Genomic DNA, 72,089 nt, shown 5'->3' with positions numbered 1-72,089 from the left:
AATAGTATAATACATTGCTGTTTCTTTTTCTAATCTGAGCTCCAAGATGGTAGTGTGCTTAATGGGTACTTGAGCTTAATAGGTACGTTTACCCTATGCGCTGCTCTCAGGGCAGGAGTACTCAATAGATTCAAATTGCTGTTATTTTAGTGTATTACGCGCTGCTCTCAGGGCAGGATGACTCAATAGATTCAAATCACTGTTATTTTTAGTGTATTATGCGCTGCTCTCAGGGCAGGAGTACTCAATAGATTCAAATCGCTGTTATTTTAGTGTATTATGCGCTGCTCTCAGGGCAGGAGTACTCAATAGATTCAATTCACTGTTATTTTAGTGTATTACGCGCTGCTCTCAGGGCAGGATGACTCAATAGATTCAAATCACTGTTATTTTTAGTGTATTATGCGCTGCTCTCAGGGCAGGAGCACTCAATTAATTCAAATTGCTGTTATTTTAGTGTATTACACGCTGCTTTCAGAGCAGGAGTACTCACTCAATAGATTCAAATCGGTGTTATTTTTAGTGTATTACGCGCTGCTCTCAGGGCAGGAGTACTCAATAGATTCAAATCGCTGTTATTTTAGTGTATTACGCGCTGCTCTCAGAGCAGGAGTACTCAATAGATTCAAATCGCTGTTATTTTTTGTGTATGATGCGCTGCTCTCAGGGCAGGAGTACTCAATAGATTCAAATTGCTGTTATTTTAGTGTATTACGCGCTGCTCTCAGGGCAGGATGACTCAATAGATTCAAATCACTGTTATTTTTAGTGTATTATGCGCTGCTCTCAGGGCAGGAGTACTCAATAGATTCAAATCGCTGTTATTTTAGTGTATTATGCGCTGCTCTCAGGGCAGGAGTACTCAATAGATTCAATTCACTGTTATTTTAGTGTATTACGCGCTGCTCTCAGGGCAGGATGACTCAATAGATTCAAATCACTGTTATTTTTAGTGTATTATGCGCTGCTCTCAGGGCAGGAGCACTCAATTAATTCAAATTGCTGTTATTTTAGTGTATTACACGCTGCTTTCAGAGCGGGAGTACTCACTCAATAGATTCAAATCGGTGTTATTTTTAGTGTATGATGCGCTGCTCTCAGGGCAGGAGTACTCAATAGATTCAAATTGCTGTTATTTTAGTGTATGATGCGCTGCTCTCAGGGCAGGAGTACTCAATAGATTCAAATCGCTCTTATTTTTGTGTACTCAATAGATTCAAATCGCTGTTATTTTTAGTGTATTATGCGCTGCTCTCAGGGCAGGAGTACTCAATAGATTCAAATCGCTGTTATTTTAGCGTATTACGCGCTGCTCTCAGGGCAGGAGTACTCAATAAATTCAAATTGCTGTTATTTTAGTGTATGATGCGCTGCTCTCAGGGCAGGAGTACTCAATAGATTCAAATCGCTCTTATTTTTGTGTACTCAATAGATTCAAATCGCTGTTATTTTTAGTGTATTATGCGCTGCTCTCAGGGTAGGAGTACTCAATAAATTCAAATTGCTGTTATTTTAGTGTATGATGCGCTGCTCTCAGGGCAGGAGTACTCAATAGATTCAAATCGCTCTTATTTTTGTGTACTCAATAGATTCAAATCGCTGTTATTTTTAGTGTATTATGCGCTGCTCTCAGGGCAGGAGTACTCAATAGATTTAAATCGCTATTATTTTTACGCGCTGCTCTCAGGGCAGGAGTACTCAATAGATTCAAATCGCTGTTATTTTTAGTGTATTACGCGCTGCTCTCAGGGTAGGAGTACTCAATAGATTCAAATCGCTGTTATTTTTAGTGTATTACGTGCTGCTCTCAGGGCAGGAGTACTCAATAGATTGAAATCGCTGTTTTTTTAGTGTATTATGCGCTGCTCTCAGGGCAGGAGTACTCAATAGATTCAAATCGCTGTTATTTTTAGTGTATTATGCGCTCAGGGCAGGAGTACTCAATAGATTCAAATCGCTGTTATTTTTAGTGTATTACACGCTGCTCTCAGGGCAGGAGTACTCAATAGATTCAAATCGCTGTTATTTTAGTGTATTTCGCGCTGCTCTCAGGGCAGGAGTACTCAATAGATTCAAATCACTGTTATTTGTAGTGTATTACGCGCTGCTCTCAGGGCAGGAGTACTCAATAGATTCAAATCGCTGTTATTTTAGTGTATTATGCGCTGCTCTCAGGGCAGGAGTACTCAATAGATTCAAATTGCTGTTATTTTAGTGTATTACGCGCTGCTCTCAGGGCAGGATGACTCAATAGATTCAAATCACTGTTATTTTTAGTGTATTATGCGCTGCTCTCAGGGCAGGAGTACTCAATAGATTCAAATCGCTGTTATTTTAGTGTATTATGCGCTGCTCTCAGGGCAGGAGTACTCAATAGATTCAATTCACTGTTATTTTAGTGTATTACGCGCTGCTCTCAGGGCAGGATGACTCAATAGATTCAAATCACTGTTATTTTTAGTGTATTATGCGCTGCTCTCAGGGCAGGAGCACTCAATTAATTCAAATTGCTGTTATTTTAGTGTATTACACGCTGCTTTCAGAGCAGGAGTACTCACTCAATAGATTCAAATCGGTGTTATTTTTAGTGTATGATGCGCTGCTCTCAGGGCAGGAGTACTCAATAGATTCAAATCGCTGTTATTTTTGTGTACTCAATAGATTCAAATCGCTGTTATTTTAGTGTATTACGCGCTGCTCTCAGGGCAGGAGTACTCAATAGATTCAAATCGCTGTTATTTTAGTGTATTACGCGCTGCTCTCAGAGCAGGAGTACTCAATAGATTCAAATCGCTGTTATTTTTAGTGTATGATGCGCTGCTCTCAGGGCAGGAGTACTCAATAGATTCAAATCGCTGTTATTTTTAGTGTATTACGCGCTGCTCTCAGAGCAGGAGTACTCAATAGATTCAAATCGCTGTTATTTTTAGTGTATTATGCGCTGCTCTCAGGGTAGGAGTACTCAATAAATTCAAATTGCTGTTATTTTAGTGTATTATGCGCTGCTCTCAGGGCAGGAGTACTCAATAGATTCAAATCGCTGTTATTTTAGTGTATTACGCGCTGCTCTCAGAGCAGGAGTACTCAATAGATTCAAATCGCTGTTATTTTAGTGTATGATGCGCTGCTCTCAGGGCAGGAGTACTCAATAGATTCAAATCGCTGTTATTTTTGTGTATTTCGCGCTGCTCTCAGGGCAGGAGTACTCAATAGATTTAAATCGCTGTTATTTTTAGTGTATTATGCGCTGCTCTCAGGGCAGGAGTACTCAATTAATTCAAATTGCTGTTATTTTAGTGTATTACACGCTGCTTTCAGAGCAGGAGTACTCAATAGATTCAAATCACTTTTATTTTAGTGTATTACGCGCTGCTCTCAGGGCAGGAGTACTCAATAGATTCAAATCGCTGTTATTTTAGTGTATTACGCGCTGCTCTCAGGGCAGGAGTACTCAATAGATTCAAATCACTGTTATTTTAGTGTATTACGCGCTGCTCTCAGGGCAGGAGTACTCAATAGATTCAAATCACTGTTATTTTAGTGTATTATGCGCTGCTCTCAGGGCAGGAGTACTCAATAGATTCAAATCACTGTTATTTTTAGTGTATTACGCGCTGCTCTCAGGGCAGGAGTACTCAATAGATTCAAATCGCTGTTATTTTTAGTGTATGATGCGCTGCTCTCAGGGCAGGAGTACTCAATAGATTCAAATCGTTGTTTTTTTTGTGTACTCAATAGATTCAAATCGCTGTTATTTTTAGTGTATTATGCGCTGCTCTCAGGGCAGGAGTACTCAATAGATTCAAATCGCTGTTATTTTAGCGTATTACGCGCTGCTCTCAGGGCAGGAGTACTCAATAGATTCAAATCGCTGTTATTTTAGTGTATTATGCGCTGCTCTCAGGGCAGGAGTACTCAATAGATTTAAATCGCTATTATTTTTACGCGCTGCTCTCAGGGCAGGAGTACTCAATAGATTCAAATCGCTGTTATTTTTAGTGTATTACGCGCTGCTCTCAGGGTAGGAGTACTCAATAGATTCAAATCGCTGTTATTTTTAGTGTATTACGTGCTGCTCTCAGGGCAGGAGTACTCAATAGATTCAAATCGCTGTTTTTTTAGTGTATTATGCGCTGCTCTCAGGGCAGGAGTACTCAATAGATTCAAATCGCTGTTATTTTTAGTGTATTATGCGCTCAGGGCAGGAGTACTCAATAGATTCAAATCGCTGTTATTTTTAGTGTATTACACGCTGCTCTCAGGGCAGGAGTACTCAATAGATTCAAATCGCTGTTATTTTAGTGTATTTCGCGCTGCTCTCAGGGCAGGAGTACTCAATAGATTCAAATCACTGTTATTTGTAGTGTATTACGCGCTGCTCTCAGGGCAGGAGTACTCAATAGATTCAAATCGCTGTTATTTTAGTGTATTATGCGCTGCTCTCAGGGCAGGAGTACTCAATAGATTCAAATTGCTGTTATTTTAGTGTATTACGCGCTGCTCTCAGGGCAGGATGACTCAATAGATTCAAATCACTGTTATTTTTAGTGTATTATGCGCTGCTCTCAGGGCAGGAGTACTCAATAGATTCAAATCGCTGTTATTTTAGTGTATTATGCGCTGCTCTCAGGGCAGGAGTACTCAATAGATTCAATTCACTGTTATTTTAGTGTATTACGCGCTGCTCTCAGGGCAGGATGACTCAATAGATTCAAATCACTGTTATTTTTAGTGTATTATGCGCTGCTCTCAGGGCAGGAGCACTCAATTAATTCAAATTGCTGTTATTTTAGTGTATTACACGCTGCTTTCAGAGCAGGAGTACTCACTCAATAGATTCAAATCGGTGTTATTTTTAGTGTATTACGCGCTGCTCTCAGGGCAGGAGTACTCAATAGATTCAAATCGCTGTTATTTTAGTGTATTACGCGCTGCTCTCAGAGCAGGAGTACTCAATAGATTCAAATCGCTGTTATTTTTAGTGTATGATGCGCTGCTCTCAGGGCAGGAGTACTCAATAGATTCAAATCGCTGTTATTTTTAGTGTATTACGCGCTGCTCTCAGAGCAGGAGTACTCAATAGATTCAAATCGCTGTTATTTTTAGTGTATTATGCGCTGCTCTCAGGGTAGGAGTACTCAATAAATTCAAATTGCTGTTATTTTAGTGTATTATGCGCTGCTCTCAGGGCAGGAGTACTCAATAGATTCAAATCGCTGTTATTTTTGTGTATTTCGCGCTGCTCTCAGGGCAGGAGTACTCAATAGATTTAAATCGCTGTTATTTTTAGTGTATTATGCGCTGCTCTCAGGGCAGGAGTACTCAATTAATTCAAATTGCTGTTATTTTAGTGTATTACACGCTGCTTTCAGAGCAGGAGTACTCAATAGATTCAAATCGCTGTTATTTTAGTGTATGATGCGCTGCTCTCAGGGCAGGAGTACTCAATAGATTCAAATCGCTGTTATTTTTGTGTATTTCGCGCTGCTCTCAGGGCAGGAGTACTCAATAGATTTAAATCGCTGTTATTTTTAGTGTATTATGCGCTGCTCTCAGGGCAGGAGTACTCAATTAATTCAAATTGCTGTTATTTTAGTGTATTACACGCTGCTTTCAGAGCAGGAGTACTCAATAGATTCAAATCACTTTTATTTTAGTGTATTACGCGCTGCTCTCAGGGCAGGAGTACTCAATAGATTCAAATCGCTGTTATTTTAGTGTATTACGCGCTGCTCTCAGGGCAGGAGTACTCAATAGATTCAAATCACTGTTATTTTAGTGTATTACGCGCTGCTCTCAGGGCAGGAGTACTCAATAGATTCAAATCACTGTTATTTTAGTGTATTATGCGCTGCTCTCAGGGCAGGAGTACTCAATAGATTCAAATCACTGTTATTTTTAGTGTATTACGCGCTGCTCTCAGGGCAGGAGTACTCAATAGATTCAAATCGCTGTTATTTTTAGTGTATGATGCGCTGCTCTCAGGGCAGGAGTACTCAATAGATTCAAATCGCTGTTATTTTTGTGTACTCAATAGATTCAAATCGCTGTTATTTTTAGTGTATTATGCGCTGCTCTCAGGGCAGGAGTACTCAATAGATTCAAATCGCTGTTATTTTAGCGTATTACGCGCTGCTCTCAGGGCAGGAGTACTCAATAGATTCAAATCGCTGTTATTTTAGTGTATTATGCGCTGCTCTCAGGGCAGGAGTACTCAATAGATTTAAATCGCTATTATTTTTACGCGCTGCTCTCAGGGCAGGAGTACTCAATAGATTCAAATCGCTGTTATTTTTAGTGTATTACGCGCTGCTCTCAGGGTAGGAGTACTCAATAGATTCAAATCGCTGTTATATTTAGTGTATTACGTGCTGCTCTCAGGGCAGGAGTACTCAATAGATTCAAATCGCTGTTTTTTTAGTGTATTATGCGCTGCTCTCAGGGCAGGAGTACTCAATAGATTCAAATCGCTGTTATTTTTAGTGTATTATGCGCTCAGGGCAGGAGTACTCAATAGATTCAAATCGCTGTTATTTTTAGTGTATTACACGCTGCTCTCAGGGCAGGAGTACTCAATAGATTCAAATCGCTGTTATTTTAGTGTATTTCGCGCTGCTCTCAGGGCAGGAGTACTCAATAGATTCAAATCACTGTTATTTGTAGTGTATTACGCGCTGCTCTCAGGGCAGGAGTACTCAATAGATTCAAATCGCTGTTATTTTAGTGTATTATGCGCTGCTCTCAGGGCAGGAGTACTCAATAGATTCAAATTGCTGTTATTTTAGTGTATTACGCGCTGCTCTCAGGGCAGGATGACTCAATAGATTCAAATCACTGTTATTTTTAGTGTATTATGCGCTGCTCTCAGGGCAGGAGTACTCAATAGATTCAAATCGCTGTTATTTTAGTGTATTATGCGCTGCTCTCAGGGCAGGAGTACTCAATAGATTCAATTCACTGTTATTTTAGTGTATTACGCGCTGCTCTCAGGGCAGGATGACTCAATAGATTCAAATCACTGTTATTTTTAGTGTATTATGCGCTGCTCTCAGGGCAGGAGCACTCAATTAATTCAAATTGCTGTTATTTTAGTGTATTACACGCTGCTTTCAGAGCAGGAGTACTCACTCAATAGATTCAAATCGGTGTTATTTTTAGTGTATTACGCGCTGCTCTCAGGGCAGGAGTACTCAATAGATTCAAATCGCTGTTATTTTAGTGTATTACGCGCTGCTCTCAGAGCAGGAGTACTCAATAGATTCAAATCGCTGTTATTTTTTGTGTATGATGCGCTGCTCTCAGGGCAGGAGTACTCAATAGATTCAAATCGCTGTTATTTTAGTGTATTACGCGCTGCTCTCAGAGCAGGAGTACTCAATAGATTCAAATCGCTGTTATTTTAGTGTATGATGCGCTGCTCTCAGGGCAGGAGTACTCAATAGATTCAAATCGCTGTTATTTGTAGTGTATTACGCGCTGCTCTCAGGGCAGGAGTACTCAATAGATTCAAATCGCTGTTATTTTTGTGTATTTCGCGCTGCTCTCAGGGCAGGAGTACTCAATAGATTCAAATCGCTGTTATTTTAGTGTATTACGCGCTGCTCTCAGGGCAGGAGTACTCAATAGATTCAAATCACTGTTATTTGTAGTGTATTACGCGCTGCTCTCAGGGCAGGAGTACTCAATAGATTCAAATCGCTGTTATTTTAGTGTATTACGCGCTGCTCTCAGGGCAGGAGTACTCAATAGATTCAAATCACTTTTATTTGTAGTGTATTACGCGCTGCTCTCAGGGCAGGAGTACTCAATAGATTCAAATCGCTGTTATTTGTAGTGTATTACGCGCTGCTCTCAGGGCAGGAGTACTCAATAGATTCAAATCACTGTTATTTGTAGTGTATTACGCGCTGCTCTCAGGGTAGGAGTACTCAATAGATTCAAATCACTGTTATTTGTAGTGTATTACGCGCTGCTCTCAGGGCAGGAGTACTCAATAGATTCAAATCACTGTTATTTTTACGCGCTGCTCTCAGGGCAGGAGTACTCAATAGATTCAAATCGCTTTTTTTTTTAGTGTATTACGCGCTGCTCTCAGGGCAGGAGTACTCAATAGATTCAAATCGCTATTATTTTTACGCGCTGCTCTCAGGGCAGGAGTACTCAATAGATTCAAATCGCTGTTATTTTTAGTGTATTATGCGCTGCTCTCAGGGCAGGAGTACTCAATAGATTCAAATCGCTGTTATTTGTAGTGCATTACGCGCTGCTCTCAGGGTAGGAGTACTCAATAGATTCAAATCACTGTTATTTTTAGTGTATTACGCGCTGCTCTCAGGGCAGGAGTACTCAATAGATTCAAATCGCTGTTATTTTAGTGTATTACGCGCTGCTCTCAGGGCAGGAGTACTCAATAGATTCAAATCACTGTTATTTTTAGTGTATTATGCGCTGCTCTCAGGGCAGGAGTACTCAATAGATTCAAATCGCTGTTATTTTTGTGTATTTCGCGCTGCTCTCTGGGCAGGAGTACTCAATAGATTCAAATCACTGTTATTTTTAGTGTATTATGCGCTGCTCTCAGGGCAGGAGTACTCAATAGATTCAAATCGCTGTTATTTTTGTGTATTTCGCGCTGCTCTCTGGGCAGGAGTACTCAATAGATTCAAATCACTGTTATTTTAGTGTATTACGCGCTGCTCTCAGGGCAGGAGTACTCAATAGATTCAAATCACTGTTATTTTTGTGTATTTCGCGCTGCTCTCAGGGCAGTACTCAATATATTAAAATTGCTGTTATTTTAGCGCAGTACTCCATGCTGTCAGGGAAGGAGTAGCCTACTCAAGAGATTCTGATTGCTTTGCATTTTCCTAGAAATGAAGTCCTGTAATATTCCTGTATTGCAGTAATATACAGTAGTATTGATACTATGTGCTGCAATAATTTTCGATACACTAAGCTCAGTTCTAGAATAATTATATTTTTCTCTATAACTAATCATTGTTAATTCTAAAAAAAAAAAAAACATCAGTCATAAAAACATTCAGTAAACATGGCTGTCAGCTCCCAGGGCATTCTTCAGGGCATCACTTTTGTAAAACTAAAGCAAAGTTCTCCCACAATACCAAAATATACAGTACAAAATACTTTTTTTTTTTCTGTTTATATTTTTGCTGGTTTTATAGTCTAGTAAATCTATAGCCCTACACATTTTTAAGGGTATATTTGATTATTTTTAATCGTTTTGTTGTCACATAAGTAGACCATTTCTTTTTGGTCTATTTTTAACTTGTTCTTTTATCTCATTCTTCAGTTACCTGAAAGAGCTGGCAGAAAATGGATGAATAAAAGGAGCCAACACTGAAGATGCCTGATGCTACCCAGTCTATGATTAACGCCTGGATGCAAAGATGGAGAGCGTTTGGTTCCACCTGATACAAGCACACAATCTCAGTGTTGACTTTGTGATGCAAAAATGTGATTGCAAAATATGGATCTATGTTCAAATCCTTAATTTTCCACTGAGTATTGCAGAGAAACAAAGACACTTAATTTCAGGGTTCCTAGGCAATTTGGAAAAGTTTGGCATTTGATTTGAGTAATTTCCAAGTATGGAAAAATATTTTTGTTTCCATACTTTTCCCACCATTCTTTTTTCTAAAATATAAAATTAAGATCAAAAGCAGATTGAATTCATGGCAAAAGTTCAGTGATCATTTAGAGATTGTTTGTCTTTATCATAAGCGAGTCTCTTTTGAATATCACTAAATTAATGTGTATTTGCCCCTCTACCAGCAACAGATAAAGGAGCAGACTACCATTTAACTCATGCAACATCAAACTACACAGGTTATAAAGCATTTAAGGTTTCTTCTCATCCTGTAAGTGCTTATCACTTCCAGAAAACTTTTGTACTGATTGTACTCTATACCAAAAATATAATGTTTTATGAATCATTAATGTTTAATATGGTAAGAAAAATCTAGAGAGGATTGCAATTTTAAGTCTGAGTGGAAAAATGTAAGATTGAAAATAATTAAAGATATTTGAAAATGAACAAAAACATTTTCTTTGACTGTTTCAATTCCCCTTTCTTACTCCAGGGTACCATTTGGAATTCCTAAAGGCAGAGGTGCTAAATGTGTCAAAATGTGTGTACTTCGGGGGTCTACAAATTGTCACACCCTTTACAATGGGGGAAATTGTAATTATCTGATTAGTCAATTTGAACATCTCACATTTGGGTTACAGACACACGGTCAAGGAAGGCATCAAATATTATAACAGTTTCTCTGTCCCTTTTATTCTCTGGCTCTCTTTATTTGTCTCTTTCTACACCCACACCCTCTCCCTCTCTTTATATCTCTCAGGTAACACTTTACATATACGGGGGGTTCAATTAATGGTATTTTGGGATGGGATAAGTTTTTATCATCACATCTATTTTGTAACTTTAAGTGTAACCATAAATAGTGTCATTAGACCCTTTCAATTACATATAATGTGCTAACTAGTTTTGATTAGGTATTGACTTTGAAGTGCTACCTATTGCAAAACAATATCGTCATTCGTCACTATAGCAGCAATCTGTCACATATTTAGCTGTTGTTACAACTTGTAACTACACTTATTTCCGTTGGTGATATAAGTAGCAGTGGGTGGTAATAGACAAGAAATCTAGTTTTCCACCATCTTACTGATAACGTTTCTGTAGTCATTCGGCAGCCTGAACCCCTGTAGGAAACCCATCCTTACAAAAGTATGGAATTTTGATTTCATTTAGTGACTGAACAAAAATTGATTGTAAATAACTAGTTTACTAATTATATTTTTATTGAACTGTCTTTTGGTCCAATTTTGCAACAAAATAATCAGTTCAAGCATAATTATGACTTTCCTTTTTTATAGTATTACAAAACATTTCCAGTGAATTAAATGTATAAAACAGAAACATATCACAAAAAAATGCAGAGCAAAGATGTAGCCTATCATTAAACCGTTGTACTTTTAACTAGCTCATATCATTATTCTAAGAGGTTTTTAATTGCTTTATTATTTTTCTTTTAGACTGGTGTCATTGAACTTGAATGGGCTTCCCGTTAAACCAGGCCCAACGCTACGGGTCGCCTGGTCAAATGTCTGTCAGTTCCTCCTTAAATTCTCCAGAACTGTAGGTCTTCCTGCAAATGAATTACATAAAGATGTTGGTTTCAATGTAAGCTGATAGTCATAAAAAAAAAAAAACGTAAAATGTATTTCACCTGAAAGCTTCAGGTTTGGATATTGCACAATGAACATCCTCATTTTAAAATATTTCCTGGACTATTTCTTTTGTGGAGTAAACTTGGTGCGAGGGACATTAATGAAAGCTTATTGTAACGTGGTACCAATGTAAACAAATAAAATTACTTGTAAAAATCTTAAGATCTTTAAGCTAAAATACATTTAATGCCCTCAAAACAGTACTAAGGACACAGTTATATTGTCACATGCTTATCACAGTTAGTGCATGTTGAAGTCAATTTGAATCGGAGTAATCCTGCTCTGAGAGCAGCGCGTAATACACTAAAAATAACAGCGATTTGAATCTATTGAGTACTCCTGCCCTGAGAGCAGCGCATAATACACTAAAAAAACAGCGATTTGAATCTATTGAGTACTACTACCCTGAGAGCAGCGTGCAATACACTAAAATAACAGTGATTTGAATCTATTGAGTACTCCTGCTCTGAAAGCAGCGCGTAATACACTAAAATAACAGCAATTTGAATTAAATGAGTGCTCCTGCCCTGAGAGCAGCGCATAATACACTAAAAAAACAGCGATTTGAATCTATTGAGTACTACTACCCTGAGAGCAGCGTGCAATACACTAAAATAACAGTGATTTGAATCTATTGAGTACTACTGCCCTAAGAGCAGCACATAATACACTAAAATAACAGTGATTTGAATCTATTGAGTACTACTGCCCTGAGAGCAGCGCATAATACACTAAAAAAACAGCGATTTGAATCTATTGAGTTCTCCTGCCCTGAGAGCAGCGCGTAAAAATAACAGCGATTTGAATCTATTGAGTTCTCCTGCCCTGAGAGCAGCGCGTAATACACAAAAATAAATGCGATTTGAATCTATTGAGTACTACTGCCCTGAGAGCAGCGCATAATACACTAAAATAACAGCGATTTGAATCTATTGAGTACTCCTACCCTGAGAGCAGCGCATAATACACTAAAATAACAGTGATTTGAATCTATTGAGTACTCCTGCCCTGAGAGCAGCGCGTAATACACAAAAATAAATGCGATTTGAATCTATTGAGTACTACTGCCCTGAGAGCAGCGCATAATACACTAAAAAAACAGCGATTTGAATCTATTGAGTACTCCTGCCCTGAGAGCAGCGCGTAATACACTAAAAACAGCGATTTGAATCTATTGAGTCATCCTGCCCTGAGAGCAGCGCGTAATACACTAAAATAACAGCGATTTGAATCTATTGAGTACTCCTGCCCTGAGAGCAGCGCATAATACACAAAAATAACAGTGATTTGAATCTATTGAGTACTCCTGCCCTGAGAGCAGCGCATAATACACTAAAAATAACAGCAATTTGAATCTATTGAGTACTCCTGCCCTGAGAGCAGCGCGAAATACACTAAAATAAATGCGATTTGAATCTATTGAGTACTACTGCCCTGAGAGCAGCGCATAATACACTAAAATAACAGCGAATTGAATCTATTGAGTACTCCTGCCCTGAGAGCAGCGCGTAAAAATAACAGCGATTTGAATCTATTAAGTACTCCTGCCCTGAGAGCAGCGTGTAATACACTAAAATAACAGCGATTTGAATCTATTGAGTACTCCTGCCCTGAGAGCAGCGTGTAATACACTAAAATAACAGCAATTTGAATCTATTGAGTACTCCTGCCCTGAGAGCAGCGCATAATACACTAAAATAACAGCGATTTGAATCTATTGAGTACTCCTGCCCTGAGAGCAGCGCGTAATACACTAAAATAACAGCGATTTGAATCTATTGAGTACTCCTACCCTGAGAGCAGCGCATAATACACTAAAATAACAGCGAATTGAATCTATTGAGTACTCCTGCCCTGAGAGCAGCGCGTAAAAATAACAGCGATTTGAATCTATTGAGTACTCCTGCCCTGAGAGCAGCGCGTAATACACTAAAAATAACAGCGATTTGAATCTATTGAGTACTCCTGCCCTGAGAGCAGCGCATAATACACTAAAAATAACAGCGATTTGAATCTATTGAGTGCTCCTGCCCTGAGAGCAGCGCGTAATACACTAAAATAACAGCAATTTGAATCTATTGAGTACTACTACCCTGAGAGCAGCGCGTAATACACTAAAATAACAGCAATTTGAATCTATTGAGTACTCCTGCCCTGAGAGCAGCGCATAATACACTAAAATAACAGCAATTTGAATCTATTGAGTACTCCTGCCCTGAGAGCAGCGCATAATACACTAAAATAACAGCAATTTGAATCTATTGAGTACTACTACCCTGAGAGCAGCGCATAATACACTAAAATAACAGCAATTTGAATCTATTGAGTACTCCTGCCCTGAGAGCAGCGCGTAATACACTACAAATAACAGCAATTTGAATCTATTGAGTACTCCTGCCCTGAGAGCAGCGCATAATACACTAAAATAACAGCAATTTGAATCTATTGAGTACTCCTGCCCTGAGAGCAGCGCGTAATACACTACAAATAACAGTGATTTGAATCTATTGAGTACTCCTGCCCTGAGAGCAGCGCGTAATACACTAAAATAACAGCAATTTGAATCTATTGAGTACTCCTGCCCTGAGAGCAGCGCGTAATACACTACAAATAACAGTGATTTGAATCTATTGAGTACTCCTGCCCTGAGAGCAGCGCGTAATACACTAAAATAACAGCAATTTGAATCTATTGAGTACTCCTGCCCTGAGAGCAGCGCATAATACACTAAAATAACAGCAATTTGAATCTATTGAGTACTCCTGCCCTGAGAGCAGCGCATAATACACTAAAATAACAGCAATTTGAATCTATTGAGTACTACTACCCTGAGAGCAGCGCATAATACACTAAAATAACAGCAATTTGAATCTATTGAGTACTCCTGCCCTGAGAGCAGCGCGTAATACACTACAAATAACAGCAATTTGAATCTATTGAGTACTCCTGCCCTGAGAGCAGCGCATAATACACTAAAATAACAGCAATTTGAATCTATTGAGTACTCCTGCCCTGAGAGCAGCGCGTAATACACTACAAATAACAGTGATTTGAATCTATTGAGTACTCCTGCCCTGAGAGCAGCGCGTAATACACTAAAATAACAGCAATTTGAATCTATTGAGTACTCCTGCCCTGAGAGCAGCGCGTAATACACTACAAATAACAGCGATTTGAATCTATTGAGTACTCCTGCCCTGAGAGCAGCGCGTAATACACTAAAATAACAGCAATTTGAATCTATTGAGTACTCCTGCCCTGAGAGCAGCGCGTAATACACTACAAATAACAGCGATTTGAATCTATTGAGTACTCCTGCCCTGAGAGCAGCGCGTAATACACTACAAATAACAGTGATTTGAATCTATTGAGTACTCCTGCCCTGAGAGCAGCGCGTAATACACTAAAATAACAGCAATTTGAATCTATTGAGTACTCCTGCCCTGAGAGCAGCGCGTAATACACTACAAATAACAGCGATTTGAATCTATTGAGTACTCCTGCCCTGAGAGCAGCGCGTAATACACTACAAATAACAGTGATTTGAATCTATTGAGTACTCCTGCCCTGAGAGCAGCGCATAATACACTAAAATAACAGCAATTTGAATCTATTGAGTACTCCTGCCCTGAGAGCAGCGCATAATACACTAAAATAACAGCGATTTGAATCGAGCTCGAGAGAAGCGCTAAGGCGGGAGATGTATCATTTTAACTGGCGTTGAGATATCGCGGAAAATTTTAACGAGTTCTGTTCTCTCATATCAATTTAACAGACAGCGAGGTAGCTTTGGAAAAGCATGTTTTACAATACAATATGATATTTAGACGATTATATTAGTTCTGTGCATTTTAAATGTTCTCTTATTATCTTAGTAAACGTTAGAGGATGTTGAATTGTAACCAAATATAGTAAATTCACTTACCTTGCAATAAATGCGCTCTCCCACGAACATCTGTCTTTTATTCCGACTATTCCCCAAGAATCCCTCCGCACGTCCGCAGACCGCAGCGCACATCAAATTCAAACCTCTAAACCCCGCCCTTGCTTCAGTTTCATTGGTTGAAGCTGTAAACCAATCATTTTCCTTTCTGCCCTCAGAACATGTTTGAGTAAGTAAAACTCCCATCTGCGCCAAAGTGGCAAAAATACAATTGGTTTAAATAAAAATACAAAACATAAAGATAAAAAAAAAACCAAGTAGAGCTCCATGGTTTTGAAAGCTCTATAATCCCTTCTCAGCTGGCCTAAAAAGAAAGAAACAAAACAAACGTTTATATGTCATACTAAAAATGAAAAGCAAGACAAATTGCCTTACTAACAACCCTTTTTTTTTTTATGATCACAATTATTTATAGTTTTCCCATTCCTTTGATTATTATGAACATCACATAGACAAATTTCAATTTACCATCTGTGTGGGGCAAACTTCAGCACTTGCCCAATCAAGTCCTCCACATCTGCTGCAGTCAGCGCAGGAAAGTTTTTCTGGGAGGCCGCTAGAGTAGAAGTCAAAATGAAGCAAAGTTACAAGTCAAATTAAAACCTCCAAGCTAAGCAAAATACTGATGTTAATGAAATAACACATGCCTGTTATAACCCTGCAGATTGTCAAGTCCTGGAAGGCCTTCTTTGCCTTTCTGCCCCGCAGACTATAATGTTTCAGCACGTCGTTGGTTGCCACTCGCCGTAGCATGCGACGGATGGCAGTACCTCCGGTCGAACCTCCAAGGGTGGTCAGGAAAAGTGGCTGTAAAACATATAGAAATACAAATTATACATGTAGAACAAAGTAGAGAGCTTGTACAATCTCATTTTGTAAGAGCCGTCAGTTCAGTTATAATGATATTTGAAATTATGCAATTATATAGTGTAATCTTAAGGCAGGATAGGGCAGGACTATGGCCACTTAATTACCATTTTGTCCCTCCTCTCCTGTTGACCGAGACTCCTGTCGAACTCCTCCAGCTCTGTGACTGTTGAGCAGGGCGACAGCAACCGGTCATCGACTGGAGCAGAGGGAGGTGACTGGGAGCTCCTTAAGAGCATGAGCAGCTCATCCATCTTCGGCTCCATCTTCTCCTCAAATGCGTCCATCCACTGTGCCATGCGGGTAATGGTACTATCTGATATGGTACATTCTGTAAAAAAGAACAAAGTTGTCAGTCACTGAAATATGATTTTTTTGCTTCATCAAATAATTATTCTGTTTAATAATTACCTGGTATGAGAGCCCTTGCAAGAGCGCCATCATAGTTAAGTTATACAAAATATATAGAAAACAATCCTCCCTCTCTCTCTATACAATTCATATGACAAATTGCAAAATGTTACATGTAAATTGTCTGTTTTTACTGCACAATAATATTTGTGGCTGCTCACTGCATAGGGCACAGAAATATATTATATTTCTTAACGTTACAGGCCCCGCGCAGAAGGCCAAGTAACGTTAGAGAGATAAGACAGTTCTGCAAAATAAGTGCATCCTATCTTTATATGTATACATAACTTAATAAACCAAACACAAATAAAAGTAAACTCATAATGAACACTATAACCTTGTAACTGGAGTCCATTTGAATCGAATTAAACGCATTTCAGTCACCTCGTGTGCTACAGCGTTCACAAAATGGCGGACAGCCTGCATAGACCTATATTCAACATATTCACAACCCCGAACGTCATTACCCAAAAAATATCTGCGGTATGAACATTACAGATCTCGTGTGCATATTATCAAGTTGTTGTAACAATAGTACCTGCAAAATAACAGGACAAATTGATGAAACAGGAGCCACCGCATCACGTCGCACCAAATCCTCAGAAGATGTGAGGGGGCGCAGGCGCGCACAGAGTCCTCCTTTCAGTTTTCAAAATTGTCCCGGTTTCTCACCACAAGACTAACGTTATATTCTTACACTAATCCTGTAATGATTTACTTTCAAGTCCCACATCTCCACATGAATAAAAAGAAACTTTTGCTTAATGTTAACACCTTTACAAAAATGTAATTCAGACCAAACGAATAAGCAGGCTATCCATGCTGATAACAGCTAAACGGCTAACATTAGCTACGTTGTTTGCCAAACCAAACAACCAACTAGCCTCGACAATATACAGATACTACTTTAATAGGTAACGCAACACAGACAATGTGAATTAGACATGTAGCGTACACATACCTTTTATTATTTGTTTGCCTCGCTGGATGATCAGTCAGGTTCTCTGCTGTGACGAGCGTTCGGTGTGTGGACTCTGGCGGTGATGATATGATGACGTTCGAAGCACAAACAACCCACGTGCTGGGTCAAACGATATAATGTTGGGTTGATGGATTTTGACTCAACACCTTTACAGTTTATGCTCAACACATGAGTTGCACAAAATAACCCAAATTCTATATTAATAACCCATAATGGGTAAAGAATTTCATAACCCAGCGGTTGGGTATATTAAATAACCCAGCATTTTTAAGAGTGTAAATCAAGTGACTGCAAACCTTTTATATGCTACTTAAATGTAAATGGAGCTGGTTTAAATAAACATTTAAAAACCGCACTCAAAAACAACTAAAAACAACCAAACGGGAACGTTGTGTGGAGGTACAGTGCAACTACAGGAGAACGTTTTAGTTGGTTGGTTCCCTAACGTTCCCTAAACGTTAGTTTTTGGTTTGGTTCGAACTAACTTTTAGAGAACCATAAACTAACGTTCCCTAACCGTTGGTTTTTGGTTTGGTTCGAACTAACCTTTAGAGAACCATAAACTAACGTTCCCTAACGTTCCCTAAACGTTCTGTGTTAGTGGGGTTGTCCCTCTCTACAGTCCCTCAGAATTTAGAAGTCATTTCAGGCTTTCCAAAGAACAAGTGGAGGTTTGTACTGGACTGGTTAATATAAAATTCATTGACCTATTACAAGTGTTAGCATGTTGTCTTGATAACCTATTTTTCTACCTTTGCAGGATGTCATCACTACCCTTGGTCCTGTGTATATGAATTTACAACAGACCAAACTGCCACTCACGAACAGTGTTCTTGCCTGCCTTTGGACATTGGTGAATCAGGAGTCATATCGTGGGGTGGCAGATAGATTTAACATGTCAAAATCCACTCTTGCCAAGCATCTCCATGAGTTTTGTTACAATATTAACACATACATGGCCCACCACATATCCTGGCCCAGAGGTCAAAGGCTGGAGATGTCAAAGTTAGGGTTTGACACAGCAGGTTTCCCCAACACTGTATGTGCAGTAGATGGGTGTCACATTCCTATAATGAGACCCCACTGTGATAATCCTCTAGCATACATGAATAGGAAACAGTTTTATTCTGTAAATTTAACTGGGTTTTGCGACAGTCAGCGGCGCTTCTTTCACATTAGTGTGGGTCACCCTGGGAGTTGGCATGATGCCAGAGCATTTCGCTTCACAGAAGTTTGTCGTGTTCTTGAAGAAGATCCTCATTCACTTGTTCCACAGGGAATGCACATAATTGGGGATTCTGCCTACCCTTTGTTGCCTCAACTTATGAGGCCTTATAGAGACAATGGCCACTTGTCTGCTAGGCAAAGATATTTTAACAGAAAGCTCAATGCAGCTCGCGTGGTCATTGAGCATGCATTTGGCATTCTAAAATCTAAGTTTAGGAGGCTCCATTACCTGCAAATGAGAAGCATTTCTAATATCAGCTCAGCAGTCTCAGCCTGCTGCATTTTGCATAATCTTTGTTTAGAGCCCAGTGATCAAGTTGTTGTGGTAGATAATGGTGTTGATGATGAACCATACCCCCAGCAACCCCACAACACTAATGCATGTCATTATAGAGACCAGATTTGTGGCCAGATCTAACTTGTATGTGTATACTTAACATACAAAACAAAAGATGAAAAGTAAAGATTTGAATGTTCAGAAATATTCAACAAATGATAAAACAAACAAACAGATTTTGTGTTGAAATAAAGAAATTAGTTTTATTGAACAAAATTAGTTTGACATTAGAAATTGTTATTTGGGAAATTGGGGGGGGGGGGGGGGGGACATAGGACATTTTGGGGAAAGGTGTAAATCAAAAGAGATAACATCTTTAGATTATAATTTTATTGGGGTTCATGTGGGTTCTGTAATAGATGCATAATTTGCTCTTGTCTTTTCCCCATTTTTTTTAGCTCCTCCACAATTGTTCCCAAGCTGGTCACCATCTTTTTTTCGAAGGACCTTCTCCGCCTCTCCTTAAGTCGCCGCCATCTCTCCAGATCTGGCCTTACCAGGGACCTAAGCACAGCAGTCCTTCTCTCTGCATGCTCTTCATAAGCGTCCAGGAATTGTAAGGGTTGTGGTCGTCTTTGCCTTCTTGTGATGTTTGCTTTTTGTATGGTAGCAGTTCCTGGCTGTTCATCCACACTAGCACCTACCGGCTGGTCTTGAAGAGAAGACGTTGTGGGCCTGCTTGTGGAAGAGGTCTCTTCCAAACCCAGAGGTGTGGAGTGAATGGTGCCAGGTGGTGCAGTACCGATCCCCGATGACCCAAATAACTCATCCATTAGCTGGTGGGGGTGGATGTAAAATGAAAATGACCAATGTTTCAGTCTTGTAACACATGACAATGTTATTTCAGAAACAAAGTAAAGCAGTCTTCAACTTACTGTATAGTACTCCCAGGTGATCTTCCCTTCCCCAGTTGCACGGCGCCTGTCTTTCACTCTCTTATAAGTAGTTAACATGTTTGCTAGTTTTTTTTTTAATTTTCTCACTTGACAAGTTGTAGCCCTTTTGTGAGAATAAGGTTTGTATTTTTTTATAGAATGCCATTTTGTTCCGAAAATAAAGGTGCTGATGAGTTTTTGTAAGGTCCAGTAGAAATAGTGTCATTGTATGTGTTATTTCTGTAAAATGGAGTGGATAAAGAGAGAAATAGATTAACAAAGAAAATTATGTAATTTAACAACAGTATTACCATTTATCTTCCTTACAGTATTTGATGCAATACCTTGAGATTCATGCCTGTCTGACTGGAAGGAAGGGGATGAAGGTTGAATGGATGCTAAAGGGTTTCCACACACTGCACCAGGTTGCAGAGTGGCAGGTGGTGGGTCCTTGACAGTGGAGGTAAGTAGTACAGGGGGCCTAGTGGTAGTAATGGGGCACTGGCTGGTGGATGGTGGAGGTGGTACAGGGGGCCTAGTGGTAGTAATGGGGCACTGGCTGGTGGATGGTGGAGGTGGTACAGGGGGCCTAGTAGTAGTAATAGGGCACTGGCTGGTGGATGGTGGAGGTGGTACAGGGGGCCTAGTGGTAGTAATGGGGCACTGGCTGGTGGATGGTGGTTTCACAAAACTGAGGTTTAGGGGTGCCGGCGACCTAGTGGAGGTAGTTGGACATGGAATAGGAGGTTGGAGGAGCTTTGCAGCACAAGCTGGGCCACTGAGGAGAGCTGTTTGGAGAGAAGATTGTAGATGTGGTCAGTGTCACTCAAGAATTATTTCCTGTATATTCTTGTTCATTAAGTAAATGTGTACCTTTTGTTTCAACAGCTGATACTTTCTCCATGACAGAGGAAAGGAACATTTGATCTGGGGGAATAAATGATAAATAAAACACTTGCACAACTCATTGGTGACTAGTAATTATTTCACAGTCATGGGGTTTACTTACCATTTTGCATCCTTTCAGCGATGTCCTTGGAAACCGTTAGCATGACAACATTGCCTTTGCTGTCTAACACATTAATGGTTACGTTGTCCATTTTGTTGTGTGTTACACAGGGTAATGCAGGTTCTTTATATATCCTAAGGAACCATGGGACCATAGCCAACACCTGTTCCATTGATTATATCTAATAGTTAGCAACAATTGTAATTACCATTTTAAGTCCACTTTCAGTTTTGGCTCAACATTTGTATCAGTGGTTTCCATTGTTTTCATGATTTAGTGATTAAGTAACTTTATGTATTAACCATGGTATTAACACACTTTTAAGATGTGTGTATAAGTGGTGTTTTAGAAGGGTGTCTTCCAAAACAAGATAACATATTGGATATATACTTTAGCAGTATGACATGGGTGTTTCTGCTAATACAAAACGCTAAAAGTAACCTATAAAAAAATTCCCTGGTGGGTATGTGTTTTTTAATAAGGTTTCAGCAACAAAATTTACAGTACCCTCCAGCTGAGCTCTTTTTAACATTTTAAACTAACACCATTCATTTTCATATACAGAAAAGCACAATTATGTTGGATTTATATTGTGATTTAGACCAACTCTTTGAAATTTAACAGAATGTTGTCCAGTTGTTAAGTTGAAGTTACAGCAAGTTGTTAGCAGTTTGCTAACCACATGCAGGTTAAGTATAAACACAGCAAAATAAACTAGAGAATATGAAGAAACCAAACAAATTGAGGAACATAATGTATTATGTATCATTTGTATAGGAGCATATATTTATGACCACATTAGATTGTATGTTTTTAAGATTAACATTTTAGTTATTAAAAATGCTAATTTGAAAAGGTTATGCTGCTGAATACTGTAAAAGGTCTGTATAAAAAAGAAAGTCATGCAAAATAAACATACACAAAATCTATATTAACAATAAAGTAAATACAGTAAAACAATATTTAATAAATATGATTTATAAGATGAAGACGACATAAAAACGTATTGAACTGTTTTAAAAGTCCATATGAGAATTTCTGAAACTGAAGTCGTCGCAATAAACTTGAAACGCACGTCATCGGTGTCGTCAGTGAATCCAGCCAATCGTGGATCAGTTGTGTCGTCATCAGAACCTGTGCAGTTGCTCTTCAGAAGCTGCGCTGGCTGAGTTCTCCGGCTACTCTCGAATCACTCTCGCGGTACTTTGATGGCATACATCACAGTCACGTGGCGTCGGCGCTGGATCAAGTCGGACAAAATTTCTAACCGGCATGCACTGCTTCAAGTCAGCCGCCGATCGGTCTGCGCAGAGCTAAATGAAGTCGAACAAGCCTAAATTTTTAATTGTAGCGTCTGTTCTCTAACATAACTAAATTATTTTATTACTATAAAAATCAAAATGAAGGTGCAGCTGTGATGTAAGCAGTGTTGCGGCTGAACACCGGTAACACTGTCAACACCAACTATCGCAACAAGCCTAAAGATCTTTCACTGCATCATTAATTTCAAGCGTTTCACTGCATCATTACTTAACCAAACGCATCCTTAATCATATATATACTGTATATATATATATACACACACACACACACAAAATAAACATAATATTACAACTTACAATGGCACAAAAGGCCGTGAACACTCAAGCGAACTTGACTGTGTAACTCTGTGGACGCGCTCTCTCCACAACAACGCGCTGCGCACAAATAATTCACAGCATTCTTTTTACAGTCGGGTTCTCATTATAATTTTATGAAGCTTAGGCCTATATGACGGATTTGTGCTGAACATTTTGCATTTAACTGTATCTTCCTTTTTGAAGTGATTCCAATCATATTTAAAAAAAAAAAAAACATATCCATCATTGTGAACAAGTTCGCATCTGAAGCGTTCTCAGCTGAAGGATATAATTATTTATCTGATTGAATATATCAGCCTAATTTTCTTATCGCATCGATAACGATAACATTAAAGATGAACTGAACTGAAAAAAATCAACATTGATAACGTGTTGTTTATGACAATTAAAAGTAAATTACACAAAAAAAATGTTTTTTAAATATCAATATAGCTTTTTTTAAGCAACACAAAAATTGCATTTGTTAGTATTAGAACGCTGGCAATTCTGATGACATCACTGGCATGGTAGAACCTGCGAAGGTATATAGGCAGCTGCAACTGCAGGTCCTATACACACGAAAATGAGTCATTTTAGTAACACGTTTGAGCCTGTGAGGGACAGGCCAGTAGTACCTGACTACCACCACAAGGAGGACGAGCAGTTTCAGGCTCCACCTGAACAAGATCAAGATCGTTTGGGGGGAAGTGACTGGTGTGGGTGCGGGCGCTGCCGGAGCATGGACAGTGCACCGGAATCAATCTATTGCAGAGAGGACAACCTGGAACATTTATTTTTGAAATGCGATATGGAATTAGACCATATCGCATATATCGATATAGTTCCAATTTGTGATCCTTGCTCCCCGCGCCCTCGCTCCTCCTTTTCCACTCTGCGTGCGTGTTTAGAGCTTGTTATGTTATGAGAGGCGAATCATGACTACTTCAGAAAACCCAGCACAATAGGGACTACCAGGCAGTGACATAAGTGTACGCTGAAATAAAGTCTTTCACCTCAGAAAAACAGACTTTCTTGTCCTGTCAGCCGTTATACTGTTCTCGTAGCGCACACTCAATTGCACGCGCAAATGCAGCGGCGCGCGCTGTATCGCCTCACTGATCCAAGTGCAAAAGAAACTACGAGCATGCAACGCCGTTGTAAATTACACGAAATAAAAGTAATGCAGGTATGATACAGATTGTATTTGCAATGTACATAGTCAATTATTAATGGAGCAATAGTGCTTCATGGTGTTATAAGAGGTAAACGTGGTAGGAGGTTGGAGGGCTGTAGTCTCTCATTTATTGTTTACAAGCACATTATGCATTTTAGTAAATAGAGACTGCATATATGTCGTGTGCATTTAGAGAAAAATACTAAAACATGTTTGAGGTACTGTGCTTTTTAGAAAGTCGAGGGCGATAAATGGCAAATGTGATTGGACGAATTCATCCAATGGGATCGCTTGTTAAGTTAGCTGCACGCAAAATGTTAAAATCAATATACTGCACGGCAGGTTACTGCACATATACCTCTTACTATGGACCTAGCAGCTAACGTTAGTTCTGCGAGTTGAACTCCCTGCATCAACAATGTTTCCTGACACGATGAACATCAGCTAGCTTCAGGGTGAGTAGAGAGGGACATTGGATTCTGTTTACAGACCTGCTGCGGTTTAGTTAGCTGCTAGTAAACGCATTATTATCGATCTGTGATATCGTCGGAGTCATGATTTATTTATACAGTTTATATGGTCGGAGTGGTGTCTAGCTTGTGGAGTTTGACAAAAGTGCTTCCAACGTGTTTAGCTGATAGCCCTTTACCTAGGTTGGATCGTTTGATATCTAGCTTGGTTTTGTGACTCAATTTCAATGAATGCCGAGTGTGTCAGTCTCAGTTTTGTTGAACGCTATAAAGCCTGGTTTCCTTGTCAAGGTAGCCTGTGAAAATGTATCATAACCCCAGCTTCCTTAGCCCTATACAATTCATTACTACAGCCAGGGGCAATACAGTATGAACCCCCCTAGACCTGCTGGTTTCTGTTTCCTCAGCCATGTCAGCTAGCCTCAGACTATGTACATGCTATGGCTGCTCCGCTTGTGTTGGTTAGCAACAGAGTAGCTTACCATGCCAGTGACGTAGTGGAATGCTGAAATCCAACATGGCGTCGCCCGTGTAACAACAACAACATTTTTAACATAGCATTTTATCCCTTTTAACAAATTCTGCCATTTTAATAATTGTACCAATGAGAATAAATAAAATGCATCTGTTATATCACCTTTACTCAAATTTTCAGTTCAGTTCATCTTTAAAAATGAACATTTATAGGCCGATACCAATATGGTGCAGTATATTTTGCATCCCTAATATCTTTACTACCTTTCTGGGGCTTGAAAGTGGTAGTTGCATGGACTGTTAATGGACTGTTGCAAGTTCAGTATGGCGTACCACAAGGCTCAGTACTAGGACCGCTGCTGTTCACTCTGTACATGCTACCCTTAAGAGATATCATTAGGAAACATGGCATTAGCTTTCACTGTTATGCCGATGATACTCAGCTCTATATTTCTTCAAAACCTAACGAAACTTATCAATTCACAAAATTAACGGAATGCATAGGGGATATAAAAAATTGGATGACTTGTAATTTCCTACTTCTAAATTCTGAAAAAACAGAGTTTCTAATTATTGGAAAGAGTGAGCATTTTTTGTTTATTTCTGGGTAAACTATTTATTTAAAGACTTTAATGAAGGGTGCTAGGGAAGTATTTTTATGTCATAGACACTTACCTGAATCTTGGTCAACAACTCTCCAAAGTATATCACAAGATTTCTCCTCCAGCACATCAGTGAAAACATCCTCATCAACCTCCACACCGGTGTCATCTTTCAATATAAGATCCTTGTCTTCGATGGAAAATTTCTTCTTTACTTTACATTTGAGAAGAAATAAAAGAGATTTTTTTTCTCCACATGCAGCAACTGATAAAGCTCAATAACGGCTTTAACTTGGCTTTAACTTTAACTTTTACATGACAGTTTACACCAAAAACTTTTTGTGCGTTTTGGCCATTTATTTACACGACAACAGCGTTTTGGGGGCCTGAAAACGCAAATTTTGGAAAACGGGTTTCAAAGTGAAAGGTTTTTGAAAATGAAGCCTTTACCCCCAATTTCCACCAACTGCGGAGCGGCTGCGGATCCGCTCCGGAACGGCGGCGGAGTCAATAGGTTTCCATTAAAGTCAATGTGTGTATTTTCACTGACTGCAGAACGGCTGCATTCCGACTCCGGCGATCCGCAGCCCTCCGGAGCAGATACGCAGAGCTTCTATTTTTGCCGGATGCCGGAGAGCTCTGCAGCAATTCAGCACTTATATCGCACGATCATACGTGAATTTGCGAGATCTCGTGGGTCCTTGTGACTTCAGCTTTCAGTCATGGCCGCAGCCGTTCCGCAACAAATCCGGACCTAGTGGGTATTGAAGGACGGCGGAGCACGGAGCCGACACGCAGCGGAGCCGATCTGCAGCCGTTCCGCAGTTGGTGGAAATCCGGGGTTACGGTCTCCATGTAAACAACAAAAACGCAAATCTGTGAAAATGGTGACATCACGCGCATTACGTGTTCGTGATCACATCTGTTCCTTGCCTCGTGTCTTCGATTTCGAACTTCGAGACGCACTGAAGTTCCGGTTCATTTTGTGTTGACCGCACATGCGCGCAACATCCCATAGGTTCTGTATATGAAACAGAAATGATTAGTTCATCTCTCGAGATACCAGCGGTCACATGACAAAAGAACGAAGACTCAGACCCGAAAGACTTGATGAACTAATCATTTGGCTTTCCGGTACTGACAGCATAGTCTCTATGGGACTGACAGGAAGAACGAAAGACTCGGAGGACCCGGTCGAGCCAAACCCGAACTCCCGATCACTCGAACTATGGGATGTTTTCAACACAAAATGAACAAATCACTCTCTGAGACAACTCGGTAGTCCCGAGTCATATGAAAGATTTGTTCAAAATTATAAGTTTTGGTCGATGGGTTCACAAGTAGACGAGGCAGACACATTACTGTTTACACCTGGTATTTTAATTAGTCTTTTTTGTCCACTTTCAACTTGACCTACTCAGATTTCTTGGAGGGGTCTAACAAGCTTTAGTCATTTTCGCAAATTTGTGTGAACAGGGATCGTTTTGACAACATTGTCGTCTGATTTTAGTACATCGCTGTCGTGTAAACATACTAAAGATGAACTGAACTGAAAATTTGAGTATAGGTGATATAACAGATGTATTTTAATTATTCTCATTGGCACAATTATTAAAATGGCAGAATTTGTTAAAAGGGATAAAATGGTACGTTGAAAATGTTGTTGTTGTTACACGGGCGCCGCCATGTTGGATTTCAGCATTCCACTATGTCACTGGCTTGGTAAGCTCTAACTCTGTTGCTAACCAACACAAAGCAGAGCAGAGACAGGGCGCTGAAACGCTCACGTCAGGCAGAGGACAGAGAAGTATGTTAACTGTTATCATGCTAGCAAGTAGGCTATACTAAGCAAAGGGCTGGATGTAACGTTGTCACATACACAAAACGTACATATTCACTTACACACTCATAACGTGTAACGTTAGATTTTATAGCGTTCAACAAAACTGAGACTGACACACTCTGGTTTCAGTCTATCTATCCATCTATAAATTGATAAAATAAAATAAAATTCTGTATCAAAAATTATAAGGAAACGCCAGTACTTTGTTTAGGCTTGGTTTGTAGGGAATTCCAAACCTGCGCACATATATTCAAACGCACATAACTATAGAACCAATTCTTAATGAGCATGTGAACGCCATCAGCGTTTCTCACAGGTTCGCGTTTAAAGTCTGTGCAGAGAGAATGGTGTCGTCTTAGCGGCCCCTAATTTAATAACAAATGATTGTTGCGACGGAAGCGAATCAGTCAAAACCAACTTTAGCTGGAAAATAACTATATTAATAACTATAAATAACTATAACCGCTATAAAGCCAAAACAATCTCTGTTACCTTAAATTATACGTTTATCTCTGTAAAGCTGCTTTGAAACAATCTACATTGTTAAAAGCGCTATATAAAAATGAAGATGACTTGACTTGAGACACTCGGCATTCATTGAAATTGAGTCACAAAACCAAGCTAGATACCAGCTAGATACAAGCAGCTAAACACGTTGGAAGCATAGTAGGTCCATAGTAAGAGGTATCTGTGCAGTAACCGGCCGTACAGTATTTTGATTTTAACATTTTGCGTGCAGCTAACTTAACAAGACATCCCATTGGATGAATTCCTCCAATCACATTTGCCATTTATGTGCCTCGATTTTCTAAAACGCACAGTACCTCAACCATGTTTTAGTATTTTTCTCTAAATGCACACAACATATATACGCAGTCTCTATTTACTAAAATGCATAATGTGCTTGTATACAATAAATGAGAGTGTATGACAGGCTACAGCCCTCCAACCTCCTACCACATTTCCCTCTTATAACACCATGAACCACTTTTGCTCCATTAATAATTGACTATGTACATTGCAAATACAATCTGTATCATACCTGCATTACTTTTATTTTGTGTAATTTACAACGTTATGGCGTTGCATGCTCGTAGTTTCTTTTGCACTTGATCAGTGAGGCGATTCAGCTCACGCCGCTGCATTTGCGCGTGCAGTTGAAGAGTGTGCGCTACGAGAACAGAATAACGGCTGACAGGACAAGAAAGTCTGTTTTTCTGAGGTGAAAGACTTTATTTCAGCGTACACTTATGTCACTGCCTGGTAGTTCCTATTGTGCTGGGTTTTCTGAAGTAGTCATGATTCACCTCTCATAAGATAACATGCTCTAAACACACGCATGCAGAGTGGAAAAGGAGGAGCGGGGAGCAAGGATCACAAATTTGAACTACATTGATGTATGCAATATGGTCTAATTCCATATCGCATTTCAAAAATAAATGTTCCAGGTTGTCCTCTCTGCAATAGATTGATTCCGGTGCACTGTCCATGCTCCGGCAGCGCCCGCACCCACACCAGTCTCTTCCCCCCAAACGATCCTGTACTGTAGGTGGAGCCTGAAACTGATCGTCCTCCTTGTGGTGGTAGTCAGGTACTACTGGCCTGTCCCTCACAGGCTCAAACGCGTAACCAAAATGACTAATTTTCATGTGTATAGGACCTGCAGCTGCCGCTGCCTATATACCTTCGCAGGTCCTACCATTCCAGTGATGTCATCAGAATTGGCAGCGTTCTTATACTAACAAACGCAATTTTTGTGTTGCTGTTTTTAAAAAAGCTACAGTATATCGATATTTTTAATATTTTTTTTAGTGTAATTTACTTTTAATTGTCATAAACAACACGTTATCAATGTTGATTCTTTCAGGTTAGTTCATCTTTAAGTGTATAGTTGAAGAACTAACCTTCTTTCATTAAACTGGTGTAATCGGCTCCATCTGTTTTAATCAACTTATTTCCTCCATATATGACTTTGAAGAGCATTGTGTTACTGAAGATTAAAAAAAACAAATAGTTTTTGTTTGATTACCGTTTGATGCAGAAGCTAGAGTTCATTCAGTAAGCTTTATTTACAGAACAGAAAAAGAAAAGCTAACGTTAGTTGAAATCCTTTAAAACATTTATATTAAGGGCGAATTCTGTGTTAACGACGGCCTTCTCAAAATGCGAGTCAAGACTCAGGGCGGGAAACCCCGCACGCAGGTGCAGTACGAGCCACGCATCAATTTATTAAAATACATTTATAAAACTTTCGTGGCGAGACGATTAAAACTGTATCAATTGGAAATGCTGGTTTGCCATACAAATACACCCTCATGAATCATGGACTGATTAGAATAACTAATCCTTTGCAGCCCATGTTCAAACGAGTCTCTAATAATGCTGCATCCCTAATATAGAAATAATACATTTATATTTGATGGATTATTAAAAATAGGATTACATACATATTAGAAATCTAAACAGGGAGAGTTGTACAACCCTCTGAGCTAGCAGATGTGGGAGCAAGTGGCAATGTTGTCCTCCGCCTGCTTTTCTAAAAACTACAAGCTTTTCTTTGACAACTGGTTTATGAGTGTCCCTCTTGTGCTTACACTGGCTCAGCAGGGAATCCACTGCACTGGTACTGTTTGTGGCAATAGACTACCAGGCGTCAATTTGATGCGAGAAGCTGAGCTGAAGAGAGCGGGATGTGGATTTTTTGAACAGAAGCTGTATACCTTCAAATCCTACACTGCTGTAGCCCTATGAAAAAGTGGAAAGAGCCTGGAAAATCCCTGTTCCACAATTGCTGGCGAGTATGAGGAAAAGAGAAGAAAAGGACCCGCTGCTCCACTTCCAGTCCCTGATGTGCGCCTGGATGCCACATCCCACTGGATGATTATGGCTGAAAAGAAAGGGAGATACAAGGTACCAGGGTGCACAGGTACACCAAAAACTAAGTGCCAGAAATGTAGTGTTCACCTCTGTTTTACATCCACCAGCAACTGCTTTCTAAGATTTCACACAGAATAGAAAATCAGTGTGCTTTGTCAAAAAGAGAAGCACTGATTCAAACAATAACCAATAAACAACAAACACACACAGTCTTTTGAATGTTGGTTTATTTGAAATGTAAGAAACATTTTTCCATGAGGTGTTGTAATTAGTAGTAGTTTGTTTATTTGATTGTTCGATGTTTGTGATTGGTTGGAACCATTTGTTATTGATGTTTGTCAAAATAAAACTTGCTCTAATGCATATATTGCTTGTTTTCCTTACTCCACTTACTGTATATAGAAAACCTTGGAGTTTCAGCACCCTCTGACCACATTGTTAATGTGAGGGTTAAATGAACAAATAGATGCATGCAATACTGTCTTTTACAGGTGGTAACCGTTCAATGCTTGCTGCATTGCACAGCAGAATTAAACTCTTCCCATGTCCATAAAGAGATAACATTTTGCATTGCATTGCACAAAACGATCGTTTGTCTCAACGATCAATGTTGTGCATTGAAGAATAACATATAGGCTAAAATGCATGCATTGTATTGCATTGCACACCAGAACTAACTCCTTCCCATGTTCAGTAAAGAGATAACATTGTTGCATTGCATTGAATTGCATTGCAGAAACGATCTAACGTTGTGCACTGAAGAATAACATTTAGGGTATGCACTTTTGGCATTGCATTGCATTGCACACCAGATCTTACTCCTTCAAATGTTTATTAAAGAGACAACATAGGCCATGCACTATTTGAATTGCATTGCACATTAGAACTAACTCCTTCAAATGTTCCTTGAAGAGATAACATTTTGCATTGAATTGCGCAAACGATCTAACGTTGTGCATTGAAGAGAAACACTTTTTGCATTGCATTGAATTGCACACCAGAACTAACTCTTTCCCATGTTCACTAAAGAGATAACATGTTGCATTGCATTGCATTGCTTTGCATAAACGATCTAATGTTGTGCACTGAATAATAACATTTATGTACTTTTTGCATTGCATTGCATTGCACACCAGAACTAACTCCTTCAAATGTTAGAAAATTTAGTTATGGTGTGCAGTGTAATGCAATGCAAAAAGTGAATAGCCAATGTTACTCTTCAATGCAAAACGTCAGATCGTTTGTGCATAACATAAGTTATCTCTTTAATGAACATGGGAAGGAGTTAGTTCGGGTGTGCAATGCAATACAATGCATGCATATAGCCTTATATGTTATTCTTCAATGCACAACGTTATGCAATGCACAATGCAATGCAAAATGTTATCTCTTAAATAAGCATTTGAAGGTGTTAGTTCTGGTGTGCAATGCAATGCAATGCAAAAAGTACATACATGTTATTATTCAGTGCACAACATTAGATCGTTTATGCAAAGCAATGTAATGCAATGCAACATGTTATCTCTTTAGTGAACATGGGAAAGAGTTAGTTCTGGTGTGCAATTCAATGCAATGCAAAAAGTGTTTCTCTTCAATGCACAACGTTAGATCGTTTGTGCAATTCAATGTGTAACCCTTTCGAATTTAACATCTATAGTTTTCCTTTATTCCTAGTCTTAAAGTATGTTTATTTGTAAGTACGGTTGATTATATAGTATACAAGGAAGTTTCTGTATTTTAGGTGTGGTACTATCATTAACCTCTAGAGGGCGGTTAACGCTGCGGTATGTTGAGAGTCAACGTATGTTAAAAATCAGATGAAGAAGCCTGCTGAATATGCACGCACGAGGTCAGCGTGTAGCTGCAAAGACGATTTGATTTAATTTGTTTCTTTGGTGCAATGTGCATATTCTTTTATAAAGAATAATATTAATCGTCAAGGACGTTTATTTATTTTATTGCTGAAGAAAACAACCTGTCAATGCTTTTGGTTACTGTTTTATTTCTTTTACAAGAACTCTGGTGAGTTTTGCTATGCATTACTTTAACTTTGTGATATTCCTTTTTCTTTATATACATATCCTAAAGCCAATCAGAGTTATATTTTATGTTTAAGAATGTATTTTTTTGTATGTTTATAAGGTAAAATTGATACGGAGTCAAATCTATCCGTGTATAATGCTAATTTAACTGTTTAGTTAAATTATTTTATTTTCTACACGTGTTATAAATGCAGCAAATGGAAAAATAAATGTTGTACAACTAACGAAATATTCTAACGAGAGAGATATATTGCATATTTAAATACTTTTATGCATTTAAGCTGTTTATTTGCACTTATATTATCACGTGTTGAATTAACACTGGTAATGACGGACATTTTGTGCAGCTAATAGAAAATGTCGGTGTAGAAATTGTTTATATTGAAAAAATGTTTAATGTGACTGCATTGTTTTATGCAGATTGGTTTTTTTGAATGCTGATTCTGTCAAGTGATCTACCATTTGAACGGCGAGCCAGACCCTGATCTGCGACTCAAAGAATCATCGTGGTCCATCACGGATGTACACCAGAGAGCTAAGCACATACACACTACCCGGGTAGCAACATAAAAGGCCTTTACACACAAAGACATTGAAGCTCTTTACACACACATGACCATTGGAGCTTTACACAAGTACATTTGAGCACTTTACATACAAAGGATCCAGAACGAATTATTGAGACTGTTTTATTTTGTTTCATTTTATTTTATTTTATTTTTGGTATTCCCATTCAACTTCGGTTGATGAACCATGTTTGTTGTTGGTTCATAGTGTTGAGTGGAAACCAGACAAAGACTCAACTGTGACAACACTGTTTATTGAATGTGAATCATTGTAAATAAATTGCCGGCTGTTTATTACTTGAAATTGATTTGGTCCACCCTTTTTACTTTTAAATCCTCCCAGAGCCGAACCTAGGCCGAATTTAACCTCTGTAGAGTAACATATACATAGAATAGTACATTCGTCGTCCCTGTTACATCCCTTATTGTGGCGAGCCAGCCAGGAGGATTTTTTAAAATAGCCGGTTCCAAGTACATTTTGAGAGTGGTGAAGGTTCCAAACTTTAGTCTCTGAAGTAGTGCTGGGCGGTTTACCGGTTCATACCGAATACCGGTGTTTATTTTTGTTACGATATGAATTTTTAATATACCGCAAAACCGGTGTATGTCGCTTTAATCGGAACGCGGCGCTGCGCGACACAGTCTCACCCCTCATTTACAACACACGTCTGCGGCGCATTACAGCTGCGACAAGGTTTTATTCCGTCCTCCACGCGGTGCGTCAAAATAGACTAGGCGCCTATATTTAGCGAAGCGGCGCGGAGAGCCGCTTCTGGGAAGCTTCGATCTGAAACAAGCATTGACTAGAATGGGCACGAGACGTGTGGGGGTGAGAGTGTCTTTTTTCTCGCGGCGCGCGTGTTTTTATACTGTATTAACGTATCTGAAGTGAACTGACGGTCTTTAGAAAAGTTTCTTTGTTATTACGATTGAATCTTTCTTTATCTTTCCTGATAAAGCAGTGTTTATGAGCGTTGCTGCTTTGTGTACAGCCGTTACCGGGGAAACCACTGTTTCTGCCGCTCCTAAAGCGCGTCCTGCTGGCACCTCTTTGTAAACAGCCTTGCAAACCTGTATTATTAATATTAGTGTGGATTTTTTCTATAATATTCACTCATGACAATAAAATAGGGCATTATAAGTAAATCTACTGCAGTATTTCCTCTCTCACTCAGTAGAAAATGTGGTTAACACCCATCATGCTTGAAAAAAAAAAAAAAACGGTAAAAACCGTGAAACCGGTATAATTTAGAAAAAAACCGTGATGTTGATTTTTGGTCAAACCGCCCAGCACTACTCTGAAGTAATTTTTTTTTTTTGACTGAGCACGATGAGTATGTCTGATATTGAAAAGTGTTACAATGTGAAAGCACGGCATTCTTTATGTGTGTTAGGCATTACTGATAATGACACAGATGATGACATTATTGCAACTTTTGAGAATTATGGGGTCATTGTGAAAGTAGTGAGAGTAGCCCCCCCTACTGAGCAGACAGGACAGCCCATCCTTATAGGTGAGTTTGATGCACACACTCCTGTCACACTTCTTGAGCCTAATTTCCCCCTAGAAATTAAGAGTGTGCGAAACCCAGAAGTTGCATGGTATGCAGATAACATCAAAGTGCTAGCACAGCCATCAGCACAGCCCCATGCCCAAGCACAAAGGTTATCCTTTGAGTCAAGTGATGACAGTGATAATGCTGTACCTGAAGAGCTCTCTTCTGACAACAGTGACTTTATTCCAAAGAGGTACATAAAAAGACAACCACCTAAGAAGCCAAAGTCACGTGTCCTTATCTCAGACAGCCAGCCTGATCCTGCTGTGAGGAAAAAAACACCAAAGCCTGCCTTTAACACGCTCACTAATGACGACCTAAACCCTCCTGAGATCCAGCGCATTGTAGTCGAGCACGTCATCAAAAATGATGCTTTTTCTGCACAGACACACTCTAAATGGCTGCGTTCCTTCTCAGGAAAAGTACCAAAGCCCCCAGGTGAAGCTGACTTCGATACTTGGTGTCTTCATGTTGACCTTCTGTTGCAGGATTCTCTTCCAATAGATATCCAGCGAAGGAAAATCTTAGAAAGCCTCTTGCCACCAGCTTCTGATGTAGTTAAACAGCTTGGTTCTACAGCTCCTCCTAGAGACTACGTGAAGCTCCTAGACTCTGCATATGGCTTAGTTGAAGATGGTGATGAGATCTTCGCCCGTTTCCTGAACACCAACCAAGATCCTGGTGAGAAAGCATCTGATTTCTTACAAAGATTACAAACACTGCTCAGTACTGCGGTTAAGAGAAATGGTCTAAAGCAGTCATCTGCAGATCGTCAGTTGTTGAAACAATTTCAGCGTGGCTGCTGGGATCACTCGTTAATACTTACCCTTCAGCTGGAAGCCAAAGCCAAGACACCACCGGACTTTGCAGAGCTTTTGCTGCTGCTCAGAACTGAGGAGGACAGACGTGCAGCAAAACTGGACAGAATGCAACGACACTTAGGCAGTTCAAAACACAAAGCTGCAATTCACAAACAATCTGTTGTTGACATGTCTCCTTACAGTGACTCAAGTGTGTTGCAGACCTACATTTCAGAAACCGAGGCTTTGAGAAAACAGGTGGCTGATCTCCAGATGCAGCTTAGATCCTCCAAATCTGAGAAAAAAAAGAAACAAGAGTCCAAATTGACAGAATACCCAAACACGGTGACACCTAAATTGGAGATGCAAGCTCAACAGGTAACAGCTAAACCACCAAGACCCTGGTTTTGTTTCAGATGCGGCGAAGATGGCCACATAGCTAGGACATGTGAAGGTTCCATCAACAAGGTGCTTGTGGATCGAAAGTACAAAGAGCTCAAAGCGAAACAAGATGAATGGAAAGTGAAAAATGGAGTGCCGTTAAACTGGACGGGGTTTCAGTAACGGGACATACTGGGGCCCATTGCAGCAAAGAATGTCCCAATGAACAGAACCAAAATAAAGCAAGATGTCAAGCTCACTCATGTCTTCCATCTCGTGAAAGTGATTTAATCTCTGGCATAATTGGTCCTAAATGCACAGCTGAAATCATTATTGAGGGACAGGTTTGCAACTCTCTTCTTGATTCAGGGTCACAGGTGACCACTGTGTCCAAGTCCTTTTATGACACGCATCTGTCATCCTCTCCAATCCTCTCTCTTGATGATCTTATTGAAGTTGAAGGAGCTGGGGGGCAGACTGTACCATACTTGGGCTATACTGAAGTTAGCATACATTTCCCAGAGAACATTGCTGGAAAAGCTGAAACTGTTTCCACTCTTGCACTTGTCATACCTGACTACAAATTCAATGCTGAAGTCCCAGTATTGGTTGGCACCAACACCCTTGACACCTTGTTTAAATCTTTTGTCGCTAACGACAGCAGTTATGCTGCTCCCAAGGACAAATTCCAACATGCACCCCTTTTGAAAACTCTCTTGCGCAGATACATCCTGGGACAAAGCAATGGGAAAGTGGGCCAAGTAAAACTACAGGGTCAGAAATGTGTCGCCATTCCAGCGGGTCAAAAGATGGTCCTGGATGGGTATGCTAGGAATGTGGCAACGATTGCTGATGCTCCACTTGTAGTAGAGCCATCCACTCACTCCAGCCTCCCTGGTGGTCTGCTTTTGTGCAGTTATGTCCTGACCAGTCCCAGACGGACCTCATTTAAAGTTCCAATAATTCTCCAGAATGAAACTGCACATGAAATCTCACTCCCAGCCAACTGTTGTTTAGCTGAGCTCTATGTTTCATTGGCTCTGTCCTCGCTAAGGAATACTTCAGCTAAAGAGAAAAAGCCTAGTGTTGTGCCTTCCACTACTAAAGTCGGCTGCAATGCAGTATGTTCCACCAATCCTGAAAATAAGATCACATTCGACTTCACAGACCCCTCTCTTCCTGAAGAGTGGGAAGAAAGAGTTACAACAAAGCTTAACTCCATTCCTGAAGTATTTGCAATGAGTGACCTTGACTATGGGCACACTTCAGCAGTCAAGCACAGAATTCGGCTTTCAGATCCAACTCCTTTTAAACAGAGAGTGAGGCCCATCCATCCCTCAGATTATGAAGCTGTTAGGCTTCATCTCCAGGAGCTTAAAGATGCAAACATAATCCGTGAGTCGGAAAGCCCTTTCGCTTCTCCAATAGTCATCGTGAAGAAGAAGAACGGTGCTATCCGCCTGTGCATAGACTACAGAAAATTAAATAATCAGACGATCAAAGATGCTTACGCACTGCCTAACATTGAGGAAACGTTTTCTGCATTGACTGGATCCAAATGGTTTTCTGTCATGGATCTTAAGTCAGGTTACTATCAGGTGGAGGTTGAAGAGGAGGATAAGTACAAGACGGCATTCGTAACACCAATGGGATTCTGGGAATTTAATAGAATGCCACAGGGAGTGACTAATGCGCCTAGTACATTTCAGCGTGTCATGGAAAAGTGTATGGGCACCTTGCATCTCAAAGAAGTCCTTGTCTTCCTCGACGATCTCATTGTTTTCTCGAAAAGCCTGGAGGAACACGAAGAACGCCTCATGAAAGTCCTGAACCAGCTGAAAGCGTTTGGCTTAAAACTATCTCCAAGCAAATGCCACTTTTTCATGAAGTCTGTGAAATATCTTGGACATATTGTTTCAGAGAAAGGCGTAGAAACAGATCCTGAGAAAATCTCTGCACTTACCACCTGGCCAAAGCCGACAAATATCAGTGAGCTGAAGTCCTTTTTGGGTTTCACTGGGTATTATCGGAGGTTTGTCAGAGACTATTCCAAAATTGCCAAACCATTAAATGCACTAACAGTTGGCTATTGTCCCCCTCGAAGGAATGCGAAGGGTTTTAAGCCTGCCTCAAATTCTGATTTCAAAAAACCTTTTGGTGGTAGATGGACGCCTGAGTGTGACACCGCATTCCAGACACTTATTCGGAAGCTGACCACAGCCCCGGTGTTGGGATTTGCAAATCCAAAACTGCCGTACATCTTGCATACAGATGCTAGTCTCCATGGTCTTGGTGCTGCCTTGTACCAGGAACAAGATGGTCACATGAGGGTGATTTCATTTGCCAGCAGAGGGTTGTCAAACTGTGAAAAACGTTATCCCACCCACAAGCTGGAATTTTTAGCCTTAAAGTGGGCAGTAACGGATAAGTTTTACGACTATCTGTATGGGGTCAAGGTTACCATCATGACCGATAATAATCCCCTCACATATATATTAACATCTGCCAAGCTTGACGCTGCAGGACACCGGTGGCTTGCGGCCCTGTCTACTTTCAACTTCAGCATCCAATACAGAGCTGGAAAGAAAAATCAAGATGCTGATGGTCTCTCCAGGCGACCACATGATCAGGTAGACACCGATAACAGTTCCCAGGTTGAAGATGACCGCATTAGCCAGTTCATCTCACGTTTTCTGAATGAGGAAAATAGGATTTCCTTTCCTAAGGAAGCAGTGGGAGCCGTTTGTCAAAAGCATCAACTGTACGGACGCACTGTGGCAGACAAAGATGCCAATTTACCTGTTGCTCTGGAATGTCTTGCCATTGATGCTAATGCCATCCCAGTTGAATTCTCCCAAGCTGAATTTCTTCCTGGTTCCAGCACCCTTCCCAGGATGTCCCAACAGGATTGGGCAGCAGAGCAAGCAAATGATCCTGTCATTAGTAGAGTGACTTACCTCTTGAACACAGGAAAACGTCTCTCTTACCGGGTCAGACAGCCAGAAAATCGAGAAGTTCAACTTATGCTTCGACTGATTCACCAACTGGTAGTTCTCGATGGAGTCCTCTACAGGAAGCGTATGAACAGAGGAGAGCCCTTCTATCAGTTAGTTCTACCCCAGAAGTATAAGGAAGTGGTCTTAGAAGCTTTGCATGACTCAGTAGGTCATATGGGAGTGGAGCGGACTTTGGATTTAGTTCGTACGCGTTTCTATTGGCCAAGGATGTCTTTGGATGTCGAAACCAAGGTCAGTACCTGTGAGAGATGTATCAGAAAGAAGGCAAAAGCAGAAAAATCATTTCCCCTTGTTAACATCGAGACCAGCCGACCTTTAGAACTTGTTTGCATGGACTACCTTTCTCTTGAGCCAGATGGTAAAGGTACTAAGAACATTTTAGTCATCACTGACCATTTTACAAAGTATGCTGTAGCAATTCCAACAGCTGATCAAAAAGCAAGGACAGTTGCTAAAGCACTTTGGAGTAACTTCTTCATTCACTATGGGATACCAGAACGCCTGCACAGCGACCAGGGTCGAGACTTTGAATCGGCTGTGATCAAAGACCTTTGTCTTCTACTGGGTATAAAGAAGACTAGGACCACTCCGTACCACCCACGGGGAAATCCCGTGAAGAGGTTTAACCGAACTCTTCTCCAAATGCTCGGAACTCTTCAAGAGGAAGACAAGATCAAATGGCGTGATTTTGTGCAGCCTCTGGTACATGCCTATAACTGTACGAAAAATGACACCACCGGTTTTTCCCCTTATCAGTTAATGTTCGGGAGACAGCCAAGTCTTCCCATAGATGTAGCCTTTGGTATCAAGCCTGAAGGGGAAAAGAGAGTTAGTCATGCCGAGTATGTCAAAAAGCTTCAAGAGAGTCTGCAAGAAAGCTACAAAATTGCTGTTGAATACAGTAAGAAGACAGCTCTTCGAAATAAGCAACGATATGATCTGAAGGTGAGAGAGTCCACTTTACAAGCTGGAGACCGTGTTCTCGTTAAGAATGTTGGGATAAGAGGCAAGCACAAGATAGCTGACCGATGGAGCAAGACCATCTACCAAGTAGTCAAGCAAATAACTGCTTCTCCAGTTTATGTTGTAAAGCCTCTTACTACTGACGGACCTGAAAGAACCCTTCATCGAGATTTACTCTTACCCTGTGGTTTCTTAACCCCCACCAATTCCAGTGATGAAGACAACAGGGTGGAGGAAAAGGAAAAAACAACTTGTTCTAGGGAATCGCCAACAGTTCCAGAGGATGACAATGAACAAGTGTATGAAAGTGATGGAGAACCAGATTTCTACTTTCCCCAAATAACGCATGATCAGACATATCCTACCATAACAATTGTCAAGGACGTGCCTTACATACAAGAAGTGGAAGGAAGTTCCTGTGAGACAACATTGAATCCAAATGCACAACCATTTGAACCTTCTGGAGGCGTGGAAAGTCTTGACATTGAACTTGAGCATGTGCAAATTGATGGGGGAAACGCAGTGCAAGAAGTAGCTTTATCTGAGGAGGGAGAAACAAACTTACCTGAGGACACGCTGGAAGAGAATGTGGGAAACTCACCTGTCAAGGAACTGGATTCCGAGGCCGTTGATGTCATCGATGATGAGTGTACTGAGGAGCTGATCAGGAATAGGACGGAACCTGTTGAGGGAAAAAGAGGTGAAATGAGGAAAGAGGACAACGACAGTGAAATACTGATTGAAGAGAATGTTGAAAGAAATGGAAATACCCCTGTGCAGGAAATACAAGAGCCAGAGTCCAGACGTTCTACCAGAATCAGGAAGCCGCCTGATAGACTAACTTACACATCATTAGGAAACCCCTTAGTGTTAGTCATGCAATCCCTGTTAAGTGGTTTAAACAAAGCCTTCACACAAGCCCTTGAGTCAGATGATTTCCCTGAAGTTAGGATACTTACCCCTGATAGATCAGTTATTTTATAGGTACACTACATGCAGAGACGCATGCAGGTTTAGGAGGGGAGGATGTAACCCTATCGAATTTAACATCTATAGTTTTCCTTTATTCCTAGTCTTAAAGTATGTTTATTTGTAAGTACGGTTGATTATATAGTATACAAGGAAGTTTCTGTATTTTAGGTGTGGTACTATCATTAACCTCTAGAGGGCGGTTAACGCTGCGGTATGTTGAGAGTCAACGTATGTTAAAAATCAGATGAAGAAGCCTGCTGAATATGCACGCACGAGGTCAGCGTGTAGCTGCAAAGACGATTTGATTTAATTTGTTTCTTTGGTGCAATGTGCATATTCTTTTATAAAGAATAATATTAATCGTCAAGGACGTTTATTTATTTTATTGCTGAAGAAAACAACCTGTCAATGCTTTTGGTTACTGTTTTATTTCTTTTACAAGAACTCTGGTGAGTTTTGCTATGCATTACTTTAACTTTGTGATATTCCTTTTTCTTTATATACATATCCTAAAGCCAATCAGAGTTATATTTTATGTTTAAGAATGTATTTTTTTGTATGTTTATAAGGTAAAATTGATACGGAGTCAAATCTATCCGTGTATAATGCTAATTTAACTGTTTAGTTAAATTATTTTATTTTCTACACGTGTTATAAATGCAGCAAATGGAAAAATAAATGTTGTACAACTAACGAAATATTCTAACGAGAGAGATATATTGCATATTTAAATACTTTTATGCATTTAAGCTGTTTATTTGCACTTATATTATCACGTGTTGAATTAACACTGGTAATGACGGACATTTTGTGCAGCTAATAGAAAATGTCGGTGTAGAAATTGTTTATATTGAAAAAATGTTTAATGTGACTGCATTGTTTTATGCAGATTGGTTTTTTTGAATGCTGATTCTGTCAAGTGATCTACCATTTGAACGGCGAGCCAGACCCTGATCTGCGACTCAAAGAATCATCGTGGTCCATCACGGATGTACACCAGAGAGCTAAGCACATACACACTACCCGGGTAGCAACATAAAAGGCCTTTACACACAAAGACATTGAAGCTCTTTACACACACATGACCATTGGAGCTTTACACAAGGACATTTGAGCACTTTACATACAAAGGATCCAGAACGAATTATTGAGACTGTTTTATTTTGTTTCATTTTATTTTATTTTATTTTTGGTATTCCCATTCAACTTCGGTTGATGAACCATGTTTGTTGTTGGTTCATAGTGTTGAGTGGAAACCAGACAAAGACTCAACTGTGACAACACTGTTTATTGAATGTGAATCATTGTAAATAAATTGCCGGCTGTTTATTACTTGAAATTGATTTGGTCCACCCTTTTTACTTTTAAATCCTCCCAGAGCCGAACCTAGGCCGAATTTAACCTCTGTAGAGTAACATATACATAGAATAGTACATTCGTCGTCCCTGTTACAAATGCAAAATGTTATCTCTTCAAGGAACATTTGAAGGAGTTAGTTCTAATGTGCAATGCAATTCAAATAGTGCATGGCCTATGTTGTCTCTTTAATAAACATTTGAAGGAGTAAGATCTGGTGTTATTCAGTGCACAGCGTTAAATCGTTTGTGCAAAGCAATGCAATGTTGCGGAGAAGCCGTACTTTGAAGTAGATGCTGTCAGATTGTTCTGCCTGTGGGATCCACCACATCTGATCAAGAATAAACGCAACAACTGGCGCAGCAGCGAGTTCACACTGGATGGTGATATATTTACGACAGCAAACAGGACATCCAATTGTGCTGCCATCTTACTAAGAAGCATGTGCATCTCCCACCGTTTGCTTCCATGAGAGTAAGGTTTGCTACTCAGGTCCTGAGCCACTCCGTTGCTGTGGGTATAAAGACCTTGGCACAGATAAAGCTGCTCACAGATTGGGTGCAGAGGAACTTCATGGCAGCTGCCAAATTCTGTGAAAACTTTGATGGTATATTCAACTGCTTCAACTCCAAGCAGCTCAAGGATTCCCATTAGCTTAAGTCTGCTCTCTCAGATGGATCCACGCATTTCTCATTCTTGGAAAAGTGTATGTAGTGGTTCCCCCGCCTGAAGCTTGTAAGCGCTTGCCCTTGAACCAAGCAGATCCCATGTGTAGAGGGGTGGCAGCACAACATTGTGTGCTTGAAAATGGTCTAGTGTGGCACCAGGCGCCCTACCTTTTTTATAAATCGCCTGAATCAAGACTGCCTTGAGAATGCCTACTCAACCATTAGGGGTATGTAAAAATAAGTATTGTATTTCAGTACCTTGCATTGCATGGTTTATTGTATTTCTTTATTGTAACTGTATTTAATATGGTGTGTGTGTGTCTTCAGCTCGTGGTGGTAGCTGTGACAGCCCTGACTCTGTCCAGTTTGAATGTGAATACCAGGCTGTGGCTACAGGATTGATGTTTAACAACTTAGAGAAGACTAACTGTGAGCAAGACCTTGACACCTTTTTGCTGCTGTTCAGCACATACACCTCCCAGAAGAGTCCCCAGGTCAGCATTGACACGGAGCAGATCTCAGCTGAACATTACTATATCTCCCAGGATAGTCATACGTGGACATACACAGCTATGCTTGAATGACTTCTGATTGTAGAGTAGATTAAACAGGCACTGTGTATGCAGATCCACCAATAACTGCTAATGCGGTGCCAAAGCTGACCAGGTGGAGCAGCCAATGGACTATTCACTAGACAATCAGTTTGATTCCCACCAAATATCTTTGTTTAGTTCTGGAGATCATGGTAAGTGATCTTTGGTTCTTCTGAATTTTTTAAAATAAATTCTATATTTACACTACCATACCTTGTTTTAAAATCCATCAAGGAGAGCAGATGGACTGCTTTGTGGTCATCCACTCGACTTGTGAGTCAGAGAGGTCAGGGAGACTACTCAGCCAGGACCAGCTTTCTACCTCTAGTAAAACTAAGAATCTCAGAATCCAGGGAGAGTACTCAGCCAGGACCAGCTATCTACAAGAATTTGAGGTCTAGGCAACTCAGAATCAGAATTGGTTTATGCATTAACACAAGGAATTTCACTCTGGTTAACAGACTATAAAATATATACAGACATGCCAAAAGCAACAACAAACTGTAAAATGAGAGAAGTGAACCGGTTGAAGAAGCTCAGAAAGGCTGGTGTTAATAAGGAGTCAGTGATAACTGTAAAATATACAGAGAGGGAAAAAAAATAAGTGGAAGCATGTGTAAATAAGCCTGCACTTAATCTTAATTAATATTGTCATAATATGTCTAATTTTATTTGTGACATATATATCATTAGGTACATTTTATGATTAATATTTGTATGTATTGTGTTTTTCCAGAACAGTGATGCTGTGCTGGAGTCTGATGTCAACATCCCTGAGGGTCTCTTACCAAAACATGTCCTGGACCTGCTGAGTGAGATGAGGCCACCAGTTTCAGTAGCAGCTGCCTTTGACCATGATGGAAGTGTACTGGTTTACACAGCTGGGTATATGGCCAGTAAGGTTGAGGGGAAATTCGCAGACAGTGAAGATGGTCCCTGTAAGGAGTGTAAAATCTTGACCACAGATATCCCTGTTAATTCACAGTACACATTGCACAAGGACAAACAGTACAATGAACTCAACTAAGGTACAAGTAATGTCAGGGTTATGTGTGTTATTCCTTCCTATACTCAGTTTTCCCCATGAGTTTCATTCATTAATCCGTCTTTGTGAGCTCTCTACCCTTACAACACGTGACAGAATACAGGACCAAAACTGAAATATGGACTCAGCGGAAGAGATTCTGTGTTCCATCTATCAAAATGTTTGAGCAAATGAATCGTACGTGGATTAATTTATGCAATATAGCCATTTTTCAACCTGAATGGACCAACAAGTGATGGACTTGTTATGGAGTGGTTTGGACCCACACATTTCCCCATGGAAACCAGTGGGTAATTCTAGTTACAACGTAGAACGGTTCGTTGATTTGGTGCTCTGGACGTGTGGCTCTCCCCACATAGTTGGTATGTTCTCATTGCCAAGTCCCCCTTCATGTCCCGAAATCAACATCAGGATTCCAATACCCAGAGCACAGAAGGCGGTGTCCAACAGTGCATACCTGATGTCAAAAGTAGCGGATCTTTCCTTCATGTCCATCCGGGTGGCTCTGAAGAAATTTTCCCCTCTCCGGTCCCCACATCCAGAGTCGACTCCAGCCCATGAGCCTGCTTCCGAGTCCGTTCCAGTGATTGAAATGAGTGAATTTAATTCATTAATCCCATTCACCTGAGCCTTGTCAATCACCTTGTTTGCTCCTTTGTTTTCCTTGTAAATAAGCCCTCAGTTTCAGTCTGGTTCTTGTATTGTATTGATGTTGTTTTGAAAAATGTTATGAAGCCTGTCTCCCTGTATTTCCCTTAATTAAGTTGGATTTAAAGACTGTTCTCCTAGTTTGTTAGTCTTTGTGAGCACTCTACCCTTATAACAGTGACAACACACTGGAAAGAGTCTGGACGTGATGATCTCAAGGTAAGTAGTTTTCATGGTGTTATCTAAATTTTGTTCCAGATATTCAACCATATTTTGATAATGAAAAGTGGATAATTATTTGTGTTTGTGTTCAAGTCTGTGTATATATTAAATAATTGCATAAACATTTTGTTATTTCTAATACAGAAATCAAATGACATTGTGCTGTTAAAATGACTGCTTTTGTATTATGCTTGTGCATTTTTGTAGGATCTGAAATGTCTGCAGACTGGTGTGAGCACTGAGGATGAGGAGCCCAGAGCTGAATCCTGGAAATGGTATAGTGCCATGGATGAGACCCTCCATCACTCCATCTGCCCTATTGCCTCATCTGGCCCAGATGTTGTTGTGTTCTCTTAATCGTCAGTGAGCCCAGAGCCAGTGAGAGCAAGAAAAAGACCTGGAGGACCTAATCCGAGAGATGGAGGAGAGGGAAGAGGAGAGAGAGCAGAAAGCAGCTGAGAGGGAGGAGAGACGATGGAGAGAAATGGAGGACAGAAGAGAACAAGGGAGAAAAGACAAGAAGCAGAAGCAAGAGAAAGAGAGAGAAAAGAGAGATGGTGCCGGGAAGCAAGTGAGAGAGAAAAGGAGAGAGAGGGAGACAACAGAAAGGGATGAAGATTCCTTTCCGTCCTTGAAATGACAAAAAACTCTTGTGATCATTTACACAATTGGGTTTATGTAAAGAACAATCATATTTTAAAATATAATTAAATTTAATTATTATTTGTTTTTATTAAACACGCTAGCGACATCCGCTGGTCAAAGCCGTGTAAATGCATCACAGCAAACATTTAATTAATTAAAAACTTTCCTCCTCCATCCCTACCCTGGAAGACACCTGCCAGAAGACCAGTGTGTGTTCAACTACCGGCTCTCCAGGGCTCGACGTGTAGTTGAGAATGTTTTTGGCATTCTCAGCCAGTGTTGGAGAGTCTACCGGCGCCATCTACCAGTGTCTCCAGAGACAGCCGACAGCATTGTGAGGGCAACATGAATCCTGCACAACTTCCTGCGAAGGGGCAATAGGAACCACAGTGCAGAGTCTGACAGTTCTGATGGCGCTGAGGGCAGTGAGCTGGGTGACAGAGGTCTTCGAGGGAACAGGGCATCAGCTGAGGCACTGAGGGTGCGGGACACATTCAGACGTTACTTTAACTCACCTGCGGGCCAAGTTCAATGGCAGGTTCCTCATGTGAACCGAGGTCTCCCTAAATGACATGACTCTGATTTATTTCTGAACACAGGCAAACTGTTGCATTAAATGGATTCAAAATGATAAGCACACTGTAGCGTGCTTTGTTAAATGCAGATTAAAGGCCCTTTGCCAAATAGTGTTAGCTTTCTATCCCAAATGTAGTCTAGCCTGCGAGCTTACAACAGCACAGGACTATAAAACAACAAACAACTATCACACAACATACTCACAGTCGTCAGCAATGCTAAACCACACATCGTCTTTCAAATCGTTGTCCTTGTAGTTTTTGTTATTTTTGTCAAACAAAACGGGATGCGTCGACACACAAGCAGTCAGAAGATCCGTCATAATGATTGGTTGAAGCCTTTTCTGACGCCACAAAAGTAAAAAAAAATCGTCATCGAAGCGAAAAAAATAAACGTTGTTTTTTCGCCGCAGCACATTCGTGTTCAGTGTGGAAGCACTCATTACACAAACAGCTGATCAAAAAAATAAAAATAGTGATTTTTGATGCTATCATTGTAGTGCCCCAAGCACTCCCATTCAAAAGGCAATTTGACCGAAAACGAAAATACGGTCAAACTTAAAAGTGGCGTTTCCATTCTAATTCTGCTTTTAGACTCGGGTAGATTAACAAAAAGACCCTAGGTTGCATTTTGGCGACAGTTATCCTTTAAGTAGAAGTTTCGTCATTCAGTGTAATGTTTTGTCATTCGGTGTAATGCAAATTGTCTGTTACACCGCAGTGTCATCCATTACACTGAATGACAGTGTCACTGTTTAGATAACATTTTTAGCAGTTTATTTATATTTCAGATAAATGAGGGATGTTTAGCACTAAAAAAAAATATTTAAAAAATATTAAAAAAAATAAACTTTATAAATATTAATGTTTTAATGCATTTTTGTCTTTGTTACTTATTTCCTTTAGATGCACACAAACAAAGAGAGAGTTACTAGGCACCGGCAGAAAGTTAACACAGACCCAGTAGCAAGGGCAGCGCTTTTAGCAAGGAGACGAGAAAGGTATTGAGCAGTGCAATGTCAAAATAATAAGGCTTGGTTAAAAAGATTGATTACTCGATTTTATTCGATTCTCATTTTGAATAAACAATACTGATTTGTAAATCCCAAGAATCGATCTTTCAGTCTATGCTGTTTTCAGTTGATGTTAATAAATAGTCCACCCTACCTATACCACAAGTTCAAGAGAGGCCACTGAGGGGATTCTCCGCCCATAATACCAATCCTGATCACATGTCGTTTATGTTGCCAAACAGAAAGTATTTTTAATTAATAACACACATTTATATCTATGCCAGTAATGTTATGTCAATAATTGCATGGAATCTGTATTTCAGCTACCAGAGAAGAAAGCAAGCTGCCTTGCCTGCAAATCCTGATCACCCGTCAATCAGGAATTTATCAGATGCTGCAGCTGAGAAGAAGCTAAAGCAAGGGCAGGAAAATCAAAGAAAACACAGGGCAGAAGCAAAATGTATAAGGGCAGTTCTGGATCTTACACCAGATTCCTTTGAAGAGCCTCCTGAGGAAAATATTGAAAGACCCTCTCCTGCAGAACCCACTCAACAGCTTCTTACTGTAACGAAAAACTAAACTAAACTTCAAACATCCTCACCAAGACACTGAAAGAACTCCATGGAGAGTATAACTCAGAGGTGGCCAGAGAGGACTCCGTATCCTACAGACAGTTCTTACGTTTAAGGACATTTCACATCCCTGAGCCAAAAGCAAATGATCGGAACACACATGCTTGTATAGATCATGAGAATGTTAAACTTCTGGTCGAAAAACTCAAGCAAAAAGGGTAGCTTAAAACGTCAAGCACTAATAGCAGCCATCGTCTGTGACCCCCGCTAAAGAAACTGCATGTACCATGTATGTGCCAAGTGCTGCTATAATGAGATTGAGGCTGATGTAGGTCCTGAAGAACCTGTAAAGATTATGTGGCAACAGTGGGAAAGACAGAAGACTGTAGAAGGGGATAAGCCATTCACCAACATTGTGAAGAAGACAAACAATGGGACCTGGGATGATCTTCTGAAAGTCTTTAATAGTAAGCTTGACTCTCTAGCAAAACACCAGTATAACTGGCTCCACCAGGCAGAACAGTGTAGACGTCTAAAAGAGACCCTGTCTGAGGAAGAGGCTGTACTCCACATGGACTTTTCAGAAAACTATGCCTGCAAATTGGCCACAGAAGTGCAGGCATTTCATTTTGGTGGCAACCGAAGACAGGCTACCATTCACACAAGTGTAGCATACACATCCAAGAGTCACCAGTCCTACGTTACAATTTCAAATTCTTTGCGTCATGATGAGTGTGCTGTCTGGGCTCAGCTCAAACCAGTACTGGAGAATTTGAGGGAACAAAATCCTTCAATCACCACACTACACTGCATGAGAAATTTATCAAGTAGGCAGCTCTCTCTCTCTCTCTCCCTCTGTTATCGATGAAATGAGAGAAATGTATTGTATTATCAAAAAATTTTTTTCCACAATTGTTAAGGTGTGTGTTCGTTTGTTTGTCCTTCAAGTTCCAAGTTGTATATGAAATGAGGATATTACCACCAGTTTTTTTCACAATTGTTAAGTGTGTGTGTTTGTCCTTCAATTTCCAAGTTCTCAATGAAATGAGAGGCATTGATTATACAGTATTACCATCAGTTCAGTTAATTTTTACGAATATGATATGAATTGTGGAATAAAATGATTATTCGTTTCAGCATCTGCTTCTGTGATTTGCTCAGGAATTTAATGATGCAGAATAATATTCAAAACATTGCAATATTGGAAACAATGTCAATATTTTCTCAATTTTTGTCAAAATGTCATTCAGCGTAACAAACCATGGTCATTCGGTGTAACAGATATATTTATGTAAAAATGAAACAATATACTTATTCTGAGCTGTACTTATTAAAATATGTAAAATAATATGTGCTCCTACTAAATTTTATTATATTTTAATTGATTTTCACTTCCTTACAAAAAAATCCATGCTGACAAATGGGTAAAACCTAATGGTTTAAAGGAAATTGGCAAAGTGTAAAGATTTAAACTGACAAATAATTAGCATTTGGGGGCTGCACTTTGATCTTTAAATAGAGTCCTGTAATGTGTCATCAAATTATAGTTTTACTAAAAATGTCTGATAAGATTTTTTTGCATAAAAATATATTACACTAAGACATTTTAGTGGGTGTCTTCTGTAAAATCACAGTGAAAATGTATGGTAGTAATTATTTTTTTCTCTGAAAAATATAAAGTTAAACAGGACATATTCTAATGTATGTGAAAAAGACTAAATTTAAAGCTCTTTTACGCTTATTTTTATGATGCTTGAAACCCCCCTTTTCGTCTTTGACTCACATGCATTTTAATATTTATTTATCGGTTAAAACACAATCACACAAATAATATTTAATATGGATCAGATTTAATAGTTTTTGATTGTAAAAGTTAGTAACATCATCCAAAACAAAATCAAAGACATATTTTTCAGCATTGCAAGACTTTTATTTGTATTATCCACTCACAAAACCCCAACTACCCACTGCAGTGATGCTAAGGCTTGTACTTTTGCATCACTGATGGTCATTTGGGCTCATATTTGGTTTATTTTTGTCTTATATTTTTCACTGCAATTGTAGTTTAAAAGGCAAAATCAGCCGTTATGACATCTTATGCGAGTTCTTATGTGATCCTTCGTGTTTGAAACTCTTTTCACATTGAGGGCATGTGTTAGGCTTCTCTCCAGTGTGAATTATTGTGTGACTCTTAAAGGGATACTTCACCTCTGGAAAGATGAATGTGTATTTAAATTGGGTAATTTATGTAGTAGAAATGTTTAATTATTTTTTAATTTGGAGCTTTCTAGAATGAGAAAAGCCAGACAATGTATTTTTGGCTCATGTGGATGAAAGACAACTTCCAGAATGCATTTGCTTCGCTGCCCTAGGAGGCCACCCCCAAGCCACGCCTACCAGTTAGAGAGCAGTTAAACAACAAAGCTAAGCTACTAGTGAGTCTCCGTGACAAAAACTCTGTCTGCCCGGGTTTTTGAGATCGCACAAAATGTCCGGGATTCGGCTTTTGCATTCTACAGTCACCATTCATTATGTTCACTGTGGCGAGCAGGACGAGGCTGAGGGGCGCGGGAGAACGGCGCGGTCCGGTGGTGTGATTAGCCTACTGATGAGTGACACCTGTGAGACGCACCGGTCTCGTAGGCTCTCTCTCTCACGGAGGAGCGGGAATTTTCTTAGCAATGCTAAAACGCACATCAACCGATCACTTGATTAGCGTTCATGAAAACACTACATTCAGATTCACCAATCAGAATGAATTCAGTTAGATTGAAACCAAAGGTGTGCATGTAAACAATGAATGGCGACTGCAGAAAGCAAAAGCCGAATCCCAGACATTTTGGACGATCTCGATGGCCGGACATGTCCGAGAAAAAGAGGATGTATGGTAACCCCTACTACTCAGCTTTCTCCACAGAATAAGAACCTGTTAGCTTAGCTTCCAAATAAAAGATGGCTGACACTGTTTGTACATTCAGTGAGAGTGAGTGAGTGAGATCCCACCCTCTATGGGCGGGCTGAACACATGCGGAACAGCTCCTACTACTGGCTGTAGTCTTAAGCCTCGGGCCAAAAAATCCTCCGATGACGCAAAATGACGATTTTTGCGTCATCTGAGGATTTTTTCCAGACAAAAAATACATAAATCTCTCCTCTCAGGGGGTTATGAGGGAGGAAAGCATGGTAATTCTAAAATACTACAGGTTTTCTACTGATAAAAATCTTAATGCTAAATCCTGAAGTATCCCTTTAAGGTGTCTTTATGAATTCCTTCTCACTCTGATGGCAAGTGGAAAGTCCATCTTCTGTGTGAGTTCTTATATGCCACGTCAGGTTTCCTTTATGTCTGAAACTCTGTCCACAATGAGGACATATATATGGCTTCTCTCCAGTGTGGATTCTCATGTGTTCATTAAGGTGTCCTCTATGAATGAAGTGCTTTCCACACTGATGGCATGCAAATGGTTTGTCTACAGAGTTACTTGTTGTGCGACTCTCAAGGTTTCTTTCATTTTTAATAGTCTTCCCACTTTGATGGCATGTGGAAAGTCCATTTTCAGTGTGATTTTTTTTAATGTGCCACGTCAGGCTTCCTTTATGTGTGAAACCCTGTCCACAATGAGGGCATATGAAAGGCTTCTCTCCAGTGTGAATTCTCAAGTGTTCTTTAAGGTGTCCTTTGTGAATGAAACTCTTTCCACACTCAAGGCATGCATGCAGCTTGTCTACTGAGTGAATTTTTAGATGAACTTTCAAGTATCCTTTATAACTAAAATTCTTTCCACACTGGGGACACGTGTACGGTCTCTCTCCACTGTGAATTCTTAAATGATCATTAAGGTGTCCTTTATGAATGAAACCCTTTCCACACTGATGGCATGTATGTGGCTTCACTCCAGAGTGAATTTTTATGTGAACATTCAAGTATCCTTTATGATTGAAACTCTTTCCACACAGATGGCATGTGAACGGCTTTTCTCCAGTGTGAATTCTTAAATGATCATTAAGGTGTCCTCTATGAATGAAACACTTTCCACAATCGTTGCATGTGTAAGGTTTCTTTTTAGTGTGGATTCTCATGTGACTCTTAATTTCTTCTTGATGTGTGAAGCTTTTTCCACACAGAAGGCATGTTAGAGGGCACTCTTCAGTGTGAATTCTTGTGTGAACCTTAAGTATTCTTGCATTTGGGAATCTCTCCCCACACTGTTGGCATGTGGAAAGTTCTTCCTCTGTGTGAATATTCATGTGCCATGAGAGGCTTGCTTTATGTGTGAAACTCTTTCCGCACTGATGGCACGTGAAAGGCTTCTCTCCAGTGTGAATTCGTATGTGACCGTTAAGGTGTCCTTTATGAATAAATCTCTTTCCACACTGAGGGCATGAGAAAGGCTTCTCTCCAGTGTGAATTCTCATGTGAATATTAAGATGTCCTTTTTGTTTGAAACTCTTTCCACACTGATGGCATGTTAAATGCTTCTTTCTGGACTGATTTTTTATGTGATCCCTAAGGTGTCCTTTTTGTGAAACATTTTCAGACTTTAGGTTACTAAAAGGTTTTTCTTCCGTTATGAGACTTTCAGATGTATGGAATTTCAGATTGTCCTCCACTTCATTCAGTTCTTGATTTTCCTCTTTCACTTCCATCAGACCTAGGATTAACATTTAATGGTTAAAAATCAGTTTAAGAAAGGTGAAACAAGAAATAGCACAAAAAAAAAGACGCATACTTAAAGATAAATTTGCAAAAGACCTGAAGAATTTTTTTTTTTTTTGTCATTCTGAAAAAAATCTGCTAGAGTACTCATATGCAATTTAATATGTATTTTAGATGTATATACAGTAGGTATGTTCGGTGTAATTTGTAGTAAATTTGTTATTTTACTGCTATTATGATTGTAAGCCAGTGGTTTACCACCTAGTCACCAAGTCTATTTGAGCGCAATTAAATGGTTAAATGGGGTGGACGAAGTGAAGAAAATCTTATGCCAAAATATTTGAGTAATTCTATTTCAAGGTAACAATATAATACAGTTATTTGTTGCTTTAAATACGGCTGTTACGATACAAAATTTTCAAATACCACAGAATTTTCACAATTCAACAATTTAGCTCACTAAAGACAAGTAAACTAATAAAATAAGAACAAAGAAACAAATTACAAGTAATAGGCAGGGTTCGTACACCTTTTGCAAGGTCAAATTCAAGCACTTTTCAAGCACTTTCAAGGTCCATTTTAAAGCTTTTTCCAGCACCTTACACCACCGTAAATAACATACCAATACATAGTCAAAATTATTATTTCGTGTTTTTATCACATTAAAAGAGATAATGCTATAAACAGCAAAAATTGTGTTTCGTAATAGCAGAAGGATCAGATATTTAAGCAAATCACAAGTTTTATTTTTCAAAATGTATCACTGAGTAGATAATGCCTATGAATAATACTGTATTATATTATTTATTATACAATATTATAATATTAATTATATTAATGTCCAAATATTGCTTCCCAGATAATGTGATTTTCAGGCTGTAAAACTGAAGTAATTTCAAGGGCTGAAAATATGAAGACAGGATTTGAACAGAAATATTTTACAGGCCTTGCTTTTGGGACATATTCTTGATATAGACTAGGTTTGAACAAAATCTGAGACAGTGCAACAACAACCTGTAATTCCATTTTAACCCAGAAGACTCTGACAGTGCACACGCACCTGACTGATAAATAGCCATATATATTATGTATAAGACATATACATTAATCTAACGGAATAGAGCAGTGTAAATATTGCATAAGGCCATCCTCAACCTTACAGTAGGCTACTTGTATGACACTCCATCTGACACGATTTTTTTTCAGCAATCAACGATTGTTGTTATGAACTGGGCTAACGTTTTTCAAAGTTAAAAATAGTTCAACCTTTGCCGCTGCGCCCTGTGACGATTACCCGCGCGGCCAATAAAAACGGGGCATCCAAACAAGCGTGGATATCAAAATGAAAACTCCGCCTACTTTTGCTCAGACCAGCAAATCGCTCTGTATCTGAAGGGCTACATTTTATTTCTCCATTTAATAAACAAACTATTCAGTCAGATAGGTATTTGTTGTGAGAGAAATAGTTACAATTTCAAGCATTTTATCCAAAATTTAAGCACTTTTCAAACCTTGAAAACACATCAAAATTTCAAGCACCCGTACGAACCCTGAATAGGACAAATAAACACAATAGTACAAAGACATTAATTCAATAAACACTGCTTTAAAATGATCAGATAGGTCTATCAGAAATACTTAAAATGAAACACTGCATAGTCTTCACTGTATGAAATATACACTGATTTTTATTGAAGTTACAAAAGTCATTCAGTCAAAGAGCACTGAGTGATTTACAGACACCAATGCTATATTAGTCTGCCGTTCCTTAATGCACAGATCCAATATAATGAAAAAGATCAGATTTTCTCACAACCGTTTATGTTCACTTCAGACAGAGTTTACGTGAACACTTTCTAAGGCAGGCATTTTGACATAACTGTGTGTGTATTTGACCATTTAAGCACAATAAGCAGCAAACAAGAACTCGATTCAGTACTCTTAAAAGCTGTGTGACCAGTGACTTTATATGAATGCTTCAGGTGTGTGCACATAAATCATAACTTGTCAGTAAGGTGTAGCTGTCAAGTCAGTTTTATATAAGGCTTTATTTATACACTCACCAACCACTTTATTAGGGACACCTGTTCAACTGCTCATTCGCAATTATCTAATCAGCCAATCACATGGCAGCAACAATGCATTTAGGCAAATAGAAATGAGCAAGTCAATCTGCTGATGTTCAAACTGAGCATCAGAATATGGAAAAAAGTGATTTAAGTGACTTTAAACGTGGCATGGTTGTTGGTGCCAAACGGGCTGGTTTGAGTATTTCAGAAACTGCAGATCTCCTGGGATTTTCAAGCACAACTATCTTTAGTGTTTACATTGAATAGTCTAAAAAAGAGAAAATATCCTGTAAGCGGCAGTTCTGTGGGCAAAATGCCTTGATGTCCGAGCAGAATGGACAGACTGATTCAAGCTGATAGAAAGGCAACAGTAACTCAAATAAGCACTCGTTACAACCGAGGTTTGCAGAAGAGCATCTTTGAATACAAAACGTGCGGAAAATGCATCGTTACAAAGCTCAAATCCTCTCAGACTGGTTTCTTGAACATGACAGTGAGTTCACTAAACTTAAACGGCCTCCACAGTCACCAGATCTCAATCCAATAGAGCAGCTTTGGGAAGTGCTGGAATGGGAGATTCACATCATGGATGTGCAGCAGACAAATCTGCAGCAACTGCGTGACATGATCATGACAATATGGACTACAATCTCTGAGGAATGTTTCCAGCACCTCGTTGAATCTGTGCCAAAGAATAAAGGCAGTTCTGAAGGCAAAGGGGGTCCAAGCCGGTATTAGCAAGATCTACCTAATAAAGTGGCTGGGGAGTGTATGTCGATAACAATGTACATTACTTCAAAGCAGCTTTACAGAAAATATTGCTGTAATAATAGCTTTAGTTGCAGGTCATAGATCGTCATTTAGCAGTTCCATTTAAAGATTAATAAAAAAATATGCCTTAATGTTTAACTTGATGGCCCCATTAAGCAAGAAACAAAACCTTCATATTATGAGACCCAGTCAGATTATACGTAGTTCAGGGGTTCATGAACTGCTGAGGTTTCATGAAGTAGTAATTTGAGCCATTTTCAGTACATTAGCACCACCAAATGCTCTGACATTAGGCTTAAGGCTTCGCTCTGGTGTGAGAATTTTATGTGATTCTTAAGTAGTCCTTTGTGTTTGAAAGTCTTTCCACATTGATGGCACGATGCGGAAAGTCCATCTTCAGTGTGATTTTTTTTTAATGTGCAACGTCAGACTTCCTTTATGTGTGAAACTCTGTCCACAATGAGGGCATATATATGGCTTCTCTCCAGTGTGAATCCTCATGTGTTCATTAAGGTGTCCTCTATGAATGAAACTCTTTCCACACTGATGGCATGCAAACGGCTTGTTTACAGAGTGAATTCTTTGGTGAACTTTAAAGTATGCTTTATAGCTAAAACTCTTCCCACACTGGGGGCATGTATACGGCCGCTCTCCAGAGTGAAGTCTCAGGTGAACATTCAAGCATCCTTTATGACTGAAACTCTTCCCACACTGAGGGCACATGAACGGCTTCTCTCCAGTGTGAATTCGTAGGTGTTCATTAAGGTGTCCTTTATGAATAAATTTCTTTCCACACTGAGGGCATGTGAATGGCTTCTCTCCAGTGTGACCTCTCACGTGAATATTAAAGTGTCCCTTATTGCTGAAACTCTTTCCACATTCTTGGCACAGGAAAGGATTCTCTCCAGAGTGAGTTTTCATGTGATGCTGAAGAGTTCGTTTACGAGCAAAGCTCTTTCCACACTTATAACATGAAAAAAGCCCTGCAGTGTGGATTTTCATGTGACGCTTAAGGTTCTCTTTATTTGTGTATCTCTTTCCACACTGAAGGCAAGTAAAAGCTCTCTCTTCAGAGTGAATCCTCATGTGAACATTAAGATGGCCTTTATGTTTGAAACTCTTTCCACACTGATGGCATGTTAAAGGCTTCTTTCTGGTATGATTTGTAATTTGATCCCTAAGGTGTCCTTTTTGTGAGAATTTTTCAGACTGTGAGTTACTGAAACTCTTTTCTTCAGTTATGAAATGATCAGGTGTCTGAAAATCGAAGTTGTCGTCAAATTCATTCAGATCTTGATTTTCTTCTTTTACTTCCGTCAGGCCTACAATTAACATTCAGTTGTTAAAAATTGGTTCAAGAAAGGTGAAACAAGAAATACAAAAGATAGAAGCCCGATAACAAAAATATATGAAGTAACTTGTGTTTCTTTTTATGTGATCTATAGTGTGCTAATAGTTCATTCTGACATTGTGCTAGCAGATTTGATAGTGTTTTTCAATCCTGGTCCTGGGGACCCACAACGGGGGCTTATGCACAACAAGCTTTCGCATTCAGATCATCATTTAACACACCTAATTCAGCTCATCAGAGCTCCATGAAATGAAAAGTGTGCAGAGCGTTGGGTCCCAAGGAACAGAACAGAAAACCACTGTGCTAGACTACTGACATTTGTTATGTCATTTTAGATGCATTTTGGTGTGTACACTATTAAAGACAGCTATTCATCAGTTTATGTGTCGATCACAGCTTATTGCGCTTGAACAGTTTAAAATTACTTGAATGTTTAAACTGATAAGGCTTTAAAACGAATACACAGGGTTTCAACAATAAGGACTGGCCGATGGTCCAGGGCCAGCATGAAAAATGCTCGGGACAGTTGGCAGAATTCTCACTGGCCCATTTTTGGCAAGTCATGCCAAAGTTTATCACTTGCACCTGTATTTAAGTCCTGCCAATTTAAACATTCAAGCCATTTTAAACCATTCAAGTGGTTTAAAACAGTGCGCACACAGAAAGCCACCTCTCAGACAGAGCAAATACTGAATTGAGTTCTTTCACGTCGTCTTGCACTTCATTGGTTATACAGACATTATCAGAATGCCCATCTTGGCGAGTATCAATTGGTTATGCCTTAAGTGAATGTTAAATAGTTGAGAAAGAAAACATGTACAAGTATACTGGATCCATGCATTAGGTCTTAAAGTGACAGCAACCTTATATATCTACTGTTCTCCATGTCCTTAATGTTAACAATTAAAGAGAAAATCACTAATGCTGAGTAAATTTAGGAACTTTAATAGTGTTAGTACCAACCCACTTTTTCAGCTGACTTGGTTCCATAAGTATTTTCTTCTATTCATTTTTCCCCCGAGTTTAAAAAAAGGTCTTTGTTAAAGCCTTATAAGCCATGAACTAAGCCAACCAGCTACGAGGTGAATCACAACATGACAAACTTTATTCAAAACAAAAAAGTATTTGAAAAGCGGACAAAAAGAAAAGGTACAAGACTTAAAGGCTTTAGTGAGGGAAAGAACTACAATCCCATGAAGCAATGAATGAGCATCAAAAAAAAAAAAAAAAAAAAAAAAAGATGAAATATGAAACTATTCATTTAGGGCAGCAACTAACAATTATTTTGATAATGGAAAATTATTATACATTAAATAAAATTCAAATTAATTTTATTCTAATCCATTATTTTAAACTATGTTGTCCCACATCCTGCCCAATGCTGTCCTCCAAACTGTGTAGTATAAAGCCTATGAAAAACAATACAGTGGATGAATCCATGTAGGCTATGCTGTACATTAGGGTTGCACGATATTGGAAGAAATTGACATTGCAGTATTTTTTTCCTGCGATATAAATTAAATGAATTCAATTACAATAAAATGTTTTGCAAGCATAAAAAAAAAAAAGATCTGCTAATGCTAAACTATATAGGGAGCCCACACATTACTATAACATTAAAGGTTGACAAAAGAGCCTAGACTTTTAGCCTAAATTCAGATGCTATTCATTTTTAGATATAATCATCAACACTCAGCAACATTGTATGAAAACATGTACACTGCAAATAAGGCAGTTTTTGCATTATGTTTTTACTCTAATTCTTTACTGAAATATAATAATTTACACAGTTGCTGTCATTTTCATGACAGATATTTTAAACATACATTAAATAATAAAGATATCATTAACAGGTTATATATCATTAACCTAGTTATATTGTAGTTTTTTTTTCTTTGCTCTTTCTTTATCACAGTTTACTTGTCTTCAGTAAGCTTGATACGTTTTTTTAGGCTATTATTTAGTTTTTTTAATTATATTGAAAATGGTGATAAGAATTATGAAATTTCAATGGTATCGAATTTTGATATCATAAAAACCTTATTTAAAGCAAAAATAACTATACTGTGATTTATATCGTTATCATGAAATAAAATTACTCATATTGTGACATACGATTTTGGTCATATCGCCCACCCCTAATTGCACAATTTCATTGTTTATAATAGGAGTTTTCGCAAGAGTGCAGCTTTGTGTACCTCGCGTTGTAATCGACAGCTTCGGTGATTTTAATTGCAGTGATAAAAGATGTTAACGATGAATCGACGATCAAATTAATTGTCGATAATACATTTATTCGATAAAGCTTATCGATCGTCGATAAAGCAGGTTCATGCGCGCACGTGCTGATCAACCGCGAAACATGCAAAGCAGACACGAGGGAAAATGAAGCGAGCGCGCCGGAGTTATGTTAACAGCTAGAGTTGCTCCATCATGACTATAGACCTTATGCGCCAGAGAAACGAGGGCGCCGCCATCTTTAGAATATTGTCTTTGAACTTCCGTTTTTGCAGTCGCTCTGTATATTTCTATGGCATTGCTGCCAGAAGTAATTAGCTTTTGAAGTGGATTTAATTAATGTAAAGTTAACGAAAGTTATCATGAGGATTGTAATGTTTAAAGCAGATGTCTCAACAAATGTCAGTAGACCGGGAAGATTTTAAAACAAGCCGTTCATTCATAAATATGCAAGATCGCTGTGAAAATACAGACCGGAAGTCAAAAGACAATGAGCGCAGCGCTGAAAAGGGGCGGGGCTACATAAGGTCTATAGGTTTACGTGTAGCCTTTTGATCCATCATACTGATACAACTGTCTACTTTCATTGGAGACATAACCGACTGTTTTTACATGAATACTCCACATGATGGGTATTTTGACAAAATTGTGTGTGTACAGAGTTCCTTTTCAGGATAGATTGATCTTATAACTCTTTTTAATCACTCAGAATCAAGCACGTCCTGATCTTTATATTCTCATTCGTGCATTTAATCACTAAGTGTCAATAGTGCTAAATTATTTACATACCGCGATAGAGCCTACATGATATAATCTCTAGCGATTAGGGGTGCTCTGACTGATTGGCCACCGATCGCTGTCGGCCGAGAAGTGCTTTGGGGAGTTTGATCGGCAGTCTCTATAAAGGCCGATCTCATGCTGACGATGCATAAAGACGTGAACCTGCTGTTTGAGGTATTGCATGACATGCAGTGGCACTGTCTAAATCTCCGTACAGCGCCGGTAAAATAATTATAATGTTGAAGGAGAGGTAAAATTCATATTTCTTTATTAAACAACTTACAAAGTAATTTGAAAACTTTCTGTGAGACGAACAGCCTGAGTGAATCACCTCGCGCTCTCTCTCCATCTCAAAATGCGTAAATGGCTTCGTGTCACCACATCATGTCTGCACTATAAAGCCCCGTTCACACCGCCAGCGACACGGCGACATGATCCCATTCATTTCAATGGAGCACTGGCGACTTCCGGCGACACGAGCGACAGTGACCGTTGGCGACAGAATCTGGGCGTGTCAAGCGACACGAGACGCGCGACAAAAGTTCAGAAATTATAACTTTATGCAAATGAGAAGCGATTTTCACGAGCGACAACCAATAGGAAAGAAGACTTTCCGTGGAGCTCAGCTCACGTCACCGTCTCGAGTGCAGGCAAGACAGAAGAGTTCGAGGGCGATTACACTGTTTTATATGATTTGACTGTAACCACAAACATGGTGGATATAATAAAATGATGCATGGAAAAGAAACTGTCGACAGTCTCAGTGAGTTTAATTCACACATTTAGTTAGAGTGTTGTAATTTTATGATGCAAGTTTAAGTTTAGCACTGCTGCAGTTCATTCAGTTCAGTTTCCCCTGCATTATGTTGACTATTAGGGACAAGAAAATTGATTATTTGTCAAATTCGAATGACGTTTTAGTAATTTATGAGAGTTAATCTGTTGATTGATCGATCGTTAATCCAGTAGGCTAAATGATTTAATCCACTGAACACTGCTGTGGTAATATAAAAACACTCTCCCAACAGCATACTGTTTCTTTTGAGCCTAACTCCTAATCAAATTAAAATGATATAGTTGTATATATCACTTGTGATGGTATTTTGTATAGATATGGCCAGACGAGCAGTCTACCAATAACATTAGAGCGACAGCACTACGAACGCCCACAACGACTTCACAGTACAGAGACTAGCGACATACAGCGACAAAGTCGCTGGCGGTGTGAACGGGGCTTAAGAGAGCTGCACAGTTGACACAGGAATTGCACAATCTAGGCAGTGTCGCATCGTCACAAAAAGAAATGCAAATTATAGACTTTAAAGTCTTGCCAGTGTTTAAACCTCTCAGCACTCGCACAATCTCCTAGTGTTCATGCACAGTCAAAGCACACACACATAAAGCCGCCACACAAACAGCTTGCGAGTATTAAACTGCGCTTAAATGGTCAAATACACACAAACGTATGTACAAAATGATTATTGTCTTGATGAGTATGCACGTAAACACAGACAGTTTTGTCTTAAGTGAACAGTTGAGAAAGTGGTGTAACAGTATATTAGATCCGTGCAGCTCTTAAAGCAACACCAGACTTAAAAATCCTGCTGCTGTCTCTGATCTGTCTTTTGTTGTGCGATTAACATTAATGACACTCAATGCTCTTGAATGACTAACTTTTGCAACCTTAATTGTAAGGATGAATCTGTATTTAATTTATTAAGGAAAGACCACCCAGTATTATTTTACATTTGATTTCTTATTAAATTTCTTTAATATACTTACCTCAACCTACCTGGGAAACAAAACTTATTAACTTATTTCATTTGTATCTTTAGTCTATTTTATTTATTTGTGCTACTGCTTGTAAATTGTTTATTTGTTCTTATTTTATTATAAATAATTCTACATGATAAAAAAAAAAGGCTTCAAATAAATCCGTATCGATGATCATTTTGGGAGTTACTGCTTCCTGTGATCTACGATCGGCTCCAAAAATCCTGATCGGAGCACCCTTACTAACAATAGACATGTTATACCATGGTAACAATATCGTCATAGCACCCAGCCCTAGTGATAACCATAGCAAACAGAAAAAATAAATAAATCTGATACTATGTCAAATCAGTGCATTAAGACTTTGAGTGTAAGTGCACAATAATAGACCTGCCACTCGACCTGTATTGTGTTACTTTGTTGTTCATTTTATAACTAACTTCTCAAATCAGTCACTCAATAACTTTTTAGATGTAAATTTAAAGATTTTAAGTATAAAGTGGTTTCCTTTGTTTTATGATCTGTCCTGGCAGTGATTTTATATTATATTTGCTTGTTTTTTGAGGGGGGGGGGGTTTATTGTGTGCATGGATGGCCGTGTTCGTTCAAGACCACCGAAGAACATTTTTGACCCAGGAAAAAAAAAAAAGACATTATTTTAATATTACTGCATTTTCTACATTGAATTCAAATACCATAATCTGTAAAAACAAGTCTGTAGATGCATACAGTTATTAGCTAAGAAAATTGTAATTAGATATTATAAACGAAATGTTTTATATGAACGTTAATGCGCAGCACCTGAATGCACTTACGTAAGGTGTTAGGTAAGGTGGTAACCTTACTTTTTTTTTTCAACTTTCAGAAAAACAAAAACATACCCGTCAGGGGGTACGTTTAGCACAGTTTGAGAACCACTTATCAAGTCGCCAAATGCGGTGAAAAGATTAAAGCTTTGATTTCCTGTTGCTTGAATGCAAAACAAGTCGCTTTAGATAAAAAAATCTCTCTTAAATGCACACATGTAATGTACTGTTCCTGACAAACAGTTACTGGCAAATCAATGGACACCAACCTAATAGTTCCTCGGTTTCCTCTTCTTTCACCATGCATGGTTCTGAACCACCGATGTCCTGATTCTCCTCTTTAATAAACTCCATGTTTATCTTTGCCATGTAACGTTAGATCTCAGTTGTTTCACCTGGAGTTCACGGAGGAGTTTGATGAGAATTAACAGCAGAAAAAAAAAGAAAGGAATTTAAATCACAATGTCCCTCATGTGTGGATGCGTTTTGCACAGAAAATGTAACGTAACACAATAAAAACACATGTTGGCGCCATTTACGAGAGACCAACTCTGAGCAAACAAAGCAAGCATTGACATATTACGTTACGTTGTTTACATTAATTTAGCTTTGGGGATAAGTCATAAATACCATGTTTTTGGAATACATGTGCTAAAGTCAATTTTCATTCTTGCTGAAAGTTGTACTACAGACCTTAAATCCTGACTGGCTCAAGACAACAACCTTCCCATCTGTCGAATAACAACAAGAGGAGGAGGCGCAGTCCCGGAAACGACGTAATGACGTCTCCGCGTGTCAAAGAGGCAATATAAAAGTCCATTTAAATTCTTAAAATCACGAAATCTGTGGGACAATCCTCGTTCAAAAAAAAAAACGAGACAACTATCATAAATATATATATATATATATATATATATATATATATATATATATATATATATATATATATATATATATATATATATATATATATATATATTAAAAGCGTATTTTCCCCCAAAATATTTACATTTCGAAAGTCAGTGTTTTTTGTTAAATGTTAGACTGTATTTATTTAGTTATTTATTTCAGTGTTCCTATTTTACAGCAGCCTTGGTTCTGTAAATATGATTTTAAAAAGTCTTAAATATTTATAAGCCATAAACTAAATCAACATGCTATGAGGTCAGTCACAACATTACAAAGTATGATTTGATGAAAAAAGTATTTGAAAATCTGGCAAAAAAAAAAAACTGCTTTAATAAGGTAAAGAACTACAATACTGTGAAGTACTGCAAACAACATAATCAAAATAAATATGACAAATAAATATAAAACTATTGATTTAAAGATATTTAAAATAGAGACAATATATTTTTTTGTTAACTGCAAAATCTATAGAAATATAGAAAAAACACAGTGGACGTTATTGAGTGCACTCAATCCCACATTGCACCACAATAACGTGTAATAGTGTACAGCCGATGTGCACTCAACAGCTGTCCGAATTCGCTTACTCGTTATCATTCACTCACTAAGTGAACAGTATTAGTGGACTAACGTAGTGTTAGATTTTGCTGTATTTGGCCGAGCAGTGGTTTGGGTGGCTCGCCAATGTATTCGATTTGGCAATTGAGACGTTTTGGCTTCACTTTTCAGGGCTTGTGCGGCACGCTTGGTATGGGCCATTTGGTTCACACCTTAACAGACACCGTTTCAATTGATTGCATCTTGAGGCACAGAAACAATGTAAATGCATCTGACTAAAGTTAACTGAAAATACACATAATCTTTCAGTAGGGAATAGTGAATGAGGGTTTAGGGGGCAATTTCGGATTTAGCCATTGTAATAACACTGATGAATATTTCCGCCGACGAGACAGAGCTGATATCTTTCTGACATTACTTGTTATGACATCTCCAAATTCTCTTTGGCCAACTCACATGCACGGTTCAACTTGAAACGGAACTCTGAAACATAGTCAAGAATGTTGTGTGGACTCGTGTCACTAGTCCAATGATCTTTGATCAGCTTCAGTGGGCCACGGACAGTATGCCCGAACACTAACTCGGCCGGACTAAAGCCCAATGACTCCTGTACTACCTCCCTCACTGCGAACATGACCATAGGCACTCATTCACCCCAATCTTTTTGAAACTCCAGACAAACGCACACAGCATTGATTTTAAGGTCTGGTGGAACATTTCGAGTGCTCCCTGGCTTTCTGGATGGTATCAGCTTGACGTGCAGTGTTGGATATGCAACTGATCCAGAGCCTGCTTAAACACAAGTGACAAAATTCGTACCTTGGTCCAACTGAATAATACGCGGAAGGCCAAACAGTGAGATAAATTTGATAAGCGATTTTACAATCACTGATGCAGTAATTTTACGCAGAGGAATTGCCTCTGGAAAACGCGCTGACGTGCACATTATGGTAAGCAAATTTTGGTTTCCAGACTTCGTACGAGGCAAGGGACCGACACAGTCAACCATCACACGCTCAAATGGTTCACCAATAGCTGGAATTGGATGTAACAGAGCAGGTGAAATATTCTGGTTCGGTTTTCCTGTCATTTGGCACACATGACAGCTTCGGCAATAACTTGCTACATCGTTTTTCAAGCCAGGCCATGAAAAATGCCGGAGTACACGATCTTATGTTTTATTCACTCCTAAATGACCGGCAAACGGGCTATCATGCGCAAGACTCAAAATTTCAGAGCGATATGAGGGGGGAACTATTATCTGCTTAACGATTTGCCACTCATCATCAGCAGATGCAGTCGGTGGTCTCCACTTCCTCATCAACACACCATCTTCAACAAAGTATCCTCGCGATACATGTTCGAGTTGCTCAACAGGAACAACATCAGCTTCAAAGAGGGATGACGCTTTCTCATCTTTCCTCTGTTCAACAGTTGCTCGTGGGACAGTGACAATTTAGTTTGAGTTTGAACACTTAACCTCACCAAAATCTGAATTAGAGAGGAATGTATTTCTCAAATCAAAATTCCACTCACTTTCTGACTTACTAAGGCTTTTTATCTTTCAATCTCTGGGTCATAGCGCGAGTAACAGCACATGTAGGAAATACCTCAGGTTATATCTGAGCCAATGCATCAGGAGTAGAACAGGAAAGAGGAACATCAGTTACCTCAGGGCTGGCAAAAACTTTTCCTCCCGCTAAGTCATTCCCTAAAATAAATGTGACATCTCGAACGGGAAGACATGGTCGCACTCCAACAACAACACGGCCAAAAACAAGGGAAGACTCCATTTTAATTTCGTGCAAAGGCATGTTCATAAAGCCCATTTCAAATCCCTGTACCAAGACGCTTGAACCAATAGAGCTCTCATCAGAAAACGACAATATTCCTTCCAGAATAAAACTCTGAGCAGCACCTGTATCACAAAGCATCTTGACTGGTTTGCGTAAGCTAGCATTACCTGCCAAAGATACAAATCTGTACATTATGAACGGCACATACCCCTCGTCTTTACACGTCAGCTTCAGAAGCCAACAACTCCAGTCCTTCCACCTGTGGCGAGGACGTCATCAATAAACCTACTGGTTTGGGAACACTTTTTTTTTCTTTTTGAGCACATTTCACTCAGAAATGATGTGTCCACGTTTCTTACAATAAAAACAAACACTTGATGGGTGGACACAGGACACATTGTGATGAGGACACAGACTTATTAGAACTCACCGTCTCTTTATCAACAGCCAGAGGCAGAGTGCGTTCAAAATTACGCTGAGAAGACCGATAACTGTTGCTAACCAATGGAAACTTCTGTGCAATGCTAAACACGTTCTTATGTGTAAGCACATATTCATCAGCTAGTGCAGCAGCAGCGGAACATTTCAGAACTTTTTGCTCATTTAGATAAGTTACAACGCATTCTGGTAAGCAGTTTTTAAATTCTTCTAAAATAATCAGTTCAAGGAGCTCTTCAAAAGTTTTCACTTTCATAGAAGCACACCAACAATCAAACAATGACTCTTTCTCTCGAACAAACTCAACGTAAGTCTCATCACTTTTCCGAAGATTACAACATTTTTGCCGATAAGCTTCGGGAACCAGTTCATACACTCTGAGAACGGATACCTTCACTTGCTCATAAAATTAAGAGACTCTTGAATCCTCGGGGCTACCCTCAGCTGATTCAGGATAATCCGTTCCTCATCACCAAAAACGCCTTGTTTATGCAATGAATCAACAAGCAACATCTGAAGTTCACGTTTAGATGTGGTATTACAAAAACTGATCTTAAAATGAGCAGCAATTTTCATAAGTTTTGCTCTGTTAATTTGAAACAGTTCAACTTGCGTTGGATTCGCAATAAAATTTGTTAATTTGAACATGGTTTGAATTAAACGTCTAATAAGGTTATTGAGAAAAAAGAAAACGAGCACTACACGAGCCAAAATTCACATCAATCGACTGTGATTCAACAAAATGTCTTGTGCAGACACCCAGCAAACAAAGAGGAGAGAGAGACCGCCATCAACGCTGTCTCAGTTTAAATAACAGAAACCCAGATGAAAATCCCTTCTCACGACTCCACCTACAAGCTAAAATCAAGAAATCACACACTGAACAGTTATACATGCACACCCACGTAACAGCTATGTTAAAGAGATGTGTTTTTTTAGTCTAGATTAAAACTGACAGAGTGTTTCTGCTTCCCGGACAATGTTAGGAAGACTGTTAGAAAAAGAATCTAACGGCAGCAGTACGATTTTGATATTCTAGTTATTATCAACTGGCCAGAATTTTAAGGTCGCAATAGACGCGAACGACTATAATGCGTTAGGAGCTTGCTCAAGTATTGTAAGTATACTTTGTAAGTATCAGCAATACCCTTACGAAAAAGAAGTATAGCCTACTTCAAGTTAATTTAATGAAGTATACTTAAGTAATGTTCAAGTATATTTTTAAGTATACTTTATGTAGTAAGTATACTAATATCAATGTGTACTTGTAGTAAACTTGTAAGTGTACTATTTCAATACTGCTTGGGACTAAATTGGCCCACTTTTAGTATATAAAAGTATACGTTTAAGTGTACTATAAGTGTAAGAGTAGTAAACTACTTAGTTTACTATTTTAATACAAGTAGTACATTTATTTTTGTTTTTGAAAGTACACACTGAAGTGTACTCTCAGTAAACTACTAGTTTAGTAGTTTATGCTGCAAGTATACTTGTAAGTTTTCTTTAAGTTAACATAACATTTTAACTCATACTTATAGTTTACTATTTATATATTATTTTTGCACTTGCAGTATACTGTAAGTGTCTACTGTAAATCTACTTTAAGATTCTGTACCGGAGAAGATGTGTCATAGCGCCCCCTACCATATAACAGTGAAAAGATGGATAGCTGGAAAATTCAGTCAATGGTGGGGAAAACTAGAATTAGAGTAAATTCATGTACACTTCCAGTGGACTAGCCTACACAAAAATTCAGATACGCAGAATTAGAATCATATCTGTTTTATTTCAATATTCTAATCAATATTTTCAAACAATGTAAGTTTCATAAGACTGCATATGAAAAACTATGTAAAAAAAGTATATTTATTAGGCTACTCGATCAAAAGAGTTAACACAACTACAAGCCAGGTATACTTTGAATACTTAATTATATTTTTAAGAATATCTTGATCAAAAGATTATGCACAAGTAAAGGCCAAATATACTTTTTCTCTCAGTATAAGTCAAGTACACTTAAGTGTAATTTTAAGTATATTTCTGAGAAGTACATAAAGTATATTTTTGAGAAGTATATAAAATGTAGACTGAAAGTATACTTGCTTATTTTTAGTTTAAAAGAAGTATACTAAAAGAACACTTGAAAAAACTTATTTTTCATATGGGTATTTTAAAGCTGCAGTCCATAGCTTTTTGGGGTTAAAAATTATCCAAAATAATTTTTTGAGCAAGTACATAACCAGCCAGTGTTCAAAACTATCTGCTTGCCGTAGCTCGATTCAAAATGGTAAGCTTGTAATAATGTTTTTAATTTCAGTGGTACTGGTGGATTTCCGCGGGAAATTCGAGCATGTCTTTGCGTCATTACGTCACATCTGTACACATAAAGAAGGTGTCTCGGCTCGTAGGCTATATTGAGTGTGAGGATGTTGGTGGTGGAGTGACAACTGGAGATTCACCCGTTGTAAAACGTGAAAGACTTCGGACTTGGGAGAAAAAAAGAGACTCCAACTGGGCCCATGCGAAAACAAGGACAAATATCGGAAGGGCATTAAATGTAGTCACGCAATGCTGATGTTGTTAACATTAACAATTTGAGAACAAAGTATAATTTGCACGGTTTGATGTGATATGATAAGCGATCGTTAGATTTAATCGGTGCGATTTACTGCAATGCTTTTTTCCCCTTATTTGGTCAGAACAAAAGTGGATGTACTGAGATGTACTGTGTAAAAGGAAGTACTTGTTCAGATGACATTTTCCGGTGAAAATTCTTATGTTGATCATACTTCCAAAAAGTAGAATCTGTGATTGCAAATGACAGTATCCACACCACCAGCGCGGTGATTGACAGCCGTACATTCTCCTCAAAACATTGGATTCATCCGCGCTGTGCCATGCCGAGGCACAATGCACGTAAAGTTGATAATTCCGCGAATAACTGCAATTGCAGATTTCGAACAGAGATGGCGAAAAAAGAGGAAAAACTGTGGACTGCAGCTTTAAATATACTATGTTTAATAGGGAGCCAATACAGTGTTAACACAAGAGGGCTAATATCAGGGCCGGCCCTGACCAATTTGCTGCCCTAGGCAAGAATTTACCTGGTGCCCCATGCATTACAGCCTATTTCACCCAGCTGTCACTGTGTTCATGATTATTTAGCCTATATGTATGTATGTGTATATATACATATGTATCTGAAATATACAGCCGAGTATCATCAGCATAACAATAAAAACTAATGCCATGCTTCCTAATGATTTCTCCCAAGGGTAGCATGTACAGAGTGAACAGAAACAGTCCTAGTACTGAGCCTTGTGGTACTCCATACAGAACTTGTGATCGATATGACCTCTCTTCGTTTATTACTACAAACTGATAACGGTCAGATAAATGTTACAATAGGTTGCAGGTTGCAGAAATGGAGGAAGCAGGATCTATGTGCAACAGCTTTATTAAAAACAAACTCAAACTTCACAAGATAATCTCAGGACAAGAACAGAACAACCAACTAAATGCAACGTTAAGAACTGACAAAGCACAAGACAGAACACAGGGTTTCAATAGACAGAACTGAAGAGCAAATTAACAAGACACACCTGAAATTAACTAATAATCAATCAGAAACTATAGAAACAAACAGGCAGAGGGCGGAGGAAGACAGAACTGAACTAACTGACCTAACACAGACAAGAACAGAAATCAAAACGGACTGACAATGTGACAATAAGTATGATTTGAACCATACCAATGTATTTTCGTTAATGGTAATATAATTTTCGAGTCTATTCAAAAGAATGTTGTGGTCGATTGTGTCAAATGTAGCACTAAGGTCGAGTAACACTAATAGAGAGATACTACCACGATCGGATGATAAGAGCAAATCATTTGTGACTCTAACGAGAGCAGTCTCAGTACTATGGTATGGTCTAAATCCTGACTGAAAATCCTCGCAGATATCATTTCTTTCTAAAAAGGAACATGAAAATCATCGCAGATATCATTTCTTTCTAAAAAGGAACATGGTTGTGAGGATGCTGCCTTTTCTAGTGTCTTTGACAGAAAAGGTAGATTCGAGATTTGCCAGTAATTGACTAATTTAGTTTTTTTTTTTTTTACAAGTGGTTTAATAATAGCCAGCTTAAAAGTTTTTGGTACGTATCCTAATGACAAAAATGAATTAATGATAATAAGAAGAGGATCAATAGCTTAGTCGGTATAGTGTCTAGCATACATGTTGTTGATTTAGATGATTTAATGAGTTTAGACAATTCTTCCTCTCCTATAGCAATGAATCCGTGTTCCTTGAGGGTTCCAAGTGAGGGACTCGCGTGTCACACTACTCTTTGGTTTACGTAATGTGTGTACAATCCAGCCCTACTTTCTCCTCCCTATCTGCTGGGTGATGGCTTCTTGATTGGCTCTTTGCCAGAGCTCCTCATTGTTGGTACGGTCAGGGCACCAGATCTTAAATATGCACCTTAGGCATCCATTTGTGAAAGTCTGGATCTTCTGCAGTGTGCGAATGGTTATTCTCCATGTCTCCGACCAATATAGGACAACAGACTTCACGCTGGAGTTGAACATCCTCATTTTGATTGCTTCTCCTATCTCTTTGGAGGCCCAGATGTTTTTGAGCATGATGAACACCGGCCTTGCTTTGCCCACCCTGGCGAACACATCACTGTCTGTGCCACCCTGTTTGTCCACTACACTCCCAAGTTAGACTAAGGTGTCCAATTCCTCAAGAGGATGTCCATCTAGCATGACATGACTGTTGTTTGCTGTGTTGATCTTCATCACCTGTGTCTTCTTCCTGCTGATCTTGAGGGGTCCAAGGGGTCCACTGTATCCCGTTTCTTGTTCCCTCCGTGGTGGACTTCATGATCCAGTCAAGCAAGAACAAGAAAGGTGACAGCAGACAACCTTGTTGAACTCCTGTCTTTACTGTGAAGCTCTCTGACTGCTGGCTGCCATGTATCACTCTGCATGACATGTCTTAATACATGTTTCGAATCAGGGTTGTCATCTTATAGGTAAAGAAGTTCATAAAGTCATTACTGCAGTGCATGTTTGGAAACGTCTGGGATTGAAGCTTTATTTTTCGTTAATTTAGGCACTGTTTCAAATAAATACCTAGGGTTCTGTTTGTTTTCTTCTAAGAGGGTTAAAAATAAGCAGATCTAGCAGTTTCTAAGGCCTTTCTGTACGAAATTGTGCTCTCTCTCCATGAAATGCGAAAAAAAAAACCCTCTAGTTTTGTTTTCTTCTAGCTGTGCTCCATTTTTCTGGCTGCTCTCTTAAAGGGATAGTTCGGCCAAAAATGATATTAAACCCATGATTTACTCACCCTCAAGCCGTTCGAGATGCATATGTCAATCATTTTTCAGACAAACACATTTTCAGTTATTTTAGAAAATGTCTTAGATCTTTCAGTGGTTATAATGTCAAGTTATGGGGTCCACCTCCTTCAAGTCCCCAAAATGTGCATGCATCCTTCACAAAAGTAATCCGTCCGGCTCCAGGGGGATAAACGAAGGCCTTCTGAGGGTAATCCGTGCGGTTTTGTCGTAAAAATATACATATTTAAACCTTTATAAATGAAAATAACTGGCTCCCGGCAACGGTCGATGTGCGTTCACGGGAGATGGATGCCGGTGTCGTGCCAAGGTACTTACCCCTGAAAGGAAGTGTATCCCCGGTCGCAGGAGCGCGCACGCATTTAGCAGTAAAGGCGGGCCATTGGTTTGACCAAAGTAAATGAAACTATAACACGTGAATTGTTTAAGTTATCGTTTTACTAATGTTGTTTTATCAACGATGTTTAGCAAAGACAGCTATCACGTGGCACATCTATCAAAATAAATGCTTTTGTTCTTCTGTAGGCTAACGATCGAACTTCATTGCACTGAATTGAGAATATCTAAAGTTACTGAAAAACTAAGACGACCATACCGTTTCACAGCCTTTGGATATTAAATTGTACTGAATCCCCCCTCCTCCTTCCACGGTGAATTATTATCAAAATCATTTAATAATGCATTGCACTTAAATAGTGGGAAATTTCAAAAAGCGATTGTACAGATGATGGCCTATCATCAAGTGTTTATTGTGTGAGTACTGTACATCATGTCTAATAACAGCAGTGAATATGGACAAGTTTCTTGTTTCCTGACAAAAGTTATAGTGGGATTTTTTTTCAGACCGTTTTTAAACCTGCTATAAAAATATCCTCTCTCCATAATGCACAGATGATGGCCTATCAACGTCTCCACTTCCATTGGCGCCTGAAGAAAGCAAGAAAAGCCCCCCACCACCCATCCTCACCACATTCTAC

The 72,089-nt window shown here is 39.2% G+C and overlaps 2 protein-coding genes across 4 annotated transcripts; one reads left to right on the top strand and one right to left on the bottom strand.

Annotated features, from left to right (window-relative positions):
• Nucleotides 1-17,674: 17,674 nt before the first annotated feature.
• On the top strand, nt 17,675-19,107 carry LOC308696673 (uncharacterized protein; the record flags this gene model as incomplete). The annotated part of the gene is made up of 3 exons (XM_081375569.1): nt 17,675-17,706; nt 18,085-18,133; nt 18,223-19,107. 3 exons carry the CDS (start codon nt 17,675-17,677, stop codon nt 19,105-19,107), a joined length of 966 nt encoding a protein of 321 aa, XP_081231695.1.
• Nucleotides 19,108-49,369: 30,262 nt separating this feature from the next.
• LOC308696577 (uncharacterized protein) lies at nt 49,370-62,845 on the bottom strand. 3 transcript variants are annotated; one of them, XM_081375390.1, is made up of 3 exons: nt 62,742-62,845; nt 62,318-62,443; nt 49,370-52,255 (listed from the first exon to the last, which is right to left on the bottom strand). In XM_081375390.1, the coding sequence occupies exons 2-3, from the start codon at nt 62,415-62,417 to the stop codon at nt 50,853-50,855; spliced, it is 1,503 nt and encodes a 500-aa protein (XP_081231516.1). In that variant the 5' UTR covers nt 62,418-62,443; nt 62,742-62,845; the 3' UTR covers nt 49,370-50,852. The 3 variants fall into 3 exon arrangements, with proteins under 3 accessions (XP_081231516.1, XP_081231517.1, XP_081231518.1); XM_081375391.1 differs by lacking the exon at nt 49,370-52,255 and adding an exon at nt 53,927-56,422 and having other exon boundaries at nt 62,742-62,807; XM_081375392.1 differs by lacking the exon at nt 49,370-52,255 and adding an exon at nt 53,927-56,422 and having other exon boundaries at nt 62,679-62,781.
• Nucleotides 62,846-72,089: the final 9,244 nt, after the last annotated feature.

This window comes from Scardinius erythrophthalmus (assembly GCF_964197995.2).
Source record: "Scardinius erythrophthalmus genome assembly, chromosome: 9".
Classification (NCBI taxonomy): domain Eukaryota; kingdom Metazoa; phylum Chordata; class Actinopteri; order Cypriniformes; family Leuciscidae; genus Scardinius; species Scardinius erythrophthalmus.
Note: the sequence above shows the minus strand (reverse complement) of the source record. Positions and strands in the feature narration are given on the sequence as shown.

Bases quoted from the DNA above. Each gene is read 5' to 3' on its own strand.
- LOC308696577 (XM_081375390.1), bottom strand. From the start codon at position 62,417: ATGGCAAAGATAAACATGGAGTTTATTAAAGAGGAGAATCAGGACATC. The intron at 52,256-62,317 runs GTTGGTGTCCAT...TGTTAATCCTAG, and splicing joins GGAAACCGAGGAACTATTAG to GTCTGATGGAAGTGAAAGAG.